Consider the following 65,999-nt stretch of genomic DNA (forward strand, 5'->3'; position numbering starts at 1 on the left):
ATATATATATATATATATATATATATATATATATATATATATATAATGTTAAAAGTGTGAAAACCCTTAGAAAAGTGAATAGAACTTTTTGCCCTTCATTAAAATACTCTCCTTTAAATAAAATTGTCTTTTTACCCTTTTTTTCTCAAATTATTATAATATTAAATATTGACTATAATAATTATATTCCTCGTAGAATACGTGCAAGATTTTTCTTTTCTAACGTGTCCTACTACACGTTGGGATGGAAATCCAATCAGGTATAGAATTCTAATTACAAATATTCTTCTACATATGACTTCTGCCTAAAATTTCAAAGGGAACATAGGTAACCACTTTTTCACAAACTTTTATTTTTGATTCTTGACGTATTTATTTTAAAAAAAAAAAATTGTACTTTGATTGTACGGTAGGATTTATATATGTGAATTTTAAAGCGAAGGTAGGTAACCTCTTTTTCACAATTTTACTTTTCATTCTTGATGTATTTTCTTTTTTAATAAAATTTGGTAAATTTGATTGTATGATAAAGTGAATTTATTTTTTCTTTCAATCATCCGTTGTAGAAATTAATTGGATAAAAGCAAATTATCTATTTCTATTTTGTGATCTCATTGTAATTCTTGAACTTTGATCTTAGTACCTTAGTGTTAAACAAAGAGGTAACTACTTTTTTATTTACGAGGAAAGAGTACTATTATAGCTTGAAGATGTTACATTATCAAATTACACTGAAAGTGTACCCATTTTTTGGGTTCAAAATATAATATATCTTATTTATACTACGGACTGTTAAATAGACTTGATCTGACCTAAATTTGGTGGCACAAATATTCTTATTACTTTTTCGATTAGCTTTTAAGGTGTGATCAATAAAAATTTCATCAATTTCGATTTATATTGAGGATGAATGTTCAGTCGGACTTTGAAGAAATTTTGTGTAAATCTTAGATTTAATTGTATTGGTTTAATATCTCAATTATCATATTATTTGTTGTAGTTTCTATTCTATTTAACTTTATATTGTATATTGATATGAGAAAGACAATGGAAGGCACAAAACACACTCCAAATCAGTCCCCAATCTCAAGGATCCGAGGACCAAGATGGAGACCACTCTCGGATTCGCTATCAACAAGAAGAATACAAGATACAATGGTGTATATAACACCAAAAAAAGCTAAAAAACGTGAGGAACAAGATGAATAACAATAATACAAGTTTCAGATTCAATAAAGGACCCAAAACAGTCCACTACACAAGATAACAACAACAAAAGTAAAGGATAGATAGTGAAACCAAGATTACTACAAGATTAAGAACTAAAGAGTGTATTAAACTCAAACACCCCTAAAGAATGTAATAATCAAAATCACACTCTTATGGTGACCGCCAAGGGAATCAACTCACCTCAAGATCCACCATTTTCAAGCAAAGATCAATACTAGCTTTTCCAAGCCGTAACTAAGACTAAGTGTTCTACTCTCAAGAGAGAGGATTTTTAATGTTTCAATCTTTCATCTTTCATAAACTAATGAGAGAAGACCTAAAAAAATCCTACTTCTAGTATATTACAAAAGAAGGCAAAAAAGACTATACTACCCTTAATGACCAAGGGTGGACTTGGTGTATTGGAAAATAATATGAATTGTCCAAAATGGCCTTAAGGCTAAGTGACCAAAATGCCTTTCATAAAGGTCACCAAAACTGTGAACCAACAAAGGTGGTCCAAACTCGAGAGTCCTTAACTCTTCAAGGCTCCAAGCAATCTTCCACACTCGGGTCTAATCAATGGTAGGCTCAAAACGTCACCTCCAAGTATGATCCCGTGCCCTCCATACGACCAAATCTTGATTCTTCAAATAGTGACTTTGAATGATGTCGTTGAAAGCTAAGGTGGCCATTATTCTTGCATCATCCTCCCCTTCTTGAAAAGAATTCGACCTCGAATCCAAACCTTGCAAAATCGAAGTGAGGGAAAACAAATACAAACTCCTCATGGCATGAGAGTTAGGGTTAGCACAACAAATCATCTCAACATGCCAAGGTTGCACATATTTGCAATATAACCAAGGATCTTTTGAATTAAATATTAAAATCTCAATAAAAGGTGCACAAAGAATTTGGTTACGGGAATCACCAAGAGATAAAGAAACTACATAGGTCCTAATGGCATCAAATAATCCACAAAGTAGAACTTCCTTCATCTTATGAGCTATAAGAAACCATTGCTTCTTTATCTCATCAAAAGACCACACCAAGGGGGTTTCAATTGGTTCTAAAGCCCATAAAATCCATATAGCATTATCACGCACACACATGGATAGACCAACAAACGTCCTATCTCGACATAAATTAAATCCAAAACTAGCATAAACGTCATCATAGGCAAAGAGGTAGTATAGGAAAGAATCACGTGCAAAGGCATTCACGGGTAAAGAATAAGCATTTAAGCACATACAAATTCTTTCCTTCAAATAACTAGACAATTTAGCATCCACAAGTTGAAATTCATGCAATTTAGGCACAAGTGTGTCAAACAAGGATGTACATTTAGGAACATTACCCCAAGGAGTCAATGACACCTTTGCCCTCGGGTTTTTAAGAAGGACTACACATTTCTTACCCTTAAGAGTACTCTCATCTTTCAAAAAGAAATTTCCATCTTTAGGAGGAATGTTGTCACACCATAGTGGGTTAGCATATCGGCTATAGCTTTCAAGGCAAGCTATACCACCATACTCACCACTAGGTTCATTAAGAGTGTTTAAATCATCTTCAAACAAGACATTATACCTAAAGAGAGCATGATCTATTTCCTGGGCAGATTCGGAACAAACACGTTCATCACTCTCTAAAAGATCAATATCATGTTTCAAAGAGATTTCAAGCATAAGATTGTCCCAAGAATGGCTCTCGGGTTCACTCCCATTTTGGTGACCAATATTTTCAAGTACTTCACTCACTTGAGTTCTATTAATCACATCACATACATACTCAAGTGGTGGATAATTTTCACAAGTAAGTTGATCAACACCAATTACATAAAATGATGTACTTTCGTTCAACATATAGGTTTCAACACTAGGTGGACATAAATTAACCTTACAAGAAGAGTCAATTTGGTCATCAATAGGATCAACTAGTGTATCCACACTCACAACATGTACATCATTAACAAGAGACAAAGAATCATTTAACTCACAAGTAAGTAAGCTACTACTCACACTCAATAGGCTACTAGCCACACGAATATCATTCTCATGCACCAAAGTGTAAGAGTTAGCTATTTTACCTTGAATTTCTTGAGTAGATACTTCTTTTTCGTAGTGTGAAGGTCCTCCATAAGCTTAGCCAGAAACTTCCTTTTGTCATTGTTCACCTTCGCTTGTCATGTTGGTACCTACACAAATGTCCTTAGAAATAGAAGGACAACCAATGTTAGCATGGTTTGGTGATAATCCCCTCACTTCGCTCCACACAACCTCTCTTTTTTCCACTCTCGGATTACCACCTTGTACACCCTTACTCCTCTCAATATTTTTTCTCTTATAAGCATTCGGATTGGAGTAAGTATTCACTTCTCTTTGCAACTCGGGCAGCATATATGTCATGATTTCTCCACTGGTCTCTTACAACATTAGGCTAATTTTGCATATTTGGAACTCTATGTTATGCAAACCAATCGACACCTAAGCATACAGGACCATATATCAATGGAAGAATATCACACCACACCTCCTTATGGTACTCAAATTAGGAGAAGACAACTTTGACCCTCTCGGTAACCTTAAACCCGTCCAAGAAGTATGGAATGAGTAAAGGCTTGCAAAACAACCTCAAGTAGTCAACCATGGATGGAACGATGTAGTTTCTATAGTACCTATCATTTAACACAACGAGGCAACCCGGTATCCCACAAATGGTCACCTTTCCAGAGTGTAAAATCCTTCTTAGATCAACATTGTAAAGGACACGAGTACCCCTCGGTTTTGGAGATGCATACCCTCTTCTTCTCGTTGAACAACCTCCACTAGAGCTAGTATAACCATTCACACTATATCGATCTTGATAAGAAGTAATACAAGGTGGAGAATATGAATCTTTACACTCCTCACATATACTCTCATCATAACTCTCATTAGCTTTGCGAACGAAAGGGTTATATCTAACACCAAATCTAGGTTTGAAGTGATAAGTGTAGGACTCCTCACATGCCCCAACGGCATCATAAGATCCATCATGAGGTCCTACATCATCTCCAAAGTCACCATAAGCACTAGGCACTTCATTCACCTCATTTTCTCCCTCAAAACAGTAAGTTTCAAATCTGCCCAAGTTTTAATCATAGCTATTTTCATAGCCTCTGCAATCTTCCTCAACTTTGTAGCCATAAAACCCTTCACTACAACCATAGTCTCCCATGTTGTAGTCACAATAATCTCTGGCTATCAAAGACATATTCTCCTTATATCACCTTTTGAACCTACAAAATGAACAAATAAGATTAGAAGTAAAAGCTTCTCACTAACACTTGTATACACTCACCTTTGTGATTCTCACAATTGAAGCGGCAAATATTAAAAGTTACTTATACTCCGATAGTCAATAGGATGTCAATTCTACTTGGAGGCCGGAATGGATTCTAGCTTGATCGACTCAAGAAACAAAATAAAATTTACTTAAGAACTTGAAAAAAAGAAGTTACTATGAGTTAAAAATGAGAAAAGCACACAAATAACGAAGACACGAAGAAATGGATTCAATAATTAATCTACAACTAAGTAGGTGATTACTAGTTGTTAATTAATTCTAAAATCAAGACATGAAACTAATGAAACAATAAGATGAAACTAAGAATCTAAAATTTGAGCCAAAATTTGATGCGTGAACAGTAACTTGATGATATGGTAGCCACATATTGGTTGCAGTTTCTACAATTTTTATTTTCCAAAGCCCAAGTCTTGACCAATTTTAATTTGAATTGGTGGAATTTGTTCTAAGTAGGGAAGAATAAGTCTTGGAGCCTTTTTTTCAAATTTAAAATTTTAAGACTTGACTTTTGTAGTACTTTTCCTTAAAACATGGACCCTTGTTTCATGGTAAAGTGGTTGAGAAGTGATGTAAAGTCTTTTGGTGGTTGGGGGTCTTTCAAGACTAACAATTACTTACACCTCTTTCCTTCACCTTTTAGAATCTATCATTCACTTTATGTTCTAACAATATATTAAGGAAGGTGAAGAAGTTAAAGAACAACAACAACCACACCAAGAACAATAACAATAATCTTCAAGAACAATAACAATTCCAACGGCCAACTCCAATCCACAACAACAAACGGCCAAGTCTCTTTAGTGTTGTGTCTTCGATTTTAACAAGAGATGAAGGTTGTGAAGAACTTCAAGAACAACAACAACAACAACACCTCTTTCAATAACAACAACCAAATACACGGCTAGTCAAGTTTATCAACAACAATGTCTACCACAACAATGTTCAACAACAATGGGCCAAGTTTATGTTCACAACAACAACATCAAAATACAAGCTCAAATCAAGATATAGACTCAATGTGTTAGTGAGGAACAAAACTAACACTTAGAGACAATAAAGACAAGTAAACAATAACACAATGGACAAATTGTTCTTTTTCTGGAATTTTCAGATTTTAATTTTTTTATTTTTATTTTTCAAGTAAGCTATCCCAAGATTTGATCTTGTAGAAACAAGATCAATCCATTATTTGATACCAAATGATACGGAAAGACAACGGAAGGCACGAAACATACTCCAAATCAGTCCCCAATCTTAAGGATCCGAGGACCGAGATGGAGATCACTCTCGGATTCGCAATCAACAAGAAGAATACAAGATACAATGGTGTATATAACACCAAAAACAGCTACAAAACGTGAGGAACAAGATGAATAACAATAATACAAGTTTTGGATTCAATAAAGGACCCAAAATAGTCCACTACACAAGATGACAACAACAAAAGTAAAGGAGAGATAGTGAGACCAAAATTATTACAAGATTAAGAATTAAAGAGTGTATTAAACTCAAAAACCCCTAATGAATTTATTAATCAAAATCACACTCTTACGGTGACTGCCAAGGGAATCAACTCACCTCAAGATCCACCGTTTCCAAGTAAAGATTAATACTAGCTTTTCCAAGCCCTAACTAAGACTAAGAGTTCTACTCTCAAGAGAGAGGATTTTTAATGTTTCAATATTTCATCTTTCATAAACTAATGAGAGAAGACCTAAAAAAATCCTACTTATAGTACATTACAAAAGAAGGCAAAAAAGACTACACTACCCTTAATGACCAAGGGTGGCCTTGGTGTGTTGAAAAATAATATGAATTGTTCAAAATGACCTTAAGGCTAAGTGACCAAAATGCCTTTCATAAAGGGCACCAAAACCATGAACCAACAAAGGTGGTCCAAACCCGAGAGTCCTTAAGTCTTCAAGGCTCCAAGCAATCTTCCACACTCAGGTTTGATCAATGGTAGACTTAAAACGTCCCCTCCAAGTATGATCCCGTGCCCTCCATGCAACCAAAGCTTGATTCTTCAAATAGTGACTTTGAATGATGTCGTCGAAAGCTAAGGCGGCCATTTTTCTTGTATCATTATATGAATGTTCGGTCGGACTTTGAGGAACATTTTTATAAAGGTTAGGTTTAATCGTATTATTCTTACTAAGAGGCTATTTTTGATCGCCGAAAATCTGAAACTCAAATATTCGATAAATTATTTCCTTATTTGAACTATTTAACATCTATTTTATATAAGTTAAAACATCAATTACCTCATATAATTATGTTCATGTGAACGAATATCACATAATTTGGTAACTAAAAGTTTAAATATTGTATAAAATAAATATATGTAATTTTTTTTTTTGATATTAAATACACGTGCAAAACACTGCAATCCTGGTACATATATACTTCAAGAATGTTGAACACATGTGATCAGAGACTTTTGCAACAGTTTGCTCTTTGTTTAATATGTATTTCAGATGTTCATGCTGATAAATCTCGAAGTTAGTCAATTGTTGAGAATTGATATATGTACTTTTGGTTCTTGATGTATTTATTCTGGATTAAATTTTGTACAATTGAATTATGAGATTATATATGTTAATTTGTATACCATAAAGTGATATTTTTTTATAATAACTAATTAAATGAATACTGTTGAAGTCTCAATTTGAGAATCATAAAAATGTCAAAGGATAAAATCATCGATCTGCAATCTTGGTACAATATACTTTGAGAAGGTTTAAATATGAGATCAAAGATCAAATCAACGAACAATGATGGCGACTACTTACTTACAATGGAACAACTCCAAATTCTATCCTATGAAAGTATCGACATATAACATACGGTTTGAATTTTCTATCCTTATAATTTTATTCTTAATAATGTAAATTCTTTTTTTACAGTTTAATTTAATATTTTGTAGCATGAATATTGTATATATTATGATTTAGAAATTTGAAAGTGTCAAGAATCTTAGAAAAGTAATTCAGTTTTTTTCCCTTTCATTAAGATACTCTGCAACAGACAAAATCGTTTTCTCACTTTTTTTCTTAGATTATGATTTAATTAAACTAAAGAATCCTGAAATATATAAAAGAAAATTAACTACTCTTAAAATATATGGGAAGGACATAAAGTAAATATATAAAAAGAAATTAATTGTATCTATTTACATGTCCATAAAAATCCAAATCGGTAATGTTTTCTTCCACTTTTTAACGTCGTTGTCCTAACATTCTGGACTTCTAAATTGTTATGATGATTTACCAAAAGAAGTACTGGGTGTTACAGGTAGTGATCGATTGATCGGAGTTTCTTGTTGAAAAAAATCGGATCACACATGTCGCCGTTGAAAGTGGAAGACTTGTCGGAGAGTTTTGATTGAACGGCGAAAGGTGTGATTATTGAGGTGAAGATGCAGGTGAGAATTGTACAACGTTAGTATTGCTCTAATTTTTTCATGAATATAAGTTATACAATATATAGTGATGAAATTAACTGCTTAATTAGAAGATTCTAGATCCTACATTACCGAACCCTTGTGATGATAATTTTTTTTCAAGTCAATGAAAAGTCCTAAGAGTGCTCTTTGCAATACTTTTATAATGGTTTTAGGTAATATCATCAAAGCCTTTGGTGATGAGTTTAGTTGTTATGCTTCAGATAATCACATTTATTAATATAATGGCTTGTGTGATGTTGAATGATACAAGAATGTTGCATGATAAAGGAGAAAATATAAATTTCTGTCGAAGAAGGACATATACAGGGAATAAGATGATGTATAGGAGTTGAATAAGTTTATATTAGAATTCTTTGTTAAAAAATAAGTATACTGGTGCCTTTTTGCTATTCATACCATCTAGCACTAAAAGGTATAGTGGCCTGGTACTGAGATATTTAGCATTGTCACATATCCAAATCCTCTTAAATGTTTTCATCATAAATTGTTCAATGAAAATTGGGGCTTATTTGGCTCCACAACTTCTTCATTCATTATCGGAATGGATATGCTTGGATAACAAAAATATACACTGTCGTACAACTGCGTCTTCCTTTTGAAATTCTAAGATAAAAGAGTATTTAATGTATTTTCTTTTTTAAACTACTCTGAAGTAATTTTTCTAATACAAGGGTTTACAAAATTAATTTCCTTATCTCTACTAGGTAGTGTTAAGTCCTTCATACATTCTACTATATCTAAACTTCATTTGTGAAATTATACTAGGAATATTTTGTTGTATCATTGACTTTACACTTCTATGAATCAGTATTAGTAATGGATTGCACTAGAAAACACATGACCTTAGATAGGAGGTTATTAAAGACTCATATTCGAGTAGAAGGTTAGTTAGATAGTTAAGGAAGCACTGTCTCATTTATTTTAACTAGTTTATCCGCACGTATAACTTTTGATTATTTAAATTAGATAATTTTATCTATTACGAAGATTTTTAATGAAGTGCAAAAAGTTCAAAACATATATTTTATTGTAAGCACATATATATTTTACCATCAAAAGTTTCAAGTGATTAATGGATTTAATATATTGTAGATGTAGATGTAGATGTAGATGAAGATTTATAGACTTTTTTGATTGATTTAAAATTCTTTAACTAATGAAAAAAATATTAGTTATCATTAATTCTGATGAATTATAATAAGGAAAGGTTTTATCATAAATATATTTAATTAATTTTCAACTCTTAAATATTAGGAAAAATAGTGAAAAGACGATTTTATCTAAAGTAAAGACTTTTAGTGAAGGACAAAAAATTCAAACAATATTTCTAAGGCCCTTCACACTTTTAATATATTATAGATTATAGATATAGATTACTATTAGTTGTACTATTAATCATAGTATTACATAGTTTTTTACCTTTGAGTATGATTATTTTTTATGAATTATTTGTGATATCCCAAGACTAAATTTGATAAATTTATACCATATTTGGTTGATGATGTATATTAATAACAAAAAAGTAAATGACTTGCAAACCTAAATTATTATATTTAATTTACCGAAAAAAGAAGAGACATTGAATTTATTTTTCATTATTGACATCAAAGACCAAAATATATATATTTTGATTAAAGTCAATTGTTATTCTATTTTTCAATAATTTATTCATCTTTATTGTATGTTAGAGTGATTGAACATGATATACATGTGCGACGCACGGACACAAAATTAGTACACACATACACACATTCATAAATGTCATAAAAATGAAAAAAAAAAAAAATGGACAACAAGGTGTGTTCAAGTATCAATGGAGAGATGTTGTAAGCAATTCATTTCACCCCGCCAAGCCCTAGCATGTCATATAAGGGGCAACTTAAAAAATAGTTGGGTTAATGGAGTCCGCCACAAAAAACTCCCTTTGTCCTTCTTTAATAATCATCATCCCGAGAAGCAACAAGAAGAAGATTCTGTGATTGACATAACTGGTCTTACCAATGAGGAGGAAGAACTCAGCTTGAGTCTTCTTGATCTTGCTAAATGAACTTTTTAAATTTATTAATTTAAATATACATGAATTTATTCTTTTGTCACTTAAGAATTGGTGTCATTCTCCTTCTTTGATTTTTTTATGTTCATAGTTCTATGATTAAATTTATGATTAGTCGTGGTGATATGAAGTAGATGAAGAGAAAGGGAAGACTCTTTGTTTTTTTACACTTATAACTGCTCCTTTAATTTTCTTAGAAGTGATTTGGTTTCAAAACTTGGGATAATATCAATCACACATTTTATATGAGATAAGTAATATCACAAGATTTCATATAAATATAATACCAAGTAATAATATTTGAAGAAAAATTGGTAAAAGGTGCTTGACCATATAATTTGTCATTATTTGACAAATATTTTACCCAAATAAACTAAATTCTCAAATACTTAAGAAAAAAATTAGTTTTAGAGTCAAATTCTATTTTTTGAGAATTTTTAAAAATTTAAAGTTTACCACAAACTCTTATATTTTATAGAAGTACCCTGCCGTTTATTAATCCCAACTAATATCTATTCGTCAACTAACCCCATTAATAAAATTTTTTCTTTGACTCAAGTATGTAATAGTGTTGTTGCATACCACTTGTTAAAAGTAATGTAAATAGAAAAATTGGATGCTCCTTTGTAAGTTGAGCAAACTTCGGTAGCTCCTACATTGATATGTAAAATTGTTTTTAAGGAAGTTGGATCTTATAATTTATGAGTTTAATTTTTATCATGAAACATGTTCATTATAAAATGATAATACAAAGTTATGGATAATTTTAGTAATTTTTAGAACTTATGAGTAAAATCATATCTCTTTAAAAAATTAAGTTTTTTTTCAAAAAAACTATGGTCAAACATATGATGTCCCTTAAATCTTGACCCAAAAATAATTTGTCAAAAATATTTGTTGTCGCACTTTTTTTTACCAAAAAATATATGTTTAAGGTTCAAAAGTGTTTTCAAATCTGAATGTGACTAAAAATTATTTCGAAAAGGGATTTAAATTTGAAATTAGATCAGCCACTTGACATTGAGTTTCAATGTTGCAAGTCACCAAGATAATCCTTTTAAAAATATTTGCCTCCGTAAACTAATCCGCGAATAGAGATTCTGATTAAAAAATTCTGTTGACGGAGGCGAAGGTGCTAGGCATCCCTCGGTCTCGTGTAGCAAGGTTGCTCCATTGATTTATATCGTCTAAATTGACATTGTAAATGAATAGATTTTACAAACAAAGCAAACAAACGCATAAGCAAAATACAAAAATAAGAAATAATATTCAATCCGATTATACAATCCAAAATAAAAATAAAGTATGAAAATAAACTTACATTATCCTAACTAGCCTAAACTATACTTTTACCCGACGTCCCGGACCTTATCCACAATGGCTACCAAGTATAGAATGTTACAGGACATTCTCTGGCAAATGGATACACATGGCTTCGAGACATTCCTTGGTAAATAAATACACATGACTTCATAGCATTCCCCCTGATAAAATGAATGTGCGGAAGAATGAATCAAACAAACACACAATCAGAACCAAACCTAGAATTTGCCTACCCACCCCGATACTTTCCAAGACTTATTGTTCAATGAATTGGACGAATAAGATAACCACAAAATTAAATTCAAATCATTTGCTATTCACAATTTTCTATTCACAATTTTGAATGGCTTTGTTCCCCCAAACCCATCAGATTTCGCAATTCTATTCAATTCACCATGATAATTATCGTAAAAGAAACATAAATCATCCACAAATATTAAAAGATCAACCACCAACCAACTTGACATTCACAAAGAGAACATCTAAACTGTTGTCAAATTCACATACAAATCTAGAATTAAATAGACGAAATAAAGAATTAGACCTTTTGAATCGAATTGATGAACTCGACGGAACCTCAAATAGGACTCGGGCACTAATTTGATGTGAAAAGTTGGTAATGGCGGAAGGATGTGTATCAAATGGAATGGAGAAATTTTGTGTGAATTCGTGCGCGTGTCGTTAGTTATAGAAAAATGGAGAAAGGATGAGGAATTTTTAGTTGCTGTGGTGGTGAATTATGGTTGTGGTTACTCCGGTGTCAATTTTGCTAGAGAAAAAGAAGAGAGTTGTGGTGTATATATTGTTTTGATTGCTCATGTTAATGGTTGTAATTATTTTGGAGTAAAAATGGTTGTTGTATGTTAGTTGTTGTTGGTTCTTATCTTTTTAAAAGAAGGAGCATCAGTTCACTTCCAGTGGAACAATGTTTAACTGTTTTTTTAGTTAAATAACTAACTCTGTGAAGTGTAGCTTAGTGAGTTAGTTAATTTAGTTATGATCTAGAATCTTACATAGACTATTATACATACATGCTATTTATATTCCATGTAATCAAGTTAGTTTACAAGATTTAATCAATGAGAAATCCCTTCTTTTTCATTCCTCTTCTGGTTTCCTTCTTCTTTCTTAGATCATGAGTGACATGGCTAAGAACTTGCTTGGAGGGATTTTGGACGGATTATGTATGCTAATAGTGCTCAAGCTATTTGGAGTGATCTTTGTGAATTGTTGGTTCAAGAAGATTTAATCTCCAGAAGGAAGTAGCTACCCTATCTCAAGGAATAGCCTCTGCATCCTTGTATTACTCAAGACTGAAAGATCTGTGAGAAGAGTTTGAGGCATTGGTGCCAATTCCTAGTTGTAACTATGAAACCTCAAAATATTATGTTGCTCACCTTCAAAAGTTAAAAAATCTTTCAATTCTTAATGGGGTTAAATGATTTCTATGGTCAGGGAAAAAGACAAATATTACTCATGAGTCCATTACCATCTATTAACCAAGCATATGCTATGGTAATCAGTGATAAAAGCCAAAAATCAGTAGGTGCTACCGTAGAAATTCTTGGATCTAATCCAACAACTATAGAATATGATACTGCTATGTTTACAAGAGGAAATGAGTACCCTAAGGAAAATGAAACAACAATATTCTCAATAGATGGAGGACAACAAAATAAACAATTCAAGAAGACTTAAAATCTGTATTGTGGAATATGCAAGATCAGAGGTCACACAAGAGAGAATTATTGAAAAGTGTTTGGTTATCCTGCTGATTTTAAGTTCAGGAAGAGAATTGGTATTAGTGCAAGTGCAAATGGAGTATGTAATACAGGGAAAGAGGATGAAGTTCATGGACACAGTCAAGTTGCTCACTCAGTTCATACTCAAGATAGCAGAAAAAATTTTGCCTTTAACTTTGTGATAGGAGGATCTACTCCACAGACTAGTCCATACATATTCACTAATGAGCAATATGCTCAGATCCTATAACTATTGAATAAAGAGAACAAGGCTAAGTACTCAGCTCATTCAGCAAGTAAAATAGTAGAGTCACTAGGATCCACTAATAAGGACCATTGATCATAGACTCTAGTGCAGCCAACCACATGGTTGCTAATCTCAGTGCATTAAATAAATGCTCTATAACTAGTACTTGTACTCCAAAAAGAATATATTTACCAAATGATGACATATCTGTGGTCACGCATGTTAGTTCAACCAATATATTGGAAATGACATAATCATGAATGTCTTTCACTTGCCTCAGTTTAAATTTAATTTACCAATATATTGGAAATGACATAATCACAAATGCATTTCACTTGTCTCAGTTTAAATTTTAATTTACTATCAATTTCAAAACTTACAGAAGAATTACAGTGTCTTGTAGCTTTTTATCCTGACTTGTGTGTATTTTTGGATCTCTATATTGGAAAGATGAGGGAATTGGTAGATAAGTTGATGGACTTTACATCTTTGCGAATACCACTAATGTGAATGATTCTGTGATGATAGCTCAAACATCTACATTTACTGATTCTGTTACTAAATTTGTCTGTGATTCTATATTTGATAGTGCCAATAACTTAGACATAGTCTTATGACATGAAAGACTAAGGCATTCTTCTACTAATGTACTCAAGAAGTCACTACCTAAAAATAGTAGCGTAGCAGTCAAAAAGATCAATGATTGTGTAGTTTATCCTTGTGCAAAACAAGTTAGACTTTCTTTTCCAACTACTTGTATTAAGACTATTAATGCTACTTTTGAATTGAATCATATGGATGAACGGGGGACCTATAAAGCTCCCAAATTAAAAGAAAATAAATATTTCTTAACAGTAGTTGATGACCACTCTAGAATGACTAGGATTTATCTTTTTAACTCAAGTCTAATGTGTGTGTATTACTCTTTCAATTTATTCAGTTTGTTAAGACTCAAGTTTGATAAAAACATTAAAGTCATTAGAACTGATAATGGAATTGAATTTGTTAACTCTGTATGTACTACTTTGTGTACCAAGTTAGGGCTTGTTCATCAGACTACATGTTCCTATAGCCCTCAACAAAATGGAGTGGCTAAAAGAAAATATAGACACATTTTGGAAATTATTAGGGCCATTAGATTTCAAGGTGCAATACCTATTAAATTTTGAGTTTTGTGTATAAAAGCAATTGTGTATATTATCAAGAGACTTCCCATATTTGTGTTAGATTACATTTCACCATATGAGAGATTATATGGAAAGAAACCAACTATTAGCCACATGAAAACTATAGGATGCTTATGTTATGCTAAGATAGTTCAGTAATCTGATAAACAAAAATCTAGATCTAGAGAATGCATTTTTAGGGGCTATTCTGATACTCAAAAAGGTTACTTATTATATGACCACGCTGACAAAGTTTAATTTGTTAATAGGGATGTCAGCTTTAGAGAAGATATATTTTGTTTCAAAGATCCAGCTAATGACTCTCAACATCAAACTGCTACAAAACTCAATGAGATATTAGTAAACTAGTCAAACATGGATATGCGGGACATACAAATCTCACAAGATGTAGTAACTAATCAAAGCATCCATGAGGACCCTACTGATCACATGATATAAGAATAGGTTACACAGGTGCCGACTATCAGGTTCAAACTCAAAACACATCTCAACCACAGGCTGAGAATCAAGTACAAGTAGCTGCCAGAAGGACCACCAGAATTAGAAAAGCTCCACTATGGCTCAAGGATTTTGTTTCTTTCAACATTCATCAAGAAGAACCTTATGATTTGGGTAAGTACTTGACCTATGATGTACTATATCCCAAGTATCAGACATACATTGCAAAGTTATCCACAACTACTTAACCAACTACTTAGGGTGAAGCTGTGAAAAATACAAGGTGGATAAAAACAATGAGAGAGGATATTGGAGCACTTGAAGGAAACAAAACTTGGAAGATAACTAGCTTACCTAAAGGCAAGAAACCTATTAGTTGCAAGTGGATGTTCAAAATAAAATACAAAGCTACTGATGACGTAGAAAGATTCAAAGCTAGGTTAGTTGGTAAAGGCCATAGTCAGAAAGAAGGTATTGATTTTTAAGAAACTTTTTCACCTGTTGTGTTGGTAAAAACAGTGAGAACAATACTCACAATTGCAACTGAGAGACATTGGTTCATTCATCAAATAAATGTTTATAGTGCATTCCTACAAGGTGATTACATGGACCTTCCACAGGGATTCAAGAGCCAGAGGAGAAGAAATCAGTGTACAAACTCTTGAAATTCCTATATGGACTTAAACAGGCTCCTAGGCAGTAGAATGTTAAGCTATCTGACGCCTTAATTAGGATGGGGTTCAAACAAATTCAACTTGATCATTCCTTATACACAAAATCTAATGAAGGTATTACTATTGTTTTGGTCTATATGGATGACATATTGATCACATGTAACACTCTGAGGATGATTGAAGAAACTAAAGGAAAACTTCATCAAGCTTTCAAGATAAAAGATCTTGGCGAGCTAAAATTTTTCTTAGGAATTGAGTTTGCCAGGTCAAAGAAAGGTACTCTGATGCATCAAAGGAAATAATTTGCATTAGAACTTATATCTGAGATAGGATTAGGAGAAGCTAAATCAGTTGTTACACCTATTGACACAAACATCTGCTACTAAAGAATATAGTGATCAAGTTTACAAAAAAAGGAGCATAAAGTTAACGATCCACCAATAAAAGTACAAGGTTATCAGAAACTCATAGGAAACCGTTGTATCTACAATAACCAAACCTGACATTTCTTATACTGTCTAAACTCTCAGTTAATTTCTACTACAATCAAAAATCTCACACGAAAGTAGTTGTTAGATTAGTCGGACAAACTAAGAAGAAACCTAGACAAGGGGTGTTACTGTCAAGCCAACCAAAAACAGAAGTCATAGCCTACTGTGATGCAGATTGGGCATCATATCCATTCTCATGAAGATCTTTTAGTGGATACTTTGTAAAGTTAGGTGAGTCTATGATCTCTTCGAAATCTAAAAAATAAAACATTGTTTCCAGAAGCTCAGCTAAAGCAGAATAAAGAAGCATTGTTGCAACTGTTGTTGAACTTGTATGGTTACTAGGTTTGCTGAAAGAGAATGGAGTTGAAGTGAAGCAACCAGCTAAGATTGACACTAATAGCAAGTTATCTATGCAAATTGCATCCAACCCAAAGGACAAAACACATTAAGATAGATTGTCACTTCATAAGGGAGAAACTCAATCAAGGACTATTGACTATCAACTACATTTCTACTAGGGATCAACCCAGCTGATGTAATAACTAAAGGACTCAATAGAGCTCAACGTGTACATATTATATCCAAGATAGGTATCTTTAATTTATTTGGGATTACTTAGCTTGAGGGGGAGTGTTAAAAGAAAAAGCTCCAGCTTACTTTTAATGGAACAGTGTTTAACTATTTTCTGAAAGTTAGTTAAATAACTAAGTCTGTGAAGTGTAGCTTAGTGAGTTAGTTATGATCTAGAATCTTCCATAGACTATTATATATACATGATATTCATTCCATGTAATCAAGTTAGTTTATACTATTTAATCAATAAGAAACCCCTTCTTCTTCATTCCTCATTTGGTTTCCTTCTTTTTTCTTCTCTAATCTACATATAGCAGAGTTCAGCATATAAGAACTCTGATTAAGTTCATTATCCTTGATGTTAATGGGTAAAATTCACAATCAATTGGAGAAAACTTGGAATGTTCATGGTGTGTTAATGGCATGAGAGAATTCTGCTCTCAATTGTGTAGTGATGGTCGTTATTTTTAATGGAGAAGAAGAGTTAAAAATTGGAACTGAAGGTTGGCGGGTGTTATTAATGTTACTATATCTTCTTTATTTCATTTCAAAAAAAAAATAATTTTGACTTAAGATATTCTCTTCTTGTGAAGGTGATGTGCGTGAATATATTCTCTCTCTCTTGGGAGGGGGGGGTTGTAGCTACTAGTGGCATAGGAATGGAATCCTCTTTTTTTTTTTTGGAAAAGGATTAAAAATATCCATCTACTTTGATAAATTAGTTAAATTTGTCCCTCGTTATATTATAAGACAAATATACACCCGCTGTTAGCAAAGTTATCAAAAATATCATTCTTTTTAACAGTTCTCCATTATGGCAAGGTGAAAGCCATATGATGTGGCATTTGGGTGAGCTGGATGCCACATGGAATGCCACATCAACGTTAAATTTTTTTTCTTTTAATTTTTTTAGCTTCAAATTTTATTAGTCATTTATTTTGTAAAAAAGAAAATTTATAATATTAAAAAAATTAATTAAAAATAATTTTTTTCGCCACCGATGTCAAGTCACACCACCACTAATCAACAACAGACCATCACCTTCCTCCATTTTTTCGGCCAAGAAGTTGATGTTTGGACGAGCTTGAAGCTCGCCATTAATGGTATTGGCGCCAAACCCCACAGATGGGAGACATTAACGGCGGCGACGGAGGAGGTTGTTCGTTGTTGTAATGAGAGACTAATGTATCAAAGCAGTAAACAACCATTTTTCTATTTGCAGACACCGTTTTTTCCTCAATCACACATTGATCTTTCAATTATCAATTAACAAATTAATGTATCAATTGTTAATCAATTCTAGTCAAAAAGTCTCCATCAGACTCTGGTGGTGAGACATCACCTAGTGGTTGGAAAATATTGTTATTGATTAATTATTTTCTTTTAATATTTTTAGTTTCCTTTTCTACAAAATAAATAATTAATAAAATCTGAAGTAAAAAATTAGAAGGAAAAAAATATGATGTTGAGGTGGCATGCCACGTGGCCTCCACCTCACCCAAATATCATGCCACATGACTTTCACATTATCATGATGGAGAAGTGTTAAAAGGGGGAGGGAGGGGGTATTTTTGATAACTTTGCTAATGACAAGGTTTTATTTGGTCCCACTGTATAATAAGGGGCAAAGTTAACCAATTTATCAAAGCAGAGGGATATTTTTGACCCTGTTTCCTTTGTTTTCTTGGTTGGGTTCGGTGTATACATCAAACTAATGTTTTTTTATTATAGTTAATTAATTAAATTAAGTAACATAAATATTAATTAATTATGATTAAATAATATAAATTTTAAATTCAAACACATAATATGCATGTCTTAACTTGGTGTACACACTAAATGCTGGTAAATTTTAACCAGTTGTGTGCGTGTATAAATGTGCAGGTGGAATGGGGGAAAAAATGTGGGTCAAACCCATCGATAGCCCCTCAAACTTGTCCCGAAAATTCACTTAGACCCCTCAACTAAAGCTTGTACCTATCAAGCCCCTCAAGTGCTAAAATTGATACTTATCAGGCACAAAATGCTGATTTGGCAAGTAGAGTGTGTTACACTCTACTTGAGCGCGTGAATAGTAGAATAAATAATAATTTACTTTTTTTAATTAAAAAATTTATATTTAAATTATTTTATTAATATATTTTTTTAATAATAACAATTTTTTAATTCTTTATTTTTTAAAAAGAGCCCCCACCTCCTTCCCCTCCCCCCACCTCCACCCCCTACCCTCACTTGCCCATATCTTCTTCTTCATCTGAAGCAACAAGAAACCATTGAAGATGTAGAAATTAATTTTAAGCAATAAAATGGAGAAACTCCATTACCAATAAAATCAACAACTCTATTACCAACAACAAAATCAATAATCAATCTTCACCATTCTTCACCACTGTCAATAACATCAAAGATGTGAAAAAAAATCTTTTTTTTTTACAAAATCAATTAACTGATTAAGAAATCTTTTTTTTCATTTATTAGTGGAGTTTTTGATTTAACAATAATTATGTGTGTGCATCGCTGACTCTGTGTGTGTGTTGCTGACTCTCTGTGTGTGTGTGAAGAAGATGGGAGAGGGGGGTGTGAAGAAGACGATGGGGGAGGGCGGTGTGAAGAAGACGACTCTGTGTGTGCGTTTCTGACTGTTGTTAATGCAGTTGTTGACTCTGTATGTGTGTGAAGATGAAGGAGATGAGGGGTGGGGTGGTGAAGAAGACGACTGGTGGGTGGGGGGTGTTTTTTTCTTCTTTTTTTTAACTAAGAAATTATTATTAAATGATAATTAAATAGAAAATGGACAAATCAACATTTCCACAATATAATTTTTTTTTTGCCACGTGTTTTTTTTGTAATTGGACAGTTTTGTCACGTCATTGCGTGTGTTGCACACACTTGAGCCTTTTGTTGATTGAAAAAAAATGCTTAACTGGATCAAAATTCGAGGGGTTTAGGGGTCTGATAGGTACAGGTCTTAATTGAGGGGTTTAAGTAAATTTTCGAAATAAGTTTGAGGGTCTGTCGATAGGTTTGGCCAAAAATATGAGTCTGGGGCACATATTTATGAGTGTATGGCGTGAATCCAGCCAAAAAAACATGTGAGGGCGTGTAAAAAAATGTCCAGGTGTATGTGAAGGTCAAAAAAACGTGGTCTCCCTCCCCAAAATATGTGGGATTACTTATATTTTGTCTTTTAACAGAGAGGCTATTAGGTGGCGTGAGGAGTGTGCTGAACGAGGTCAATTGATGGTGTAATTTAACTATGATGTGCATGTGTAGGATTAAAAAAAATAATACTTTATGTATAAGATAAAAATTAACTAACAAATTAAAATATTATTTGAACGAATAAAAATTTATCAAGTGATGCTATCTAATTAACAACTATTTTTATATTTTTTTAGAGAAAATACCTAATTACCCCCTTGATCTTGTCCGAGATTTGTAAAAAGACATCTAAACTTTAACTTCGACCTATTACCTCACGATTCTTCTTTATTTCGTTGCAAACACACCATTTTGACCAATAAAAAGGTGTCACGTGTAAATAATTAATATATAATTTATATTTTTTTTAAAACAAAAAATATAGTATTTATTTAAATCACCCTCCCCCCCTTCCCCCAACCCACCCTTTCTTCTTCAACAACATTAAAGCTTCATTTAAGTTTTTTTTTTAAAAAAAAAATATCATTAAAACTCAACACAATGTCTTCTTCAACACAATATCTTCTTCAACACCATTAAAGCTCCATTGAAGCTTTTAAAATAAAAAAAATCTTTAAAACTCCATTAAAGTTCCTCCACTAAAGCTCCATTAAAGCTCATTTAACTATCTTTAAAACTCAATTCAATCATTTAACTATCCTTAAAACTCAATTCAATCATAAAATAATTTTTCAATTGATTTGAACAAAAAGAAAAAAAATTGGACGGGAAGAGGTTTTGACAGAGTGGGGGGTTAGGGGGAGATACTGACAGGGTGGGGGTGTTGAATGGGGGTGGGGGTGGAGGGGAGCTGCTGGACATCGGGGGGAGGGGGTGCTGGATGGGGTGGGGTGGGGGAAGAGGGGGTGGGGTGGGGTGGGATGTTAAATTAAAAAAATAGTAAAATTTTATTAAAAAAATAAAAAATATATAAATTGAACATATTTGACACGTGGCAGCACCTGATTGGTTCGTGTGTTCACTCTCTTTGTTGTGACTGAGATTCAGCAAAAAATGGTGTGTTTGTAACGGATTGAGTAAGAATCGTGGGGTAATAGGTCGAATTCAAAGTTTAGGTATCTTTTTGAAAATCTCGACCAACATCAGTGGGGTAATTATGTATTTTCTCTTTTCTTTATAAAGAAAGGACTAAATAAAATTTAAAAGTATTTTTACAACTTTTGTATTCTTTTTAAATATATGACAAACTTCAATTGTATTTGTCTATGAACTTTTTTTATAGATATACTTCAGTTGTATTTGTATATGACATAGTCATGAGTATATCGAAGAATCATATAATTTGCATCTGAATTTATATATTACAAATAAAATCAAAATAAAAGTACCTAATAAACATTGTCACATATACAACTCTTCCAATATACAAATACCTAATACATGTATACAATTGGCACACATACCTAGACCAAAATACCTATACCTATACCTACACCTAATACATATATAATATATGTATTTTTATATTACAATTGAAACCAAATACAATTATCATATATTAATACATAGACAACTATTTCTATTGTATCTATACCCCATATTTCTATTTTTATTACATAGAAGCAGTGGTTTCAACATGTCTGCTTTATCAGATTGCTTGCTCTGTGATTTTACTATATCACCCTTAATTAATTATTATGCATTATTTATCCATCAAAAAACTTAATAATATTTAATTAAAAAATAAAATAGACATTTATGATATATCTGTTTCAATCGTACTTTTATATCACCACTATTAATTATTATAAGTCATTTATATATTGAAAATTAATAATATTCAATTTGAGACTTTACTATACCATCCCTAATTAATTACTATAAGTCATTTATGTATTAAAAAATATATTTACTTAAAAGGATAAAATAAACATCTATGACATGTCTGCTTCAGCTGCTTCAATCGTGATTTTACTATATCACCCTTAATTAATTATTATAGTCATTAATGTATTAAAAAATTAATAATATTTAATTAAAAAAGGTAAAATAGACATTTATGACATGTCGGATTCAGCTGCTTCAACCATAGTTTTACTAAATATCAACCCTAATTAATTATTATAAGTTATTTAAGTGTTAAAAAATTAATAATATTTAATAAATAAGGTATAATAGATATAAAAATGATAAATTAACACTTGATGTTTTAAATTAACTTGACGTCTTATATATGGTCCTCTTAAATTTTTTTCAAAAGTATTTTTTATAGTAATTTTGCTATGTCACTTCTAATTAGTTGTTGTAAGTCATTTAAGACATTTATGCTTCATTACTTCAATCGTGATTTTATTATATCAACCTTAATTAATTATTATGGACACCTAAGCATTGTGTCACCTAAATTGAAGTTGAAAAATATTATAAATTATAATAATTAAAAATTTAAATTATTTAAAAAATATAATTGGCTATCGATGACACAAAACTCTGGACAAGAATAGTAACATATATTATTTTATAAATCATAAAAATTTAAAACTTAAATTATTTTATAATATAATTGACTATCAATGCCATAAAAGTTTGGACAAGAAAAGTAATGTATATTATTTAAAAAGTATTATAAATTAGATATATATTAAAAATATGGTTGATTATCTAAATTCTATTTGTGTCACATAAATTGAGATAAAAAATAACATATATTGAACTCGTGCTAGCTCCTAGATGAATCTTAGAATGTATATATAATTTTTTTAAAACTTTTGTGTAAATATATCAAGATTGAAAAGGAAAGCTCTAATACAACGCATCAAACTGTGTATAAGAAATAATGTTAGCATAAATAATCTCAGTATTACTAATACAAGCATTATTAATGAAACATTACTAATACATTCTATTCAAAATTATTTTTATACACTCTAACAAACGACTCCTGCGTTTTAATGGAAGGAACATATACAAAAGCAGAGTTCGATAAAACATTTACAGAAGTATGTTTTATCATATTCTCAAAGTTAAATAACTTAAATTAATATGATAAATGGTAACTTGTAGTTTTTCCTTAATAATTTTTAAAACACTTAAACTTTAAAATTTAAAATATTAATTTAATTTAATTTCAATGAACAAGTTGACAAATAAATGAAAAGGAGAAATGAAAGTAAATGATGTTTATGTCTCCTTAGTAGGGGAATACAATGTAATTTTGGGTTATTAATTGCAATCCACATGTGATGTAATATGCAATGGCTAGATAACCCTTTTATTTTTTTCAGCAATTATTCTCTATTTTATACAGCAGACGTCAAGTCTTATGTATCAATTATAATCTTATGGTTTATACTTAATGTACCAAATCTCAATCATATGATTAAAGATCTAAATTTCAAAATGCATCAAATTTTGTTATTTATAGAGAAAATACATAAATACCCCCTGATGTTGGCCAACTTTTTCAAAAAAATACCTAAACTATACTTTCAACCTATTACCCCACTAATCTTATTTAAATCATTGTAAATACACTATTTTGACCCTCTGGTTATACACATACACAACAGGCGCGTGAAAGGTTCAAAATTGACTTAATTTATCAATTAAAACCTGCCACATGTAAATGATTTGATATATAATTTATCTTTTTCAAAAAAAAATCAATATTTATTTGCTTTTTAAAATCATCCCTAACCCCCTCTCCGCCCCCGCCCCTAACCCCACTCCTCACCCCCACCCTCACCATTGTCTTCTTCAACACCATTGTCTTCTTCAACACCTCCATTAAAGCTTTTTTTTTTTTGAAATAATCATTTAACTATTTTTATTAATAATCATAAAACTCCATCAAAGTCTCATTAAAGCTCCATTAATGGAGTTTTATGATAGAATGATGTTGAAGAAGACAATGGAGCTTTAATGGTGTTTCAAAAATGGAGCTTTAATGGAGTTTTTCAGAAATGGAGCTTAAAAAATAGTTTTAATAAATAAGATAATGGTGTTTTGTATGGGTTGGTGGGGGTGTTGGGGGGGAAGGGGAGAGGGATAGGGGGAGCTGCTGGATGGGGGTAGGGCTGGAGGGAAGCTGCTGGACGCGGGTGGGGTGGGGGGAGATACTGGACGGAGAGAGGGTGGGATGGAGTGATAAATAAAATAAAAAGGTAAATTTTATTCAAAAATATAAATAAAATATGAAATTAAATGTATTTAACATGTGGCAGCATCTGATTAGTGTGTGCATTCACTCTCTTCTAGAATTCAGCAAAAAATGATTTATTTGCAATGATTTAAGTAAGATTCAAGGGGTAATAGGTCAAAAGTTTAGTTTAGGTGTCTATTTGAAAAAGTCGGCCAATATCAGGGGGTATTTATGCATTTTCTCTTATTTATATGAATATGTTATACATTTATCTCGTGAGATAATTTGGCTCCTTGAAAAATACTATCAGGTAGTTAATAAGTTTTGTGTATTCATGTTTTAAAATTCATAATTAAAATTGACATCAATCTAACTTATCGTATATAGTTAAAATATCTTAATGTTGGGCTCATGCTGACACAGGTCATGCTCCTCTCTCTCTGTCTCTGTCTCTCTCTCTCTCTATCTATCTATCTATCTATCTATCTCTCTCTCTCTCTCTCTCTCTCTATCTATCTATCTATCTATCTATCTATCTATATATATATATATATATAATATTAAAAGTGTGAAGATCTTTAGAAAAGTGATTTGAACTTTTTGCCCTTTTTTAAGAGATTCTACAATAGATAAAATTATCTTTTCACTATTTTTCATGAAATATTATTTAATTATTTTTATGTTGTTGACTCCTATATTATATGGGATCGGTCCTTTAAAATATATGGTAACAATTCTTTTTAAATTAGAATTTCTAAAATATATGGTAAAATATATGATAACAATTTTTTTTAAATTAGGAGTCCTAAAATACATGATAAGAGTTAACTATTATTTTGTAATTTGTAGGTTTAGTTATCCAATTCACCTAGATATTTATATATTAATCTGTACAAACAATAGAGTAACATATTTAAATCAATCATTAGTGTTAAATATGTTATATACTGCCAACAACAAGAATATATTAATATTAACATATGTCAATATGACAAGTATTAATTGAGACGACATTGCAAGACATAAGTCTATCAAATGTTTTAATATATTATGACAAATATTGAGACATAATTTGTAGTATAAGTTAATCCGTACAAAAATCCAAGAATAAGTTAAAATATTAGTGTTGTTATATTATACTGCCAATGTTGTTATTAATATTTGAGAAAATACATAATTATCTCTGATCTTGTCCGAGATTTGCAAAAAGATACCTAAACTTTAACTTCGGTTTATTACCCACGATTCTTCTTTATTTCGTTGCAAACACACCATTTTGATCCTCTGCGTGTATACACGCGCCACAGGCGCGTGAAAGGGCTCAAATTTGGCTTTTTAGACCAATTAAAAGTTTTCACATGTAAAATAATTGATATATAATTTATATTATTTTTAAAAAAAATTAATATTTATTTATTTTTTAAAATTATCCCTACCGGCTCTCCGTCCCCGCCCCCCCCAAACCCACCCACTCTTTCTTCTTCAACTCAATTCACCATTAAAGCTTTTTTTTTAAAATCATTCATTAAAACTCCATTTTATAATTAAATCATATCATTTAACTACCCACCATTTCTTCTTCAACACAATGTCTTCTTCAACACCATTAAAACTCTTCAACACAATGTCACCATTAAAGCTCCTCCATTTAAGCTTTTTTTTTTTTTTAAAATCATATCATTAAAGATCCATTTTCAGTTAAATCATATAATTTAACTATCTTTAAAACTCAATTCAATCATAAAACTTTCAATCCAATATAAAACTATATTTTGAAGTGATTTGAACCAAAAAAAAAAAAATGGACGAAAATGCATGCTGACGGAGTGGGGGGGTTGGGGGAGATGCTGATTAGGTGGGGGTGTTGGAAAGGGGGTGGGGGTGCTGAATAGGGGTGGGGGTAGAGGGGAGCTGCTGGGGTGAAAGATGCTGGATGGGGTGGGGTGGGGGAAGAGGGAGTAGGGTGGGGTGGGGTGTTAAATTAAATAAAAAGTAAAATTTTATTAAAACAATATAAATTAAACATATTTAACACATGGCAACACTTGATTGGTGCGTGTGTTCACTCTCTTTTTTGTGATTGAGATTCAGTGAAAAATGGTGTGTTTGCAATGGATTAAGTAAGAATCGTGAGGTAATAGGTCGAATTCAAAGTGTAGGTGTCTTTTTAAAAATCTCGGCCAACATTAGGGGGGTAATTATGTATTTACTCTTAATATTTTTGTATGTCATATTAATATATGTTAATATAAATGGAGTCCTAATTTTTTGTATAAAAGGTAAATTTAATTTTACATATAAATATAAATTTGGTATATAAATCTAATATTAAGCAATGTGAACTAACCTTTCTTGCTCACGGTTTCTTAGTTCGTAGGTTTGCAAATACTGTTAAATATTTTAAGTTTTTAATGATTGATTTATAGCGCTTTACATAATTTTTAAATATTATATGTTACTCTTTTCGTATCAATTTATATGACACTAATGAAATGTTTGAGAAAGTCAATCAAATTTGTTATATAATTTTAGATGTTAATATTACTATTTATATGACTTTCTACGTAATTTTTAAGTAATATATGTTATATCATCTATTCCTATTTTTATGACATTGATAGAATTTGACATGGCAAGAAATTTGACATAGTAATAATTAACATCTAAAATTATATAACAAATTTGATTGATTTTCTCAAACATTTTATTAGTGTCATATAAATTGAGAGGAAAAGTGTAACGTACAATATCTGAAAATGTTGTAAAGCACTATAAATCAATTATTAATAACTTCAAATATTTTAGTATAAAATAACATGGCAAGGAATCTAATGAAAATAATATACTTCCTAGACAAAACAACATTGGTTTTTTTTTTATCTATGTCACTATTACTAATTATTTTATTTGTTTTGCTTTGTGTGCATAAATTCAAATCTATGTTGATTATATGTTGTCAATCTCCCGTTCCTTTTTTTTTTTCAAAAAAAAATTGTTTGATCTGGTTCATTTGTTTTAAATTTTTATGTGAATATATATATATTATTCACTAAGAGTTTTCTCTTTGTTGTAGTTGAATTCAGCGGTATGATTAGTGTCAACTTCCTTCACTTTAAGCTTGAAATACTTGTCATAATTCTTGCTATTGCACAACCTATCAATGCAAACCTACGAACTAAGAAACCTTGAGCAGGGAAGGTTAGTTCACATTGCTTAATATTAGATTTATATATCAAATCTTATATTTATACATAAAATTAATTTTACCTTTAACTAGATTTATAGTTTGATCATGTTTCAAGTTAAGGTCAAATTCGTATACTGGTGAACTGGCTAAGCATGCAATTTTCTCAAGGAGGGACTAGATTGTTACTAAGTTCACTAGCTCTTAGTAGTTTGAATTTGGTAGCTTTTTGGATTAGGGTCAATGTAAAGTTTGGTGTTTTTTCACATTTGTTTGTGAATTGGCCTTAGTAAGATTATTGAAAAATGAATGAAACTTTTTTAGATATTGAAAAAAATATGGCAAATTTATTAATTAACCGAATATTAATTACCTTATTGTTTTCAACTTGACTTAATATGTCTAAATTGCAGTAATAATATATTGAAGAGTTATATCAGGTGGAGTGTAACCTTTTTTGCTATTCTGAAATACGAGTTTAAATGCGGTTCGGTACACTAAAGCTTCCACAATATATGGGGTTCGAGGATGGCTAGATCACAAAGATCTAGGGTAAAGATGTTGCATACAATAAAACATTCTCGTATATACTTTCAACTTTTTATCATTTATTAAGATGATGGGACATTCAATTAATAAAATTCTACTTGAAGTAGTATTTCTATTAAAAAATGGCTCTATAAAAGGATAGAATAGATACATTACAAAGTTTAGATAGAAGTTCTTTTTTCTCTTGCAACTGAAATTTTGATATCGAGAGACTGAGGATAAACTAAAATATTTTGAATATGTCAATTATTTAATGATCGAGTTAATGATAAAATTTAAAAAGATTTGTGAAATGTAGGGGTGACAAAATAAAGACGACACATGAATGAGCTAACGAAAATCGTGGATTGACATCTGATTTAATGGATCTACAAATTAAAACTTACATAGTAACAAGGGGTTACTTAATATACATGTAATTTCTTTTTTTGAACATTAATCACCACGTGCAACGCACGTATACTAAACTAGTATATATATATAGTCAAAAATGCCCTTGGCATAATTTTTTTTTACATAAAGCACACATGTTGAAACCAGTGCTTTATGTAAAAAAAAATTATGCCAAGGGCATTTTTGACATTTTACCCTTTCAAGCTGACAATGAGTATACATGTAGAAGATATAAACCGCTACAAAACAGTGGCTACCCTTATCTCTATCTCTCAGCTGATGTATGCAGCCATGGTGGAAATGCCCAAAAAAGATATACGTACACACCTACATCTCTTCTCCCTTCTCTGCCTTTTTATTGTGTATTCAACCATAACCGTAAACACTCAATTGAGTATCTTTAATCATTTTTTTGGATCTGAAACAAAACAATGGCTAAGAAAATCTCAACAATGGAGATTTTGATTTTTTGAAGCTTCACATGTATAAAATTTCATTTTTTTTTATATTTTCATTTAGGAATTTAAAATTTTAAGGAGCTCGGGATGAATAGTTATGGAGGTTGTAAAAATTATTTATAGGTTGTGAATGGAAAGGGATATATTAGCCAATAAGTTATAAGTATAGACTAACTTGAAGGGAATCTTAAAAAAAGAGACTCACTGTGTTTATAGAATCTTGAGGGTAGTTGGGGTGATGGGTAAGTAGATATGATGTGAGAAACTAGAATATGCTAATAAGATCGTAATGGGTTATATTATAATATTAAGATCGACTGTCCTTATCAAATGACTTTACCCTCTTGATTCTCTTTTCTCTAGTAGTGTTAAACTAGTACAACATATGAGAAGAGGTGCAGTAAATTCTAAGGTATAGTAGTAATGTTGTGGAGAGGATGAACTTGTAGGCAGTAGTTAAGTGAAATAAGATATTTAGGTTGATTTCACTATTCGACGGCCTAGTATATTATGCGGGATGTTTCGTCGGCGGTATATTATTGGTGTAGGCACTAGGATTGAACTCTGTATATGGATTATGGTGATAAGAGAGATGACTCAAGAATTGTGATGCAAGATTTGTCGGAATGAATGAGTAGGCTTGACATAGTATGTGAAAGGGACCTTGGTTGATAACTTATGAAAGGTTTGATGGTATAATTGTGATATATGTCTTTTTGTATAAATATATAAATATATTTGACGACTAGTGTTGGAACAATGAGTTTGTAGCACCTCAAGGGTTTGGGAAGTCTAAATTCAGCTTAAAACAAGCATACATAGTCCCTATATCGAGTATAAGATACCCCGAGATGAGTTTTAGTGCATAAGGGAAAGTTTGGGCATGGAAGAGAGGTTGTGCACCGCGAAGGGTGGGCTTGTATTGGATTCACACCACAAGGGAGCTCGCAAGGTATCACTGCCTTAGCTTCGCATTGGCTTATACGCTGCGAAGGTACTGCTTCTTATTATGCTTCGTGCCATGAAGATGGAAGTTTTCCTTGGGCTTCACACTACAAACCTCCCTTCTTTCATCAACAAAACTTAGTTTTTAAAGTGTTTGAAGGTTATTTTGGTCCTTTTATATCCTATAGACCATCTAATCTTTTCATAACCCATTTTAAGCATTGAAACTTTTATATTCTATCAAAAGGGTCACTCTTCATTCCCAAACTAAGGTCGAAATGCAGTGTAGTAAGAGTTTAAGCTTGGAGGCTAGAGAAAGTTAAGAGTAGTGCCCCTGGGAGAAATGTCTTAGCAAGAAGTTAGTACTTTGCATATATAGTTAATTAGGGTGAGTCTGACATTCATGTGTATAGTGATACCCCTTTTATGATTGAGAGTTGTGGTTGTAGATTCGATGAGAAGGTATGTACACAAGTCTAAGATTATAACTTTAATCTAAGAAGGAGATGATGAACTAAGGTAGTTCTTGAATTTTCTCATGGTGGAAAGTTTCTGGAAAGAGTCATGATAAATATATTTTTATTTAAGTAAACTCCTCCTACTTTAATTTAAGAGGACATCTACCAATGTCCTATGTATTCAAGGCATGCCTATGCCTAAGGTTTGAGTTCTCTAGTCAACTTATGTCCATGTTCTAACCTCCAAACTAAAAGAAATAACGTCTCTCAGCAATACAAAATTTCAAGTATTCAAGATCTATGTTATGATGCCCGTGATCCATTAATCTATGTCTCATATCATGCTTAGTTCTAAGAAACTATGCTTTCAATATATTACTGATTTATTTTACGTTGGGTTTATCCTAAAGAAATAAGATTTATGCAAACTCATGACCATTTTTATGCCTTAGAAAGAGAAGCAATAGCTTCACGCAACAATCCTAGTCATATTCCTTGAAATCATGAATCTGGTCCTTATTTTATACAACTCATGATATATGTGCTCATGTTTCTTACTATGCCCAGTTCTAATAACTCATGTCATGTTATGTTATTCCTAAAACGACTCTCAATTTATGATCTAGACATTTGATATCTAAAGCATTTTGTGCCTATTTTAGTGTATCTTACATCTCAGGCCTCACCTTGAGTAGATTAACTAGCATAAGTTACAATCGATTAGTGTTACTCCCGTTCATGATACTCATGTCTAGTCCCTCAATGAACCTTCTTATGATAGGATGATTATGGTTATGGAAGCGTAGTAATGCCTTAGATAAGGGAGTAAATGTTCTTGATTGTGAAAGTTTTGGTGTGATTATTCGAGCTAAGGTTATAGGTGAAGAGGGAAAATGGAGATTAACTTTCATCATGGAAAATGGAGATTAACTTTCATCATGTGAAATAATTAGGAAGGGTATATATGGCGAATATCTTTGTGAGAGTGATTGAAGTTGCTGGATTTTTTTAGTGGGGAATCCATAAAGTGGTATAGTAAAGATAGGCTTAAATGTTGTGATTGATGAATATTCATACCAATGTGCTATGTGGTTAATACTCCTTGATTTAAGACCTAAGGTTGTTTGATTATAGTGATAAGGTGAAGTAATATTCTTGAAGGGATGTAAATTATAGGGCCCCATAGCTTAAGCTAGCACCTTTCAACTCAAGGTTAGGCTTCAACATGGAAATGCTATACAACGAAGCCCAGACTCTTGAAGTTAGGTATGTTGTAGGGGGATTATAAGTTGGAAATGATGAAGTGTGTTATTTAGTTTATAGAGCATAGTCGGATAGTGTCACTAAATTTATGGTCTATTGGTTGTATCATGTAAGGTGGAGGAGACTTCTATTCCTATGTCCCTCAAAATCCTATTTTGCGTTAAGTATCACATAAGTCAAAACCTATGATCACCAAATTAAATCATGTATTATGTCATGATGATTATAATCCATAGAACTCATGTGCAAGGTCATCTCTATGTCAATTCTCATTATCTCACTCTTCGTGCTTACAATTAATTAGGGGTTATCATGAAGCTCTTTTGATGCCTTTGCATGTTTTGTTGAGGGGGAATTCCTTACATGAAGTTACGTACTTTATTTCATATTTATAGAGCTTCGACAAGTTCCTATCCATCATTCAAGGGTGAATGATTCCAAGGAGTAGATAATGTAACACCCCACATTTTTTAGCTAGAGTTCGAACCGTCTTTCCTACGTATATAGACACGAACCTAATTATTTCTAATTATAAATAAGTGTGAATAATAATTCTTTAAGGTGTAAACATCTTCGGAGATGGATTGAAGTCAAAATATCTCCTAGCTCAAAGTTAAGTTGAGCACTTTCCTACCTATTAAATTTTAGTATACGATTTTTCTTGTGTCAAAATTACAATGACCATTAATCCTAGAATATAATGAGTTATGTATCCCATTATATATCAAATTAAATCCCTTTGAGTCCTCTTTCCAACTTAACTGACCTTTAATCAATACGGGTTTGGAGTCAAAAGTTATGAGTGATTTAGTAAGACACTGTCCAAAGTGCATAATTGGGGTTGCGAGGCAATGTTGTTGCATCGCGTTTGGAGTTGCGAGGCAAAGTTATTGCTTTGCATTTGGGTCTGCGATATGATTTTTCTGTCCCATATGTTAAAACATGTTTTTCCCACTTTAAATCAAGGGCAATATGCCCCCCCCCCTCCCCTCATAACTCCCACAGTTCGTCATATAACCTTAAATTCATTCCAAAACTAATTGAGAAACCCCCAAACTCTCATTCTCTTCCTCTTAAGAACATCAAGAAGGGGTTTTTGAATTTTGAAGGTTGTAAATTCCAAACTCAAGGTTATTATTTAATTTTTCTCCGTCAAAGATATGTAAAACTATCTTAATATGACCCTAAACTTGATACCAAATTATAACTTTGACCTTAAACTTTGACAGTGCACAAATATGACCTTTGACTATTTAAAACTGCACAAATATGACCTCCCTCCAAGTCATCCCTTTTAACGACGTGGCACCGTGTGATTGGATGAGCTTTCCACATAGGAGCGAGTGAAACTCACGCATGAAAGTTTCAAAATCGGAGGTCATATTTGTTCAGGTTTTGAATAGTTAAAGGTCCTATTTGTGCACTATCAAAGTTTAAGGTCAAAGTTATAATTTGGTGTCAAGTTTAGGGTCATATTTATGTATTATGCCTTTATAATACTCTAAATTGTATTTATATGTATATGGTAAGGCTTTGAAAATTGATTGAGAAAGCATAATTTATTAAACTACTTTCTATGATAGATTTATGAATTTACTATGGGGTTTTGATGGAATTGAGATGTGATTTATGTATACACGTTATGGATTTTGAAGTATTTGAAGTGATTAAACTATGAACCCTATCTTCGTGATAATGATTATGAAATTGACAATTGTGGTGGATTTCCAAATGAATACGGAAAGCTTGATGCTTACGAATGCTCTTTTAATAAGTTATGGACTAACTCCTTATATGATTTTGGAGAGCAGTTAATGTACTTCAAAACACTTTTGTTTGTCATGAAAACTTGTACGGATTATGAAAGAAACGACCACCTAAGAGTTATGTCTTGAAAGAAATTTGTTTTGCCTAAACTTATATGTGCTTTTTGAAAGAGAACTCTTCGTAATGCTTGAATCAATTATGGTGGTCAATAATAAGTTTTTGAATAAGAAGGGCTATGATATGATATGGATATGATATGACTAGCAAGTCTAAGTATAATGATACCTTGCTATGAAATACCATTAATAGAATAAGAGATGAACCTTTATAAGTATGAATAATGATTTAAGATGTTAAAAAGGAGCTAAAAGAGAGTTAGATGGTTAACCAAAGAAGGTACGAGTTCAGATAACTCATTGCCGAAAATCGTATTTTGCTGATTTATAATATATCATCCTACATGGGAGGAGAATTAGGATATCTCACAAAGGGATGCCTACGGTATACTCACATGGGGGCATATCAGTTTATGAAAACCTCAATCCTTGAGGCAAACTTAGATTGGAGACTTGGCCGCCGAGTTAAGGGAAGATTTCATATAGCCCGTGGGATTGTAGAAGGTAGGGTGCACCATCTTGCTAAGAACTAAATCAAAGAATTGATTAATTATTTTACAAAAATGATTTGAAGCTCTTTAATTATGCCCATGTGTTTTTATATATATCATGCTAAATTTTTTCCACAATGCTCTCGATTATTTATATGAATTATAAGTTATTTTGGATTTTCTACATACCAATACATTCCAAGTAATGACCATCCTCGTGGTGGCTGCATTGTCTTATAATGTTGGTTCTGATGCCCAGTCCATTGGTCCACAACATCTGTAGAACATTGGGGTATGATAGAGTTGGTAAGTCGTCCATCTTTTGGAAGACATTTATTCATCTATTGACTTCTTTCAGTTTATGGTCCAGCTAGGGGCCTTGTCCCAGCCTAGACAGTTAGTATTCAGTTTATGCCATTTTTTTAGCTGTTCCATAGAAATTGAAATAGCAAGTTATTTAAGAAAAAAATCTACAAATAACTAAATTACAAAAAAAAATATATAAAGTTATAAAACTTCTACAAAATAACCCATAAAAAATCATAAATTCCCATACATGTGTATTAATTTGAAGACATAACATTAACATTCACCAATGTTGTTGAAAAAACACACATCAATATCAATTAGTATTTTAAAGTAATTTTTGATTTAGTACTACTGGTAAAGTTGTTGTCATGTGACCAGAACATCACGAGTTCAAGCTTGTAAAACAAGGCTCTGCATAAATGCTAATGCACCGAACTGCCTTTTCTTTACTATAGTAAAATCAAAATTGGTACTACTAAGGTAAATTATTACCATTATTTTGTGATGTCACCTTTGTCCCCCTTCATTTATATTATGAAAACTAACGATTATAGGATTATATTACCATATCTTAATTGGCCGTAATTTTGTTTATTTTCTTATCTTTCTATTTTAATTATTTATTTAAAAGTATAATAAATTAAAAAATAAATCGAAAAACAAGTAACAAAATTGTCCCATTTCTCCAGAACTCCAACTGCATGCACCAAAGATAAACGTGGATGTGTGCTTATACATAACAATTTTTTAAAAAATGAATTCGAATTACAAAAAATTTCAAATCTAACTATTAATATTTTTTAAAATGGAATTAGAGTTGGTTATTCACAACTGAACATTCACGTATATTTTTACTCCCTCCATCTCTAGGCATAATTGTGTCTTCCAAAATTTATAGTTTTCTTTCTCTGAAACTCTCATGAATTTTATTTTCACACAAAAACTATACATCCATTCACATATTATATTTGGATTTTCGATTGTTGTCAGACTCTCTCATAGATTCAGTGTAAACTCCAATAATTTTTTCAAAGGAAATTCTTCATTTTAGGTTTGTTTCTCTCTTTTTTACCCCACTGTTTCTGCCTAATATCATGATTTAATATCCTTCAATTTCTTTAATATTTTATTACTTCTATTTTGTTGAACTAGTTCAATTGTACGTGTCTCATGCGTGTAATTTTTTATTATTCAAAATTAGATGATTTTTTCTATTTCGAAAAATTTTATGAAGTGCAAAAACTTCTAATCACTTTTTAAAGATCTTTCACATTTTAATGTAATAATGTAAACAAAACATATATTTTATTGTAAGCACATATATTTACCACCAGAAGTTTCAAGTGGTCAATGGATCATTAATTTTGCATTTATCATGCAATACCTCTTTTCCTCTCTGCTACAGGCTAAGAGACACGCATCGATTTGAATCATATGTGTCATACAATTATTTTTTTTCTATATTTAAAATCTTTTCTTATTTTTAAAGCTAAATCTTTAGAAAACTTTTTATTACTTACTTAAAACATTGAAAAAATTAGTACTTCTTATATTTTTCTTATTCTAATGCATTCATATTTATTTCTAGATTTGTCATATATTCCTAAAATCAACTTTGGTTGATTTAGAATTCTTAAACTAATAAAAAAGGTATTAGTTGTCATTAGTTTTGATCACTTCTAATAAGGAAAGGTTTTACTATAAACATTTAATTAATTTTCAACTCTTAAATATTAGGAAAATAGTGAAAAGACAATTTCGTCTAAAGCAGGGACATAAACATTTAATTAATTTTGAACTCTTAAATATTAGGAAAATAGTGAAAAGACAATTTCGTCTAAAGCAGGGACTTTTAATGAATGGCAAAAAATTCAAATAATATTCCTAACATCCTTCACACTTTGAGTATATAATTTGATTATTTAAAATTGGATGATTTTATCTATTACAAAGATTTTTAATGAAGTGTAAAAGTTCTAAACATATACTTTATTGTGATCACATATATATTTTATCACCAGATGTTTCAAGTGATTAATGGATTTAATATATTGTAGATGTAAATGTAGATTTATAGACTTTTAAATCTTCTTAAAATTAAATTTAGTTGATTTAGAATTCTTAAACTAATGAAAAAATATTAGTTGTCATTAATTCTGATGACTTCTAGTAAGGAAACGTTTTACAATAAATAAATTAATAATTTTCAACTCTTAAATATTAGGAAAACATAGTGAAAAGATGATTCTGTCAAAAACAAAGACTTTTAATGAAGCATAAAATATTTCAAACGACATTTCTAAACTCTTCACACTTTTAATATATTATAGCTATAGATATTGATATAGATATAGATATAGATATAAATATAAATATAAATATGGATAGATAGATAGATAATGCTTGATTTGATATTTCGTTGATCCATTTTTTTAATGGAATGTTTTAGTATTTTGTTTACTTTGTTTTGTGAGAATTAATATTATTGCTTCATGGATGTGAAAGATTTAAATTAGGATGAAATATTGTCAGGAAATCAACCCAGGTCAATGATTCGTGGTGGTAATCTGAAATTGTTAATTTAAAAAGTACTTTTACATTAGTTTATAAGAAAATGGTCAAAAGCCTCCCCAACCTTTACAGCAAATCCCAACATCCCAGCTACACACTTATACTTTGCGAGAGTCCTATGACCTCCCTGAACTATTTTAAAATGATTTTTTTTTGGTTTCCCAAGGTATCTCCACAGCCAGCAGCCGTGAGACTAATTCTTCGTTCCTCGGTCAGCGCACTAAGTGGTAGAAAACTGGCCATAGAGTTGCTCCATTCGCCAGAAGCGGGGATCAAACCCCCGACCTCTTGCTTAAGGGACATAGTGCAGAACCACTATGCCAACTCTAGTAGTTTATTTTAAAATAAAATTATTACACCCCCCCCCCCCCAACGCTGACATGGCAAGAGAGTGTGTTTCACTCTCTTTAAAGAGAGTGAGAACGAAAATAATTTATTAAAAATTTATTTTTAATATTTCTTTTAATAAATATATATAATTTTAATTATTATTTTTCTTTCTTTTTCTTCATTTCTTCTTCTTCCATTCTTCTTCTTCTTCTTCTTCTTCTTCTTCTTCTTCTTCTTCAATGACATCTAAGAATTCATCAATGACATTTCTTCTTCTTCTTCTTCCTCTTCTTCTTCTTCTTCAATGACATCCAAGAATTCATCAATGACATTTCTTCTTCTTCTTCTTCTTCTTCTTCTTCTTCTTCTTTTTCTTCTTCTTCTTCTTCTTCTTCTTCTTCTTCTTCTTCTTATTGTTATTATTATTATTTTTCTTTCTTCTTCTTCAATTCTTCTTCTTCATTTCTTCTTATTATTATTATTTCAATAGCATCCAAGAACTCGAATTACGTGAGAATATTAAATCAATTCAGATTGAAAAATTTGAATTAATTTCGGGGTTAGAATCATTCCTTAGCTCCCCTAAAATTGATTGACGTTGAGAATGTTGAAATTCATTGAAAAAACAAAGTCATCAAAGTTTTGAATTTTGCCGGTGTCGTCACTATCCAACGGTGTTTCATTGCCAGAAATTGTGCACTATTGAAGCTGCACCATTGAAGGCGGCACCATTTTGTGAAAATCGAATAATTTTTGGACATTAATTGTTGATTTGATTTTGATAAGATTACCTATTGTATGAATTCCATATGATTCATTATGCCATTGAAGAAAAAGAAGAAGAAGCATTGAAGAAGAAGAAGAAGAAGCCATTGAAGAAGAAGAAGAAAAAAAAAATAGAAGAAGAAGAAAAATTGAATGACATATGATGTGGCATGATGTGGAATTAATTTTTTATAGTAAAAAAATGTAATATGACGTGGAATTACGTGGAATGACATGTGGCAGCGCGTGTAGACCACAAATTGAAATAAAATTTGGGTATGAGCTTTTAGACGGGCATATATTCCACTTTAAAATAGTTTGGGAGGGGGGGTAATAATTCCATTTTAAAATAGTTCAGAGGGTCATAGGACCCCCGCAAAGTATAAGTGTGTAGTTGAGATTTGGAGTAAAGGTTGGAGGAATTTTGACCATTTTCTCTTAGTTTATCCACATTATACTACTGCTAAATAGTATGCTCCTGAAATATTCTAAACATGTTATCCTTTCACAGTTTAAAAATTCAAATTTTTACAGTAATTTATCCATGTTATACACTTCTAAAAAAAAATACTCAAATCATAGGCACACACCAATCCATTCCTCTCCACACAAAATAACAAATACTATACATTAAAATGATTTTTTTTTCTTAAATAATTTAAAAAATAAATATGGATTATTTCTTATAAGAAAAATAAACATTAAAAAAAAATGTCCAACGTACAAGTTGGGTTATTCAACTATGAATATGTATAGTAGTGCATATATTCTTATACTAGTAAATACTATATAGTGACGGCCCGTGCTAGCACGGGCCCAATATATGGTATTCTTTTGTCTTTTAGATAGTCAATTATTAAAATAATTTATATTTTTAATTATTGTAATTTATAATAGTTTCTCTACTATTTCAATTTAAGTGATGTTAATATAATAATTGTTGAACTAAGATAGTTTTGAGAATCAACCAAATTTTTTATATCAACATATCATTTTGTGTTTATTTTACCTTTTTATAAAATAGTAATTTAGGTGTGCGCGCCTTGAGCGTGTACCTCACTTTAATGAATTCAAAAATTACATTAAATAGGATATTTGTTTAAATAATAAAGATAAATATAATAATTAAATTTAATATCTTTTGAGTATGTAAAGATGGAGAATTTATTTATAAAACCTGATCTTCACCAAAAACATTTTTAAAAATCAATCAACATCCATCTACCTTCTATAAATTGCAACAAAATAATACAATGATAAAGATATTAAATAATACAATTAAATCTAATCTTTACACACAAAAATTTTCTCAAAGTCGTCTGACACTCATCTACCACATGTAAACAATAATAAAATAATATGATAGTAGAGATATCAAAATAATACAACTAATATCAAAATAATACAACTAAACCTAACCTTTACATAAAAAATTCCTCAAAACCGACCAACATTTATCTATCATCTATACACTACAACAAAATAATAAGATAAACGTGATATCAAAACAATATAATTAAACTTAAATTTTACACACAAAAATTTTTCAAAGCCGATCGAGATTAATCTAAGAACTATAAACTACCACAAAATAACAAACTAATAGAGATATTACAATAATACAATTAAACCTAACCTTTACCTAAAAAAAATTTTCAAAGCCGACCCACATTCATCTAGTATCTGTAAATTAAAATAAAACAATAAGATATAAAATATCAAACAATACAATCAAACCTAACCTTTACGCAAGAAATTCTTCAAAGCCAATAAATATTCATCTACGACCTGTAAACTATAAAAAATAATATAATAGTAATCACAAAGCTTCGATTTTGATCCAACTAATTCTTGTCTGGCGAAAATTTTGACCCTAGAGAATGATTTTGAATGAAAACAAAGAAGATATATATATATATATATACACACACACATGTTGAATTCTATTATGATGACAAAAACAATGAAGAAGTTAAGGGTTAGAAAATCAAGCATCCACCAATCTAGACATGCAATCGAATCGTATTAGATGAGTATCAATCATATTCTCCCAATAGGCAAAACCTGTTTGTTCTCTATTTTAATATACATCTCAATATTTATACAAGTATTTTATTAATAGAGTCCTATTGTAGGAGTATTTTTCTAATTGAACAATTGAAAGAAAAATATTAATTAATTCTCCTACCATATATTTTAGGAAGTCTAGCTAATACAATAAAGAAATATTAAATAATAATAAATTAAAAAAATAATGAAAAAACAGTTTTGTCTAAAGAAGAGTCTTTTAATGAAGGGTAAAAAGTTCAAATCACTTTTCTAAGAGTCTTCACACTTTTAATATATTATATAGATATAGATAGATTATTAATTTTTTAATACTTAGACAACCATAATAATTAATTAGGGGTGATATAGTAAAATCATGATTGAAGCAGCGAAGCAGACATATCTTAAATGACTTATAATAACTAATAAGAAGTGATATAATAAAATTACTATAAAAAATACTTCTGAAAAAATTTTTAAGTGAGCCTCATATAAGACGTCAACTTAATTTAAAACATTAAGAGTTAAGTTATCATTTTATGTCTATTTTATTTTTTATTAAATATTGTTAAGATGTCTTAAAATAATTAATTAGGGGTGATATAGTGAAATTATGGTTGAAGCAGCTGAAACAAATACGTCATAAATGACTATTTTATTTTTTTATAAAAATGTTTAATATTCTAATTGTAAATAACTTATAATAATTAATAATTAGGAGTGGTATAGTAAAACTGCGGTTGAGGCAGCTGAAACAGACATGTCAAAAATGTCTATTTTACTGTTTTTAATTAAATATTATTATTTTTCTAATATCTAAATGACTTACAATAATTAATTAAGGGGTGATATAATACGGTTGAAGTAGGCAGCACAAGCAGACATGTCAACATAATCGCGATACTTTTTCTTCTATTTTAATTCAGTGACACCAATATTGTTTTGAGAGTTAGCCAAATATTTTATGTCTTTTAAATTTTTTAAGTTAGTAATTATTGTAATTTATAATTTTTTTTTACATATTTGTTTGAAATATATAACAGATTAAAACTAAATTTTATGACATTGATAGTCAATTATATTCTTAAAATAATCTAAGTTTCTGATTATTGTGATTTATAATATTTTTTTCTTCTTAAAATTTAAGTGATACTAATATAATTGCAAGAGTCTATCAAAAATTTTATATTTTAAAAATTTTTAAGTTGTTAATTATTGTAATTTATAATATTTTTATGTATTTTTTTTTTGAAAATATATAACAGGTTAAAAAAAATAAGAAAAATAAATTCAATAGAGGGAAAAGGACCAATGGAGAAGTGTCAAAGCAGGCAGTAGGTCAACATGTCTGCTTTGGCACTGCTGCATTATGCCCTTTGCCCAGTAATTCGAAAGTTGTCTTCACTAAACATAACCAATTTACATATCTTGATCTTTTAAACCAATTTAATCTATGTAGAAATTGAAAAAGTGAATTATGGATAGATAGAAACCCCTAGTAAGCAATCTAATAGAAAGGATCCGATTCTTCCATTAAAATCAGAAAACCCCATCTAAACAATTCAATCTACTTACAAAACAGAATCCAAATTCAGTCTTTTCTTGTATTAGAATTAAAAAAAATAAAAGCCAAAACCTATAACCCAGAAAGTCAAAAAAGTGACGATCAAAAATTAAAGATGGTATAATATGAAATAATTTTTGGCAAGAAATCATAACTAAAAACAAAAGCCAGAAAAAGTGAGTCTCCTTTATCCATCTTCTCCTTTGTTAAAGTAGATAGAGGAAGCTGAACATATTGCCACGTGTGTGTAGAAGCTTGAGATGTTACACGTATATCTATTTGTACAGTATAATGACCAAATTATCCTTATCAGAAAATTAAATGAGATCTGCCAAACACGTCCACATTTATTTGTTACACTAGGTATCCAAGGGCCCGTGCTAGCACGGGCCCAATATTTATTTTTTTTTGTCTCAATTTATGTGACACAAATAGAATTTAGATAATCAATAATATTTAAAATATATTTTTAGATATTTTAACTTGTTAATTATTGTTATTTTCTAATATTTTTATGTAATTTTTAAATAATATATGTTACTCCTATTGTCCTAACTTCGCAGCGTTAATAATCAATTATATTTTTAAATAATTTAAACTTTCAATTATTGTTATTTATAATACTTTTACGTCTATTTCAATTTAAGTGACAAGTGATATAGCAAAATTGCAATAAAAAAATATTTGTGAAAAAAATTTAAGTTGACCTCATATAAGATGTCAAGTTAATTTAAAATATCAAGAGATAAGTAATTATTTTATGTCTATTCTATATTTTTTTATTAAATATTATTAATTTGAATACTTATATGACTTATAATAATTAATTTGGGGTATTCTAGTAAAATTATAGTTGAAAAAACTGAAGAATCATGTCATAAATGTCTATTTTACTTTTTTTTATTAAACATGATTAATTTCTAATACATAAGAGTCAACCAAATATAACGATTGAATTAACGAACAGACATGTCTTAAATGACTCATAATAACTAATTAGAAATAATATAACAAAAGTGCTGTAAAAAATATTTGTGAAAAAAATTTAACTGGGCTTCATACAAGACGTCAAGTTAATTTAAATATCAAGAGTTACCTATAATTTTATGTTTATTTTATTTTTTATTAAATATTATTGATTTTTTATACTTAGATGACTTATAATAATTAATCTATATTATTTTTAAAAATATTATTAATATTTTAATATTTAGATGCCTTATAATAATTAATCAGGGGTGATATAGTAAAATTATGGTTGAAATAGTTGAAGCGGACATGTCATAAATGTCTATCTTTCTTTTTTAATTAAATATTATTAATTTTTTAATACGTAAATTAAATATAGTAATTAATTAGGGGTGATATAGTAAAATTGCAGAATAAGTCGGCAAGTCGATGAACACGTACAGTTGAAACTACTGAAGCAGACATGTCATTATTGTTTATTTTATCTTTTTATAAAATATTATTAATTTTTTAATTCATAAATGTCATATGTTGATAATGATCATGCTACGTCTAGATCATTATCTGAAAATGATTTGGCTCCTTATAGAGAATCTCATAGATTCATGCATATCAGTTTAATACAAGTTGCTTTTAAACCATTAACTTTTAAAGGTATACCTGAAAGATTTATAGCAGCTTTACAAGATGGTAGAAACCAAGATTGGAAAAAGTCTCTTATAGGGACTGTCCAAACAAACTTGCCTTATGGTCCTGTTTATTTTAATGCTTATCCTAATTTGTAGATGTCTCTCAATGATGAGAATTCTTTAAATTCTTTAATATTAAGCATTAAATTGCATGGCTATAATTATATGCCAGGTACTGAGGTTATATGTATTTGTTATAGAATTTACTAAAAACCTCTTTATACTTTAAATCCTACGTGTAAAATGATGGATTTTAAAAATGAAACAATTACAATAGAAACTAATTTTGGTTAGTCCAAAGTTATCACTAGGCGACCTATTAAATGATATGAAATTGATTTTCTCAAAGAGTGGATTGTTTAGGATGCAACTCCTCCTCAGAATGAATCAAAAAGAAAAATTACAAAGGTTGAACAAACCGCTGACGGTACTGTTAAGATCAGATTTTCTGATCCTATGCCTCTAATGAATATAGCTGATAATTTGAGTGTTACATCTAGGTTGACTAGGTCAACATCTTCTTATATTTCTCCTATTGATTATATTGTTAACTCTTTATCTAGACCATCTACTTCTCAAATAAGAGAAAGTACTAGATTCAATAGTATTAGAATTGACAAAGATAATATTGCTAATATTATTCCTGATATGGATCCAACTAAATCCAAAATGGATTTCCCCACAGGTTTAAAATGAATCAAAACAAAATTGATTTTAGTCCGCGATCACCGACAAGAAAAAGAATCTCGAATGAGTTCTTTAAACCAAGATGGAAACTTTTTAGAAAATAGTTTTTCTAAAACTTTAATACGGATATTCAATTTCTTTTTTTACATAATTCTAGTTATTCAAAATTCATATGGAAAGGTCATGCCTTAGTTGGGATATTACCCTCTTGAAAGTTGTCTTCATATGAAAGAGTAACCACTGGTTTTTTCCTTTGTCAAAAAGCATTTGGATGGTCCCCGCATATTTCTAATGAAAACTAATTTTTAGAAAATCTATTTTCTCCATTAATTTAGGATTTTGTAAAGTTTGTTCTAATGTCAAGCTGCAAATTTCATTTTTCAAAAAACTATTATTGTAAATCTATGCCATGAGACCATAATATCATTGGGTAATTTGATTCTTATTCATGTAATCCTTGTCATGTTATACTAGTAGCTTAGTATGTTATAATTCAACATTAAGTGTTTAACCTATCATATGTGTTAATCTAAAGTAATGAAAATAAAATAAATAACAGAAACTTAAAATACCTTAAGAAGTAAGGGTCTGACCAGTACTTGGCAAAAATTTACAAAAAGCTTTATTAGAAGAGAAATACGATTACAGAGAGAGAGAGAGTAGTAGAGAAAGATGGTTTCTAAAACCTGTTTGTAACAAGAAAAATGAGATAATCTTATAGAGGATTCTCTAAATGAAAAGACAAAACTAAAAGGTTGGTCTTTACCATTACTACTTGGCCTTTACTATTACAAAAGTAACCTTTACTTTATGAAAGTTGGCCTTTACTGTAGACTTTATAAAAGCCTTCCATCTTCATATGATGTTGTCCCCAATAATGCCTTTTGTAGGGTTTTATTATATTTTATTTCATATCTATTTTTTTCCCTTTGACTTTTTCTGATTTGAAAAATTCTTTCATTGTGTCTTTGAATTTCTTCAGGTATTCATCCAGGTCAAGTTCTTCATTGCTCTTAAAACTCTGGGATTCCCCTTCTAGACAGTAGTCTTCATTATTCATGGTATGACTAATAGATGCCATGGATACGTCTGATGTGTTTTCCATATCTAGATTTCTCATTAAATCCGTTTTTACTTCTTTCATGTAGGAGGCAATCATCTAGGACCTTGATGTGATTCTCTTCTTCATTTGAAGTCTTTTGGCAATACTTTTGAAAAGACTGATTTCATCCATTTCATGTGATGGTGTCATAGCTCTTTGTTCTTTGTATTGGATTATACTAGCTTTGATTGAGTCAACTATTCCTTTACCATGGATATGTCCATCTGCCCTTTTTTTATTCAATTTGTTTCAGAATTTTGTATACAAAATTCTCATAAGACATTGAAAGTTATTAAGATTCCATTTTACTTTCACGGACCACTTCATAATCCATGGGATGAAAAATTCAATAAAGAAACACATCGTAGATATTCCTTTAAAATAGATATTATCTTTTTCTAATTTGAGAAGCATTGGAGATACTTTGGCCCAATCAGTGTATAAACTTTTAAAATGTTCTAGTAAAATTTTTACCGAAGGACTGTAATAGATCCACCATTGTGCAAACCAATTTGGAATGCTTTGTTTAAAAATATTTTCACAAATTTTTATAAATCATGAATGTTCCCTTTTAAGATTTTCATATAATAAGGTTTTATTAAAACCTTCGACATAATCCTAGTAATTGAATTTTACTAAGACTTTTTGATCTAGATGAAAGTATTCCTTTTCTTTGAGAGTTCTCAGTGCCCACTCGTCTGGAGTAAAAAAAATTTTGATAATGATTTTGGAAACAACTATAGTATTTTTTTATATTAGCGGCCGTATAAAAATTCTGAATTTCAGCTGACCCAGTTTGAGATAATATAGTCTCAAAATGCATTCTGTATTTGTATACAATAGTGGTGTAGGATGTATTATCCAAATATTATTGCATTAACTGCCATAGATCATCTTGCCATTTGAGATCATTGTGTTCCAAGATGAGTATAACTTCATCTGCTTTATTTTGTTCATATAGTTCAATGTTCTCATTATTATCATCTGTTAGAGCACTGGAATATGAAGGGACAACATTTTTCCCTTTTTTGGATTTGATAAAATTCAAGAATTCCTAATACATCTGTTGATCCTTATTAAGATCAAATGATCCTGCAATATTTGCGGCTATTAGCCTTTGGTTTCTCATTTGAGGAAGGATATTTCCTCTGCCTCTAGTTGATCTACCTCTTCCCTTGCCTCTATTAGAGGAGGTTTATCCTTGAAATGCCATTCTGTATAACATAAATGACATTAGTTCAAATATTCTCTGGTGATAATGTTGGAAAGACTATTGTCAGATCCCTTTAAATATTGTATTTCAAAATCAAATAGAGATAACAAAGCTTTCTATCATGCCAAAGTTTGTGTAGAAACAATATGTTTACAATCCTTATTAAAGATGAATTTTGTTGATTGACAATCAGTTTTTATTAAAAACTTTTGATTGTATAAATCTCATTGACATTTTAAAACATATTTTACTATTGCAAGAATTTCCTTTGCAATAGTTGCACAATTTTTTTGACTGAAATTCCATTTTTCTGAATAAAACTAGATAATATAAGCCTGTTTATCCTAGGGCGAGTATTGTTTTAGAATTCCATCATAGCCAATATCAGAAACATCAATTTCAATTATTTTTTTCCAGTTGGGATTGGCCGCTGTAAGACATGGTAGGTTATTAACCTTTGTCTTTATATTTTTTACAGCGAGAGTATGACTCTCTGTCCATGCATTTGGACTTTTCTTTAGTCTATCATATAATATAGTTGTATCTTTTGCAATGTCCTTTATAAAAGGAGATATATAATTCAAACTTCTCAAAAACCTCTACAATTGAGTTTTATCAGTTATAACATATGGATATTTAGAAGCAAATTCTATGCTTCTATTTAAAGGGACTATTTTCCCTTAGTCAATATTATGACCTAAGAACATCACTTTTGTCTGAAAGAGGAACATTTTGGATTTAGATATTACTAACTCATTCTGTAGAATGATCTTCCTGAAAAGATCTAAATGTTTGAAGTGTATCTCTATATTTTTTTAGAACACCAAATATCATCAATATAAACAATTATGAAATTGCTATAAGACATGAAAATATCATTCATAATATTTTGAAATTTAGAGGGAGCATTCTTCAATCCAAAAGGCATGACATTTCATTTGAATTGACACATAGGAACATTAAAAGCAGTTTTATATTTATCTGCTTCTACTATCTGGATTTGCCAGTAACTTGAATTTAAATCAAATTCAAAAAATATTAGAGAATCATATAATCTATCCAATAAATCCTTTTTATTAAGAATCGGATACCTGATCCATTTGAGGACTTTATTGAGAGGTTTGTAATTTATAATCAACTGGGGAATCCCTCTTTCTTGTTCAGCATGCTTATTAACATAAAATGCGGTGCATGACCATGGAAATTTAGAAGGTCATATAATACTCTTATGCAAAAGAAATTCAATTTCTTTTTTACACAATTCTAGATATTTAGAATTTATTTGGCAAGGTCTTGCCTTAGTTGGGATATTACCCTGTTGAAAGCTGTCTTCTTATGGAAGACTAACCACCTGCTTTTTTCTTTGCCAAAAATATTTGGATGGTCTACACATATTTCTAAAGAAAATTGATTTTTTAAAAAAATCTATTTTCTCCATTTGTTTAGGATTTTGTAAAGTTTGTTCTAGTGTCAAACTACAAATTTCATTTTTCAAAACATCTGCTTGTCGATTTTTGAAAAGTATTTTTTATTTTATCATATTTATATATCTGTTATAAGGTGGTTCACACCATTCATATTTAATTTCTCTATTCTTATAAGTTCCTATTATATCATTTTCATCCCATCTAGTAATGGAGAATATATGGACAAACTATGATTTTTCCAGAATGATTTTGTCGCTGATATCTTTTACCAGTTCGAAAGTTTCTGGCATGCATATTTTATCTTGACAAATATATGCATTGGGAATTTTATATTCTACTGCCATTTTTTGAACACAAGCATTTCTTAAAACGTGAGTGGTTTTTACAAAATATTTTGAAGGAATTAACCCTTCTTGAATGCAATTGCATCCTACCCCACTACAATGCGTGAGAACTGTAATTCTTTTATAATTATAATCAATTAAAAGAGTTACCTTTGAATAAAAGTTCTATTAAGTAACTGCTTCTAATATCTGAAGAAATCCCTCTTCAGGTAGGATAGAATCTTCGATTTCCTTATTAGGAATGAGGCCATTATTTTACAAAGCAGAAACCCTTTTATCCAAAGTCATATTATGATCATTTAGGAAGTCATTTTCTTCTTGAGATTATCAATCTCAACCTTCAGATCCTGGGTAGTTGCTAGGATAAGTTATTTTCTTCTTGAGATTATCAATCTCAACCTTCTGTCTTTCTTTGAGAAGTCTGCAAACTTTTGTTATTGTATAAGTACCCTTCTGGGAGGGAATTTCCTCTTGTACTTTAGGAGAACTTATAGAGGGTCGATCATTCTCCTGGCTTAGATTTTTCATAAGATCTAAAAAAGCTGTAAACTTGTCCACTTTTAGCACATTAATTTGTAAGTCCTGGAATTGAGAATAGATTTTGTAAAAAACATCATCCTCTTCCTTGTTATTACAAGTTTGTCCTTGCTTACACGGTAGACATTCATCTTCAAAAGTCATATAATTTTCATTGTGGAGGACTCTTAGATCTTTATCCGTCGGGAATAGTCTTCCTCATTTTCACTTTGGTCCGAGATAGATTGTCAGGAGAGGAATTAAGCAATATTTTGCACAAGAATTCTTTTATTTCTTTATCTATCCTGAGGCTCATAATTTTTTTCTTGACTTTGCAATATTTTGCAAAGTGGACTGCTCTACCACATTTGTAGCAAGCATTAGGCTTCTTGAATTTGATAAAAATTTTATGGATTTATAACCCTTTTTTCTTCTATATTTTTTCTCAATTCTCTTATTCTTTCTATTCCTGGAGAATTTCCTTTACTTATGCCTATAAGGCTCTTTTGAACTTTTAGGAATATCTATGGCATATTGTTAACAGAATTCTCCGAGTTGTTGTCTTTCATTAAGACGATATTTCTTAACTTGATGATTTAGTTTAATCTCATTACATAAGGTTAGGCCTTCTTGAGTAAAAATATTGATTAAATTTCCATAAATGTACTCATCATGGTTAATACTTAAGGAAGGTCCTCGGAAAGCTTTTCTAACCCTTTCAGCAAATAACATTGGAAAACCATCAACAAATTTGGACTTCCAGTGAGGCCTATTACTCTCTGGTAATTCCATGACTCTGGATAAGAATACATCTTTATACCATCTAAAAGATATGAGAGTCTTACATCTCAGATGTTGGAGCATAATCCTGAAAGTCTCACTATTGTCAGACCATCTTCCTGAAAAGTACTCCACAATATTAAGTACTAAAGTATAAACAGCATTAAGGACAGGTTGTCCTTGTTATATTTTTACCGTGTGAAATTTTTTTGTATATTGATCTAAAGTGAGATAATTATCCCACTAGCCTTTCAGCTGACCAGTAAAACCTGCAGTAATCATTTCTGTAATAATTTTATCATTATTTTCCTTATGAGCCTTACAAATTGTATTGTACATCAACATTTGATGTATTACTGTCGAAATTTGTCTCTCAGTGAAACCATTTATATTCCATTCATAGATTCCTTTTCCACTAAAGCTATTAGGAATAAGCAATTCTTGTTCTTCCAAAAGAATATCCTACGGAGTTGGTCTAGGATAGTAGAACATCCTTTGGACTGGCTTCCTCACAATTTTTTCTAAGATTTTATTAATCTCAGTGGGGCCTGATTTGTCGACCTCTAATCTATCATCATTGTGGATAGGATTTATTTTTAACCCACTAAATTTTTCTATGTCTTCTAAGTCGCTGCTTACCTTAAAATATCTAATATCAAGGGGAGGCTGAATACTAGTAGTAGAAATAGAAACTTTATCTTTTTGCTCAGTATTATTAAGCTCTATTTTCTATAATTCAGAAAAAATCTTATCAATTTTGTCATGTATGGAAATAATTTGTTTGCCTAATATGCTCATATAAATATTAGCATAATTATATTTTATTAACATAACATTCACATATTGAGATGTAATAAGAGAAGTATCATTCTCAAGCAATTTAGCAAATATCGTAAAATATACTACTTTATTATCCTTTTCTATTTAAAAAGGTTGTTGAGGAGGAAAGACTGATGTGGTGATTTCAGCAGTACAATACGTACATACTACTACTACTATTGTTTCTACCATTACTATTAACTATTATTATTATTTTAATAATTTTTTATCTTTCTGTAATACGTAAATAAATTATATTTAAATATATTTTATAACATTTAAATTTTAAAAGAGATAAGTTTAAAATAGTATATGTTTAATAGAATCCTTTAAGCTAATGATAATTCTTTTAAAAAAGAAATCTAATATTTTCAAATTCAAATATTCCTATCCTTTCATTCAAAAAATTTTCTACTACTACCACGTTTTTTTCCTCAAAAATAAAAGCAATACAATTTGTGTATTATTACTACTATTAATTATTTCTTATTATTATATTATTATTAAAATAAACTCTCTCTCTCTCTCTCTCTCTCTATATATATATATATATATATATATATATAATTCTAGTTATTAAAATAATGTATTTCAAATTTAAATACTTAATCTTTCAATTCAAATTTTTTATTACAATATATTAACTTTGTATTAAAATATTTTTAATTTTGTCCTAAAAACCGCCACGTGGCTATTTTAATATGTTGCAACTTGGCATCTTGTATTGTTTTAGTTTTGCTTTAATATATATATATAGACGCACTTGACATCTAGTCCTGTTTTAGTTTTTCTTTTATATATAGAGAGAGGCACTTAACATCTTGTCTTGTTTTAGTTATGCTTTTATATATATAGATTTTTAATTTTATCTTAAAAACTGTCACACGACTGTTTTAATATGTTGCCACTTGACATCTTGTCTTGTTTTAGTTTTGCTTTTATATACATAAATATAGATTTTTAATTTTGTCCTAAAAAATGCCACGTGACTATTTTAATATGTTGCTACTTGGCATCTTGTCTTGTTTTAGTTTTGCTTTTATATATATAATATATAGATTATTATTATTAATATTATTAGTATTATTATTATTGTTATTAAATGAAATAGTTAGAATTTATTTACTTTTCAACTATGTGTTCCTAACTTTAAGATAATGAATTTTTTTAATGCTTCTACAATATTAATATGTTTAAATACAACTATTTAATATCCTTTAATAAAAACTTTTTATTACAATGACTTCCAAACTATTTATTTGATGATTAGTGTTGGAGCAACGAGTTTGTAGAACCTCGAGGGTTTGGGAAGTCTAAACTGATCTCAAAACAAGCCTACATAGTCCTTAGATCGAGTATAAGATACCCCGAAATGAGTTCTAGTGCATTAGGGAAAGTTTGGGCATAAAAGAGAGGTTGTGCATTGCAAAGGGGTAATTTTGTGTTGGATTCGCACCACAAGGGAGCTCGTGAGGTATCACCTTAGCTTCGCGTTGGGCTATATGCTGCGAAGGTACTGCTTCTTATTATGCATCGCGCCGTGAAGCTGGAAGTTTGCATTGGGCTTCACACTACAAACCTCCCTTCTTTCATCAACAAAACTTAGTTTTTAAAGTGTTTGAAGGTTATTTTGGTCCTTTTATATCCTATAGACCATCTAATCTTTTCATAACCCATTTTAAGCATTGAAACTTTTATATTCTATCAAAAGGGTCACTCTTCATTCCCAAACTAAGGTCGAAACGCAGTGCAGTAAGAGCTTAAGCTTGGAGGCTAGAGAAAGTTAAGAGTAGTGCCCCTGGGAGAAATGTCTTAGCAAGAAGTTAGTACTTTGCATATATAGTTAATTAGGGTGAGTCTGACATTCATGTGTATAGTGATACCCCTTTTATGATTGAGAGTTGTGGTTGTAGATTCGATGAGAAGGTATGTACACAAGTCTAAGATTATAACTTTAATCTAAGAAGGAGATGATGAACTAAGGTAGTTCTTGAATTTTCTCATGGTGGAAAGTTTCTGGAAAGAGTCATGATAAATATATTTTTATTTAAGTAAACTCCTCCTACTTTAATTTAAGAGGACATCTACCAATGTCCTATGTATTCAAGACATGCCTATGCCTAAGGTTTGAGTTCTTTACTCAACTTATGTCTATGTTCTGACCTCCAAACTAAAAGAAATAATGTCTCTCTGCAATACAAAATTTCAAATATTCAAGCTCTATGTTGTGATGCCCGTGATCTATTAATCCATGTCTCATGCTTTCTATATATTACTAATTCATTTTATGTCAATTCTATCCCAAAGAGATAAGATTTATGTAAACTCATGACCATTTTTATTCCTTAGAAAGAGAAGCAATAGCTTCAAGAAACAATCCTAGTCATATTCCTTGAAATCATGAATTTGGTCCTTATGTTATACAACTCATAATATATGTGCTCATGTTTCTTACTGTGCCCAGTCCTAATAACTCATGTCATGTTATGTTATTCCTAAAACGACTCTCAATTTATGATCTAGACATTTGATATATGAAGCATTTTGTGCCTATTTTAGTGTATCTTACATCTCAGTGGATTAACTAGCATAAGTTATAACTGATTAGTGTTACTACCATTCATGATGCTGATGTTTAGTCCCTCAATAAACCTCCTTATAATAGGATGATTATGGTTATAGAAGCATAGTAATGCCTTAGATAATGGAGTAGATATTCTTGATTGTGAAAGCTTTGCTGTGATTATTCGAGCTAAGGTTATAGGTGAAGAGGGAAAACGAAGATGAACTTTATCATGTGAAATAATTAGGAAGGGGATATATGGCGAATATCTTTGTGAGAGTGATTGAAGTTGCTGGATTTTTTCAGTGGAGAGATCCATAAAGTGGTATAGTTAAGAAAGGCTTAAATGTTATGATTGATGAATATTCATACCAATGTGCTACGTGGTTAATACTCCTTGATTTAAGACCTGAGGTTGTTTGATTATAGTGATAAGGTGAAGTAATATTCTTGAAGGGATGTAAATTATAGGGCCCCATAGCTTAAGCTAGCACCTTTCAACTCAAGGTTAGGCTTCCACATGGAAATGCTATACAACGGATCCCGGACTCTTGAAGTTAGGTATGTTGTAGGGGGATTATAAGTTGGAAATGATGAAGTGTGTTATGTATTCTATAGAGCATAGTCGGGTAGTGTCACTAAATTTATGGTCTATTGGTTGTATCATGTAAGGTGGAGGAGACTTCAATTCCTATGACCTGCAAAATCCTATTTCATGTTAAGTATCACATAAGTCAAGACCTATGATCACCAAATTAACTCATGTTTTATGTCATGATGATTATAATCCATAGAACTCATGTGCAAGGCCATCTCTATGTCAATTATCATTATCTCACTCTTCGTGCTTACAATTCATTCGGGGTTATCATGAAGCTCTTTTGATGCCTTTGCATGTTTTGTGGAGGGGGAATTCCTTACGTGAAGTTACGTACTTTATTTCATATTTATAGAGCTTCGACAAGTTCCTACCCATCATTCGAGGGTAAATGATTCCAAGGAGTAGATAATGTAACACCCTACATTTTTGGGCTAGAGTTCGAACCATCTTTCCTACGTATATAGACCCGAACCTAATTATTTCTAATTATCTATAAGTGTGAATAATAATTCTTTAGGGTGTAAACAACTTTGTAGATGGATTAATGTCAAAATATCTCCTATTTCAAAGTTAAGATGAGCACTTTCCTACCTATTGAATTTTAGTATACGATATTTCTTGGGTCAAAATTACAACGACCATTAATCCTAGAATATAATGAGTGATGTATCCCATTATATATCAAATTAAATCCCTTTGAGTCCTATTTCCGACCTAACTGACCTTTAATCAATACGGGTTTGGAGTCAAAAGTTAATGGGTGTTTTAGTGAGACACTTTCCAAAGTGCATAATTGGGGTTGCGAGGCAATGTTGGTGCATCGCCTTTGGAGTCGCGAGGCAAAGCTCTTGCTTTGCGTTTGGGTCTGTGGTATGATTCTTCTGTCCCATATGTTAAAAAATGTTTTTTCCACTTTAAATCAAGGGCAAAATGGTCCCCCCTCCCCCGCATAACTCCCATAGTTCGTTATATAACCCTAAATTCGTTCCAAAACTAATTGAAAATCCCCCAAACTCTCATTCTCTTCCTCTCAAGAACATCAAGAACGGGTTTCTGAATTTTGAAGGTTGTAAATTCCAAACTCAAGGTTATTATTTAATTTTTCTCCGTCAAAGATATGTAGAACTATCTTAATATTCATGGGCTTGAAAAGTATGTTTTATAATACTCTAAATTGTATTTATATGTGTATGGTAAGGCTTTGAAAATTGATTGAGAAAGCATAATTTATTAAACTACTTTCTATGATAGATTTATGCATTTACTATGGGGTTTTGATGGAATTGAGATGTGATTTGTGTATATACGTTATGGATTTTGAAGTATTTGAAGTGATTAAACCATGAACCCTATTTTCATGATAATGATTATGAAATTGACAATTGTGGTGGATTACCAAATGAATACGGAAAGGTTGATGCTTCCGAATGTTCTTTTATTAAGTTATGGAATGACTCCTTATATGATTTTGGAAAGCAGTTAATGTATTTCAAAACACTTTTGTCTCTCATGAAAACTTGTATGGATTATGAAAGAAACGACCATCTAAGAGTTATGTCTTTAAAGAAATTTGTCTTGCCTAAACTTGTATGTCCTTTTTGAAAGAGAACTCTTCGTAATGCTTGAATCAATCATGGTGGTCAATAATAAGTTTTTGAATAAGAAGGGCTATGATATAATATGGCTATGATATGACTTTCAAGTCTAAGTATAATGATACCTTGTTATGAAATGCCTTTAATAGAATAAGAGATGAACCTTTATAAGTATGAATAATGATTTTAAGATGTTAAAAATGGGCTAAAAGAGAGTTAGATGGTTACCCGAAGCAAGTACGAGTTCATATAACTCATTGCCGAAAATCATATTTTGTTGATTTATGAAATATCATACTACATGGGAGGATAATTAGGATATCTCACATAGGGATGCCTACGGTATACTCACATGGGGGTATATCAGTTTATGAAAACCTCAATCATTGCGGCAAATTTGGATTGGGGGCTCGGCCGCCGAGTTAAGGAAGGATTTCATATAGCCCGTGGGATTGTAGAGGGTAGGGTCACCATCTTGCTAGGAACTAAATCAAAGAGTCGAGTCAATGATTTTACAAGAATGATTTGAAGCTCTTTAATTATGCCCATGTGATTTTATACATATTATGCTAAGTTGTTTCCACAATGCTCTCGATTATTTATATGAATTATAAGTTGTTTTGGATTGTTCTGCATACCAATACATTCCAAGTAAAGACCGTCCTCGTGGTGGTTGCATTGTCTCATAATGTAGGTTCTGACGCACAGTCCATTGGTCCACAATATCAGTAGAACATTGGGGTATGATAGAGTTGGTGAGTCGTTCATCTTTTGCAAGGCATTTATTCATCTATTGACTTCTTTCAGTTTATGATCCAGCTAAAGGCCTTGTCTCAGCCTAGACAGTTAGTATTCAGTTTATGCCATTTCTTTAACTGTTCCATAAAAATTGAAATAGCAAGTTATTTGAAGAAAAAAATCTACAAATAACTAAATTACAAAAATATATATATATATATATATATATATATATATATATATAAAGTTATAAAACTTCTACAAAATAGCCCATAAAAAATCATAAATTCCCATACATGTGTATTAATTTGAAGAAATAACATTAACATTCACCAGTGTTGTTGAAAAAACACACATCAATATAAATTAGTAGTTTAAAGTTATTTTTGATTTAGTACTCCTGATAAAGTTGTTGTCATGTGACCAGAAGGTCATGAGTTCAAGCCTGAAAAATAAGCCTCTGCATAAATGCTAGTGCACCGAACTGCCTTTTCTTTACTATAGTAAAATCAAAATACGTACTACTAAAGTATATTATTATATATCACCATTATTTCGTGATGTCACCTTTGTTCCCATCATTTATGTTATGAAAACTAACGATTATAGGATTATATTACCATATCTTAATTGACCGTAATTTTATTTATTTTCTTATCTTTCTATTTTATTATTTATTTAAACGTAAAATAAATTAAAAAACAAATAGAAAAACAAGTACGAAAATTGTCCCATTTCTCCAGAACTACAACTGCATGCACCAAAGATAAACGTGGGTGTGTGCTTATACAAAACAGTTTTTTAAAAATTGAATTCGAATTACAAAAAATTTCAAATCTAACTATCAATATTTTTTCGGGGAAAAATTCAGAAATTGCATACTTATCCCCTTAATTAAGAGTTTCATGGCAATAGTTTCATAATTACATAATATAGCAAGTTGTAGTTTGTATTTTGGCAAACTGTTGCTACAAAAATACAAATACATATGATTTTTACTGCCCTTATGATCGATATGTATTTTGTATTTTTGCAAAATGTTGCTACAAAAATAAAAATACATACAAATACATATGCTACAAAATGTAATTTGATAAAAGTGTTGCTATTTTTTATAATTTAATACTTAAGTATGCTACTTTATGTATTTTTTCCCTTTTTAATATGGAATTAGAGTTGGTTAGTCACAACTGAACATTCACGTATATTTTTACTCCCTCCATCTCTAGGCATAATTGTGTCTTCCAAAATTTACAGTTTTCTTTCTCTAAAACTCTCATGAATTTTACTTTCACACAAAAAATATACATCCATTCACATATTATATTTGGATTTTCGATTGTTGTCAGACTCTATCATAGATTCAGTGTAAACTCTAATAATTTTTTCAAAGGAAATTCTTCATTTTATGTTCATTTCTCTCTTTTTTACCCCGCTGTTTCTGCCTAATATAATGCTTTAATATCCATTAATTCACATATTATATTTGGATTTTCGATTGTTGTCAGACTCTATCATAGATTCAGTGTAAACTCTAATAATTTTTTCAAAGGAAATTCTTCATTTTATGTTCATTTCTCTCTTTTTTACCCCGCTGTTTCTGCCTAATATAATGCTTTAATATCCATTAATTTCGTTAATCTTTTATTACTTCTATTTTGTTGAACTAGTTCAATTGTACATGACTCATACATGTAATTTTTGATTATTCAAAATTAGATGATTTTTTCTATTTAGAAAATTTTTATGAAGTGCAAAAACTTCTAATCACTTTTTAAAGATCCTTCACATTTTAATATAATAATGTAAACAGAACATATATTTTATTGTAAGCACATATATTTACCACCAGAAGTTTCAAGTGGTTAATGGATCGTTAATTTTGTATTTGTCATGCAATACCTCTTTTCCTCTCTGCTACAGGCTAAGAGACACACATCAATTTGAATCATATTTGTCATACGATTATTTTTTTCTATATTTAAAATCTTTTCTTATTTTTAAAGCTAAATCTTTAGAAAAATTTTTATTACTTACTTAAAAATTTTAAAAAATTAGTACTTCTTATATTTTTCTTATTCTAATGCATTCATATTTATTTCTAGATTTTTCATATATTCCTAATATCAACTTTGGTTGATTTAGAATTCTTAAACTAATAAAAAAGGTATTAGTTGTCATTAGTTTTGATCACTTCTAATAAGGAAAGGTTTTAGTATAAACATTATAAATATTTAATTAATTTTCAACTCTTAAATATTTGGAAAATAGTGAAAAAATAATTTCGTCTAAAGTAGGGACATAAACATTTAATTAATTCTCAACTCTTAAATATTAGGAAAATAGTGAAAAGACAATTTCGTCTAAAGCAGGGACTTTTAATGAAGGGCAAAAAATTCAACTAATATTCCTAACGTCTTTCACACTTTTAGTATATAATTTGATTATTTAAAATTAGATGATTTTATCTATTACCAAGATTTTTAATGAAGTGCAAAAAGCTCTAAACATATACTTTATTGTAATCACATATATATTTTATCACCAGATATTTCAAGTGGTTAATGGATTTAATATATTGTAGATGTAAATGTAGATTTATAGACTTTTAAATCTTCTTAAAATTAAATTTAGTTGATTTAGAATTCTTAAACTAATGAAAAAATATTAGTTGTCATTAGTTCTGATGACTTCTAGTAAGGAAGGGGTTTACAATAAATATATTTAATGATTTTCAACTCTTCAATATTAGGAAAAAATAGTGAAAAGATGATTCTGTCTAAAGCAAAAACTTTTAATGAAGCGTAAAATATTTCAAACGACATTTCTAAACTCTTCACACTTTTAATATATTATAAATATAGATATAGATATAGATATAGATATAGGTATAGATATAGATATAGATATAAATATAGATATAGATATAGATATAAATATGGATAGATAGATAATGCTTGATTTGATATTTCGTTGATCCATTTTTTTAATGGAATGTTTTAGTATTTTGTTTACTCTATTTTGTGAGAATTAATATTATTGCTTTATGGATGTGAAAGATTTAAATTAGGATGAAATATTGTCAGGTAATCAACCCAGGTCAATGATTCGTGGTGGTAATCTGAAATTGTTAATTTAAAAAGTACTTTTACATTAGTTTATCCACATTATACTACTGCTAAATAGTATGCTCCTGAAATATTCTAAACATGTTAACCTTTCACAGTTTAACAATTCAAATTTTTACTGTAATTTATCCGGTTATACACTTCTAAAAAAAATACTCAAATCATAGGCACACACCAATCCATTCCTCTCCACACAAAATAACAAATACTGCACATTAAAATTATTTTTTCTTAAATAATTTAAGAAATAAATATGGATTATTTCTTATAAGAAAAATAAACGTTAAAAAAAAATGTCCAACATACAAGTTGGGTTATTCAACTATGAATATGTATAGTAGTGCATATATTCTTATACTAGTAAGTACTATATACTGATTGCCCGTGCTAGCACGGGCCCAATATATGGTATTCTTTTATCTTTTAGATAGTCAATTATTAAAATAATTTATATTTTTAATTATTGTAATTTATAATAGTTTCTCTTCTATTTCAATTTAAGTGACGTTAATATAATAATTGTGGAACTAAGATAGTTTTGAGAGTTAACCAAACTTTTTATTTTGACATATCATTTTGTATTTACTTTATCTTTTTATAAAATACTAGTTTAGGTGTGCGCGCCTTACGCGTGTACCTCACATTAATGAGTTCAAAAATTACATTAAATAAGATATTTGTTTAAATAATAAAGATAAATATAATAATTAAATTTAATATCCTTTGAGTATGTAAAGATGGAGAATTTATTTATTAAACCTGATCTTTACTAAAAATATTTTTAAAAATCAATCAACATTCATCTACCTTCTATAAATTGCAGCAAAACAATACAATGATAGAGACATCAAAATAATACAATTAAATATAATCTTTACAATTAAATCTAATATTTACACACAAAAATTTTCTCAAAGTCGTCCGACACTCATCTACCGCATGTTGACAATAATTTGATAATAGAGATATCAAAATAATACAACTAAACCTAACCTTTACATAAAAAATTCCTCAAACCCAACCAACATTTATCTATCACCTGTAAACTACAACAAAATAATAAGATAAAGTGATATCAAAACAATATAATTAAACTTAAATTTTACACACAAAATTTCTCAAAACCGATCGAGATTCATCTACGAACTATAAACTGCCACAAAATAACAAACTAATAGGGATATTACAATAATACAATTAAACCTAACCTTTACCTAAAAAAATTTTCAAATCCGACCCACATTCATCTAGTATCTGTAAATTAAAATAAAGTAATAAATATAAAATATCAAAACAACACAATTAAACCTAACCTTTACACAAGAAATTCTTCAAAGCCAACCAATATTCATTTACGACCTGTAAGCTATAAAAAAGAATAAAATAGTAATTACAAATCTTCGATGCTCTGATACCATTTGTAGGGGGTGCGGATATTTAATAGTTCAAATAGATTTATTAGGTTTCTAGTGAATCTATTTTTATTTGTGCGTGGATATTCCTTAAATTTTGTTTCAATATCTTTTAATGATTTACTCTTTTCGTAAGATATATTCATTAATTTATTATTTTATCCTGTAGTAATTACAGAGTTACAAATTTCTGTATAATAATTTATCCTAACTGTACTGTAATATATATCTAATTCTAGATTTTCAATGTTATTTATTATTTTGTGTTGTTCTTCTCGTAGTGAGTTTTTTAAATTATATAAACTATCACATGTACTTTTTTCTAAATTTTCTAAGGTTTTTTCTATCCATATTAATTTTTCTTTTAGGTTTTCCATTATTTTTCTAATTTGGTTTCTATAATTAATTTCATTATTTAGATTTTCTTGATTTTCTCTAGTTTTTCTAATATATTCTAACATTTTTTAATCTGAATAATATTCTTCTGGGTAAATTTCTTCGTATAACTGTTCTAGCCAATTTGTAGTTTCAATTTCATAGTCTATTACTTTTTCTAATATTATTTTCTTAATATCTATAATTTCTATATCTTTAAGTATATATAAGATTAAAACTTTAAGATAATATAAATGATCTATCTTTTAAAATTGGTTTTATTATAATATTTTGTAGTTGTCTGTTTTAGCCTTAGTAGTTCTTGCATATTTTTATTAAGAAATTCTATGTAACTTATCATGGTAGGTATTTGTAAGAGTAATTAGGTAGGTATGGTATATAATTTACTCTAGTCATGTAATATTTACCAAATGCTTTTTCTAATATGATTTTTCTTATATCTACTACTTTTATATCTCTAAGTGCATACAAAATAAGTATTTTAAATTTATCTACCATCACATCAGATAAATAATTATTCATTTGACATAAAATTGTTTTTTTCAAAATATTTCCTTCAACCATGTACATAACAAAATATGGTCATCTTAGATTACTATATACTAGATTATTCTTAAATAATATGTTCTTCGGTCACTATTAACATGGTAATTCGGATACTTTTTCCCTTAAACAGCGCCTCTACTCTGGTTACTCCCCGCCACGGCTTCTTGCCTCATTGGTTTCACCTTTAGGATGGCATAGTCCTTAGGGATTTTTCTCCGTTTCCTCTTTGTTAATAAACTTCTTAACATATTATTCTTCGAATAATTCTACTATAAAGTAACTAATATGAATTTATTTTATCATATCATGATTGTTGGGAATTATGAATTTAGCTATTCATAATCATAAATAAATATACCTGTTCGGGTAGTTTTGATATTTCTGAAGTTTGTTCCTCCATAGCTTTTTCCATTGAAATATGTTTATTTAATTAACTGAGTAAAGTATTTGTTGTGGAATGGAGAGAATGTTTGCTTCAACGCATGAAGGCTTGCCTCTGCAATGCCTTCTGCTTTCTTTATTTATAGAACGAAAGAAACAATCTTTACATCTTTACATAAAAGCTATTACTAAAAAAGTCAAAAAGGCTATAGGTCTAAAAAGCTACCTACCCTAAAAAAGCTAAGAAAGGTCAAAATTTACATAAATGCTCTACATAATTGCTAACTTATAATCTTATCGTAAGACTAAAAATCTGTACAATAAATGGTCCAAATATCTTGTCCTCCGTTGATTCCGTTGATGTTGTTGTATCTGCTATATCTCCATTATTGCTTCTTATCTTATCTTTCCAGCTGGCATTTTGTCTTCTTGATTTTTATTCTAGATGTACTTCTGGAATAATATTATCTTCTCCATTACATCTTGAACATTGATGATCTGGGTATTTGTGTCCAATTATTTTACAATATCTTGTTAGTAGTCCGTCTGAAATAAATCCTTTTTTAATTGCTCTTGCGGTAGATTGTTTTTCTGGGTTGAGTAATGTCATTATCCATTGTCTGACATCCTCCATATCTGCTTGACGTAACTCTTTTGAATTAGAGTAAATCATTTGATGATCTCTCGAATAATAGCTCCATATTGGGTTTCCATTAGTATAATTATTTGCTAGTTCTTGAATAATCGTAGCTAGTCCAATAAGTCGTTTGTTTGCGTAGAAATCTGGTATCTCAATTCTAGGTATCTCCGGTTGCTGTGTAATATCTTCTGGTATGATCATGTCTCTAGTTAGTCCTATCTTTACAACTTGTATAACTGATTTTATTTCATCATATAGTATCTCTGCCGGTGCAGTATAACACTTTATATAAAATAAATTTCCTTTCGTTATCCTTTTGTAGGTGGTGAATATCTTGTATAATTCTTCCATAGCTGTTAATTCTTCTCCATCTTGGGTATATATGGTGTTTAATAGTCCATAGTCAAAACAGGTTTTACTAGGCTTGGGTTAGTTTTGGGTAGTGAAATTAATTTGTTATATCCTTGTAATTTTTGGGTTATATAGTTGGTATTTGGTTCTTTGATGTTTGTAGCTCTGGGGTTATGGTTTAGAAAGGTTTGTACTCTGTATATATTTTCTATGTATTTCTGGGCGGTGTAGTTGTAAACTTTTTTGTCTTGGTTTAGGCTATCTCGGTATGTGTTAACTTGTGGGGGTATGAATAAGTGGTCTTTTTGTGTTTTTGGTGTAAATGGTTTCTCAAATATTTTATTCATATTCATATTCTGGTATCTTGGTCTACTAACTCCTTTGCTTGTACCTGCAGAAGTAGATTGATAAATGTTATGGGTTTTATGGAGTATCCCAACGTCTCCTTCTAGCTCTGGAACTTTAATGTCTTCCGATCGACATAGCTCTGTACACTGCTGAGTTAGCTGATTTGTAGCTATAGACTTCATTTTATCTTCATTAGTCTTTAGCTTTTCTATCTCATTACCCATACTGTCCACTTTCATTGAAAGCGTAGTTAGGGTGTTAAGTATTTTTTCTAGAGTATCTTCTTCTATTATTTCAGTCTGTATAGCTTTGTCTTGATATGTAATCTGTAATAACATTTTTGTTAGTACTGATCACTTCAATTGTAAATGTGAAATTTAATATATTCAAAACTAGTCTTCGAATCTCTTTTGTTATAACTGAATTTTGTATTTTCTTTGTTAACCACCAGCGTACCTGTGTATTATCTGTTTGTACAATAAATTTGTTATATACAATATATGGCTCAAATGCTAATAAACATTTATATAATGAACATAATTATTTCTTATTTATTTCCCATTTTATTTCTGTCTCATTGAACGTATCTGAGTAGTATCTACAATGGTGTTCTATTTTTTCTGTTTCATATTGATATTTAAGTACTCCTCCGTAACTATATTCACTAGCATCTGCTTCTACTATATATATAAATTTTCTATTTTCATCTGGAAATTGTAATTTTGGTAATTCTTTACAAAGTAATTTTATTTTTTGAACTTGTTTTTTATCTTTTTCATCATAGTTATATTCTATATCCTTTTATAATTTTTTCTGTAGTGGTTTTAAAGTTTCTGCTAATTTTGGAATATATTCTCTTACTTGGTTTACTAATCCTAAAAATGATTGTAATTTCTTTTTTGTATCTAATTCCTCTTTTGAATTTATTATTTTTTGTACTATATGTTGTTGCATTTTTACTCCACTTTTATCTATTTGTATTCCTAAAAATTCTATCTGATTTTTCATAATTTCAGCTTTCTTTTCGCTTAGACTTATTCCCGATTTTTCTATTATATCTGTAAACTGCTCTAATAATTTTAAATGTTCTTCTTTGGTTTTTGTATATAATAATATATCATCTATGTATACTATACAATTAGATAATTGTTTAAAATAACTATCCATAAAATGTTGATATCTACCTGGTGCATTTTTATATCCAAATGGTAATACGTTCCATTCATAAAATCCTTGTGGTACCGTAAATGCGGTTAATTCTTTAGATTCTTCTTCTAGCTTTAGGTGGTAAAATCCTGATTTACAATCGAATTTGCTAAAATAATTATATCCTTGTATTTGTCTTTTTTTTAATATCTTATTTGGTATTGGATAATTATATGTTATAATTTTTGCATTTAAATTTCTATAGTCAATAACAATCCTACTTTTTCCTCTTTTTTGTTCACTATGTTTATTTACTGTAAATGCTGGACTATTATGTTTACTATTACTTTTTTGTATATATTGTTTTTCTAATAATTCATCTATGTGCATTTTAAATTCTTTTAAATCGTCAAAATTATATGTTAATGGTTTTTGGGTTATTATGCTATTTTTATCTATTAATTCAATTTTTATAGTAGTTTTATGTTTTTCCCATCCTTTTAATGGATCTTCACTATATAATTGTTCTAATTTTTTCTGAATTATTTCTATTTTATTTATTGAAAATATAGTTATTTCTGTTTTATTTATCGAAAATACTACTAGTTCTATTGTATCTTCAGTATTTTTTATATTTTCTAACTTTTGTGTAATTTTTTCACTTCCTTTTATCCAATCAGTTTTCTTTCTTATTTTATTATTAACTCTTTTTGCTCTTACTTTCTGCTTACATGGTGTTGTAAACCACCAGTCTATTTTGGTTATTATATGTGGGTATAATTTATCTAAGAATGACATTCCTAAAAGTATATCTTTTGATGTTAATTCATAATTATAAATTTCTTCTATTGTTAATATCTTATCCCATACTTATATTTTTACATTCCTAGCTTTATAAGTAATTAAGCTTCCTTCATTATTAAATCCTTTAACTATTATTGGTGTTTTTAGTTTATCCCATTTGCTTTCTGGTAAGCAATTATATCTACATAAATTAGCTTCTGCTCCTGTATCTATCATAGGCGTATAATATCTACTGTAATATCTTTCTACTACTATCTTCATTAATACATATATCTTCATTTCATGTTAAGGCTCTTTTTAAGAATAACTTTTCTTTGTTATATGTTAAGGTTAATTGTGTATGTTCTATATTATATGGTTTTACTTGTTCTAACCATTTTATTCCTAATATTATATCTGCTTTTTGCATTTCTTCCTTTACTTCGAATTCTATTTTTATTTCCTAACTCCTATTATTATTTCTTTTTCTGCTATATTTTTATTATTTATTAAACTTCTTGGTAGATCTGGGCACATATCATTATCAGTCTTTATTTCTTCATTTTTTACTAGATATTTTGCTATATAATTTTCTTCTTGTCCTGTATTCAAAAGTATTAGATATTCTTTTTCATTTATTTTTCCTATTATATAATATTGGTTTAAATTACTTATTGAATTCGTTTCATAACTTGTTCTTTTTGATGAGCTTGATGATTCTGGTTTTTCATTAGCTATTCTTTTCGTTGTACTTATTCTATCATTTACTATTTCTAAATTTTCTTCTGTATCTATGTCTCTATAGCTATAATCATTATAATCTATTGTTTTTACAATTTGTTCGAATGGGCTTTCTATTTGTATTTTGTTAATCTTATTTTTTCCTGTTATTTTATGTTTTGTTGTTAATACATATAGATTTTTACATCTTGCTGTAAATATTTTACTTCCTGGGGTTAATTCTATTCCTGATATTTTCCAATATAATACTAGTGATTTATCTATATTTCTATCTGTTACTGCTACTGAATAATTTGCACTTATTATAAATTTAAATTTTTGGTATATTAGATTTCCTTTTACGACAGTTATTATACTTTTTTCTATAGATTTTATAATTCTATCATCTGCTAAATATAATTCTATTGGTGTATCTATTCCTTCTCTAAAACATACTTTTATTAATATCTCTGTACGTACAAGGTGTACATATTTTATTGGATCTCCTTTACTTTTTATATCATTTATCTCTTTATTAATTATTCTTTTTGTTACTAGTGGTATACTAGCTTTGCCTTTTGCATATCTGCAGTCTATTACATGTTCTTTTTAGCATACTACATAATATTCATCCTTTTTCCTAGTAAAAATATTTTTTATTGTTGGTATTTTAAATATTTTCTCTACTCTTAAATCTAATTCTTTTCCTTTTATTTCATCAAATATGTTACTATCAAATATTATTTTTTGTTCCGTTCCTTCATCATTTAAATATTCTTCCTTTGTTATTATTTTTATATCTTCTTCAGTCATTTGATTCATCTATTTCACTATCTATT

At 29.9% G+C, this 65,999-nt stretch overlaps 1 long non-coding RNA gene across 1 annotated transcript; it reads right to left on the bottom strand.

The window, feature by feature from the left end:
* Positions 1-11,104: 11,104 nt before the first annotated feature.
* Positions 11,105-44,313, bottom strand: LOC107858912. The gene is made up of 3 exons (XR_007052211.1): positions 44,184-44,313; positions 33,868-33,955; positions 11,105-11,557 (listed from the first exon to the last, which is right to left on the bottom strand). It is a non-coding gene; the product is annotated as an uncharacterized LOC107858912 (long non-coding RNA).
* Between the last annotated feature and the right edge of the window lie 21,686 nt (positions 44,314-65,999).

Source organism: Capsicum annuum, chromosome 2 (assembly GCF_002878395.1).
Source record: "Capsicum annuum cultivar UCD-10X-F1 chromosome 2, UCD10Xv1.1, whole genome shotgun sequence".
Lineage (NCBI taxonomy): Eukaryota > Viridiplantae > Streptophyta > Magnoliopsida > Solanales > Solanaceae > Capsicum > Capsicum annuum.